The 69,763-nt window shown below is 41.8% G+C and overlaps 8 protein-coding genes, 2 long non-coding RNA genes and 1 other non-coding gene across 13 annotated transcripts in view; 4 read left to right on the forward strand and 7 right to left on the reverse strand.

The window, feature by feature from the left end:
- Positions 1–288: 288 nt before the first annotated feature.
- Positions 289–1,409, reverse strand: LOC4334926 (uncharacterized). The gene has a single exon (XM_015779633.3). The coding sequence runs from the start codon at positions 1,390–1,392 to the stop codon at positions 454–456; it is 939 nt and encodes a 312-aa protein (XP_015635119.1). The 5' UTR covers positions 1,393–1,409; the 3' UTR covers positions 289–453.
- Positions 1,410–6,929: 5,520 nt separating this feature from the next.
- On the forward strand, positions 6,930–7,763 carry LOC4334927 (uncharacterized). Its single transcript, XM_015779025.3, has one exon. It carries the CDS (start codon positions 7,014–7,016, stop codon positions 7,608–7,610), a length of 597 nt encoding a protein of 198 aa, XP_015634511.1. The 5' UTR covers positions 6,930–7,013; the 3' UTR covers positions 7,611–7,763.
- Positions 7,764–9,244: 1,481 nt separating this feature from the next.
- On the forward strand, positions 9,245–15,832 carry LOC4334928 (SWI/SNF complex subunit SWI3D). 2 transcript variants are annotated; one of them, XM_015777985.3, is made up of 8 exons: positions 9,245–9,594; positions 11,050–11,321; positions 11,412–11,591; positions 12,708–13,397; positions 13,488–13,654; positions 13,737–14,266; positions 15,011–15,174; positions 15,317–15,832. In XM_015777985.3, exons 1-8 carry the CDS (start codon positions 9,255–9,257, stop codon positions 15,542–15,544), a joined length of 2,571 nt encoding a protein of 856 aa, XP_015633471.1. In that variant the 5' UTR covers positions 9,245–9,254; the 3' UTR covers positions 15,545–15,832. The 2 variants fall into 2 exon arrangements, with proteins under 2 accessions (XP_015633471.1, XP_015633469.1); XM_015777983.3 differs by having other exon boundaries at positions 11,050–11,591.
- A 1,245-nt stretch (positions 15,833–17,077) lies between these two features.
- LOC9270069 (probable carbohydrate esterase At4g34215) lies at positions 17,078–19,835 on the forward strand. The gene is made up of 2 exons (XM_015779978.3): positions 17,078–17,763; positions 19,440–19,835. Exons 1-2 carry the CDS (start codon positions 17,119–17,121, stop codon positions 19,650–19,652), a joined length of 858 nt encoding a protein of 285 aa, XP_015635464.1. The 5' UTR covers positions 17,078–17,118; the 3' UTR covers positions 19,653–19,835.
- An 879-nt stretch (positions 19,836–20,714) lies between these two features.
- On the reverse strand, positions 20,715–23,316 carry LOC4334929 (pentatricopeptide repeat-containing protein At3g29230). Its single transcript, XM_015779970.3, has one exon. The coding sequence runs from the start codon at positions 23,088–23,090 to the stop codon at positions 21,495–21,497; it is 1,596 nt and encodes a 531-aa protein (XP_015635456.1). The 5' UTR covers positions 23,091–23,316; the 3' UTR covers positions 20,715–21,494.
- Positions 23,317–24,465: 1,149 nt separating this feature from the next.
- On the reverse strand, positions 24,466–29,770 carry LOC4334930 (ranBP2-type zinc finger protein At1g67325). Of its 2 annotated transcripts, none has more exons than XM_066309309.1 (7): positions 29,427–29,770; positions 28,185–28,533; positions 27,613–27,691; positions 27,050–27,141; positions 26,813–26,961; positions 25,694–25,771; positions 24,466–24,942 (listed from the first exon to the last, which is right to left on the reverse strand). In XM_066309309.1, exons 2-7 carry the CDS (start codon positions 28,488–28,490, stop codon positions 24,897–24,899), a joined length of 750 nt encoding a protein of 249 aa, XP_066165406.1. In that variant the 5' UTR covers positions 28,491–28,533; positions 29,427–29,770; the 3' UTR covers positions 24,466–24,896. The 2 variants fall into 2 exon arrangements, with proteins under 2 accessions (XP_066165406.1, XP_015635459.1); XM_015779973.3 differs by having other exon boundaries at positions 28,185–28,561.
- A 16,641-nt stretch (positions 29,771–46,411) lies between these two features.
- LOC107278166 (putative disease resistance protein RGA1) lies at positions 46,412–51,462 on the reverse strand. Its single transcript, XM_015779969.3, has 2 exons — positions 51,057–51,462; positions 46,412–50,146 (listed from the first exon to the last, which is right to left on the reverse strand). Exons 1-2 carry the CDS (start codon positions 51,360–51,362, stop codon positions 46,757–46,759), a joined length of 3,696 nt encoding a protein of 1,231 aa, XP_015635455.1. The 5' UTR covers positions 51,363–51,462; the 3' UTR covers positions 46,412–46,756.
- A 1,647-nt stretch (positions 51,463–53,109) lies between these two features.
- On the reverse strand, positions 53,110–57,108 carry LOC4334932 (ATP sulfurylase 2-like). Its single transcript, XM_015779972.2, has 5 exons — positions 56,448–57,108; positions 54,107–54,512; positions 53,777–54,037; positions 53,577–53,663; positions 53,110–53,494 (listed from the first exon to the last, which is right to left on the reverse strand). The coding sequence occupies exons 1-5, from the start codon at positions 56,990–56,992 to the stop codon at positions 53,369–53,371; spliced, it is 1,425 nt and encodes a 474-aa protein (XP_015635458.2). The 5' UTR covers positions 56,993–57,108; the 3' UTR covers positions 53,110–53,368.
- On the forward strand, positions 55,956–56,607 carry LOC112938756 (uncharacterized). The gene is made up of 2 exons (XR_003242041.2): positions 55,956–56,072; positions 56,367–56,607. It is a non-coding gene; the product is annotated as an uncharacterized lncRNA (long non-coding RNA).
- Positions 57,109–59,757: 2,649 nt separating the features above from the next.
- LOC136355989 (uncharacterized) lies at positions 59,758–66,888 on the reverse strand. The gene is made up of 2 exons (XR_010740610.1): positions 66,446–66,888; positions 59,758–60,089 (listed from the first exon to the last, which is right to left on the reverse strand). It is a non-coding gene; the product is annotated as an uncharacterized lncRNA (long non-coding RNA).
- Positions 66,889–68,268: 1,380 nt separating this feature from the next.
- Positions 68,269–69,763, reverse strand: part of LOC4334934 (uncharacterized) — a 6,255-nt gene continuing 4,760 nt past the window's right edge. Inside the window, exon 4 of the transcript XR_010740902.1 lies at positions 68,269–69,763. This exon is cut by the window's right edge and continues 244 nt beyond it. This is a non-coding gene — a transcript (uncharacterized protein).

Below are 69,763 nucleotides of genomic sequence, written 5' to 3' on the forward strand. Positions count from 1 at the left end.
TTTCAAAGCTGTTTCCATAATATAATAGATAGATAGATAGATTCCCTTCTCTTTTATTTTTAACTCAAATACAAAACCCACAAGAACTAGATATCCAAATGAACAAATCAAGTCATATCTGATTTTCCATTTGTTTAAATTATTGTTTTATTTATATTAAAGAAAAAAATTAAGATTCACCTCCGTCTGAGACGTTGTGGCGCCATTGGTCGTTGTCGGGAGGAATGGGTCTCCGTCTCCGAGCACAAAAACAAGTGCGTGTGGGAAATGGTTCAAATTCCAGTCCTATGCATGAATCAACGGCCTAAAATTCGAAAGTTATTTATCCAATTTTCTGTCGCAGGAAGTCTATATATAACAAATCCGTAGAAAGATGAGGAAATATTGAAAACGAAATAAGCTAGTTAACGTACAAGCTTATACACCTATACATAGTCCTATATGAATATGATACTAGTGCTTAGGTTCCGTGTGTCGTCGCTTGCGCACAAAGCGACACACCAGCACGGACACCATGGCCGCCACGCCCGCCACCGACCCGACCACCGCCAGCAGTATCACCACCCACGACGTCCTCTTCTTCCCCCCGCCGCCGTCATCGCCGCGCAACCTCTCCACGGTCAGCTCCCAGCCACGGACGCCGACGATGATATCCCCGATCGTCCCGCCAAAGAAGCCGACGAGCGCGGTCTGGGTGGTGCGCCCGCCGGCGAGGTATAGCGGCACGTCGAGGAGGGCATTAGATGGCCGTGGCTCGCCGGCGGCGGCGACGTGCACCGACAGGCGGTGCTCGACGGCGTCGTACTGGATCCACACCGTGCTGCCGCTCGGCGCCGTAGTGCGGTTTGGCGTGACGGTGACGTTGAGGCCGACGTCGGGGGACTCTCTGCCGTAGGACTTCACCGTGCCGACCTCGACGGCGACGAGGCTGTTCGTGGCGTTGCCGTCGTCGCCATCGGCGGCGGATGAGACGTTGCTCCCACGGAGGCCACTCTGGTCAAGGAGCGGTGGATACCTGTCGAGGAGGACGACGAACGCGACGGGAGAGGCGGCGGCGACGACGGTGAACGTCGTGTTGAAGGATGCCTCGCGAGCCGGCGCCCCGGCGGAGCCGACGCCGTCGCGCCAGACGTCGATGTCGCCGGAGAGGAGCAGGAAGCCCTCGGAGACGTTGAAGCCGTGGGGGAAATCGGGGTCGAAGAGGAGGCGGGCGGTGGTGAGGATTGACGCGTTGGTGGCGGCGACGAGGCTGTCGTCGCGTGTCGTCGTCGCGTTGAAGGCCGGGTAGCTGTACGACACAACGTCGCCGGCCGCCGCCGCCGCCGCCGTCGCGACGCCGAGAAGAGCTAGGACGACTAGCATCATCTTGTACAGATTATAGAGAGATTGCATTTACTTGTGATGGATAAGAGAATGGGAGATGCGTTAATTTATAGCTGAGGTTTGGATCGATGCAGATAATTAGTGCAGTGGTCAAACTTACACTAGGAAAAGTCAGCGTCTCAATCAAAGCTGAAGATTGGTCAAACTAGCTAAGCTAGTCAAATTGATCAGTATCCGTGCTGTTCTAACAATGGATTATTATATTTATCTCTCGTTGATTAAAACTTAAAAGCAGAGGAAAATTAAGCTTACGTTTGAGAGAACATGGGAGAGTCAACTATTAAAAGCTACTCCACTCCACTTCACTAGTAACGCTCAACATGCTTTGCATTTGCATCGCCTTGAGAAATTCATTCGCTTCTCCGTGGTTTCTCCACTAATTAATTAACCACGGAGGACTAATCAAACGTTATCATACATATTGAATAGCTAGCTAGTATGTCATCTTTGAACATGAACTAAGGTTCACATGGCTTTTGATTTGTCTAGTCCAGGTTCGTACATATACGGCTCTGTGTACAATTCTATTGGATGATCTTTCATAATTAGGCGGTAATTTATACACTTTCTCATCTCTTGTCTATCTTTATCTCCACTTACTAGTAAGCGCATGCATGTGCATTGTAATAGAAGTACAGTGATTGGCGGACGGACAGCTGAGTGGGATGACAAGTTAGGGTATATACAATGGTTAGGGAGCTTATAGGGAGTAACCATCTAAAAAGTATTCGACACAAAACGGAGCCAACCAGGCAACCACAGTCGAATTTTTCTAAACCTCTAATCCTTACTTAACGACAAGATTAGTGGGCTTCCACGTACAGAAACTTTCACGATTAATTTTTTTTTTAGAGAAAAGGCTTCACAGCCCTGCTTCTATTGAAAGCATAGTCGTAACATAGGTTATGGGGGATGCCCATTTTACAGTTAAAGGCAAAGCACCGATGCTAATACAAAACACAGTTTGCAAAGAGCTCTAATCAGGGGACACCTCTGAAGCAGCCTACAGCCAAGATAGAAGGAGATAATAAAAGCATCCTATAGAAAGCCCTAATCAAACATCAACCAACACCCACTCTACGGGGTCCTAGCACAGATATTGTAGATTTCAGCTTCTCCACCAAACCTTCCATCAGCTGGAGTTCCTCAGGACGATAGAGGGCTTTCCACTGCAAAAGAAAGGAAACAATTTGATAGGGAATGATTAGTGGAGAATAGACCAGCTTGCCCCTAAAAATCATGTTATTTCTAGTAATCCAAAGAACCTAGGCAATTGCCACAAGCAAAGCTGAAAAAACTCTAGAATTTGACTTATTATAACGGTCAATCAGGAGAAAGAAGTCATCAAAATCCCTAGGGGTTAATTTATTAGGTACATACTTTAATTTATTTCTCAAACCACAATACTGTATCAAGTCATATTTCATATTGACATATAGACCAAAGATAAGTAATTCTACTTATCATCTATTTAAACATGCTACTAGTTATTCCTCGTAAATAAGCGATTCATTAATATTTACATTTCTCAATATCGATGTAGCCAATTCTGTGTGGAAGAATGGAGTCACATATTAAATCCGAGAAAGTCATTAAGATGATAGGTTGTTGGATTGAAATATACCTATCAAAAATAAATTTTTCAGATTTGAAAATATGACTATCAAAAGTAGATGGAATGAGTATATTAATACTCCATCCATCTACTTTTGATAGTCATATTTAATCTTGACACACAGACCAATGATAAGTAATTCTACTTATCATATATTTAAACATACTACTAGCCATTCCTCGTAAACAAGCGATTCATTAATATTTATATTTCTCGATGCCTATATAGCCAATCTTGTGTGGAAGAATGGAGAGTCACGCATTAATTTCGAGAAAGTCATTAATTTCGATGATATGTTGTTGGATTGAAATATGCCTATCAAAAATAAATTTTTCAGATTCAAAAATATGTTTATCAAAAGTAGATGGGGGAGTGTAATTTTGGCCCAACCACTGCTCTACTACCGAGAAGACCAACGTTCGACTCCTCACCACTGCGTATTTTTCATGCAACTAGCCACTAGCACGAATCTTAATGTATATCCTATATGGCAAATGACAATTTCTTTTGAAAAAAAACTAACGACACATTAATTTATAGAAAATCTATATCCTATATGGCCAATGACAATTTCTTTTGAAAGAAAACTAACGACACATTAATTTATAGAAAATCCGTTTAGAAATGTTCACTAGGTAAGTTCGCTGACATAAAAGTGAGAGAAAGCTAGATTGTTGTTAATATTTATAAAAGGAACCTTTGTTGCATGACAATAGAAAAAAGGAAAGAAAGATATAAAAATTGTTTCGGGGCATTAATTTTTAGTCTTTTGTCATCTTAACTATTTAACTATTGTAGGATAATAGTCTCTCGGTAAAATAAGATCTTAGTAAAATAAGATTTTATAGCATGTTCTATTGAACATACCCTAAGAAGCTAAGAAAGATAGAAGGGTTGGTCATTCAACGACAACCAGCACCTACAGGTTGGAACATCATTTTGTGCCCAGGCTATCCTCGGTGATACAGCTGATCAACTACAGGAATTGAGGCTTTCTCCTGCAAAATGAATCCCTGGCGGGACACATTGACATCAGGAATAGGAGGGGCGTGTTGGCGTCAGCTATAGATGGCTAAACGGGCCGTCCGGCCCGGTCTAGACATGACCGGGTCTGAGCCGAGGTCAGTTAGGCCAGCACGGTCAGAAGGGTCCAGAATATACCCTCATTCTTGTGGCTGCTTCACTTTCAACAAGATTGATTTGGCCTCCTTTGTCTTTTTACGAATCCAACAGCTTACATTTGCCGGATTATTGGCACATTTTGATTGCAGATTAGAATTTACATTTCACTTAGTGAGATATGTACATCAATTAGTCATATCACCTTCAAATATAGTGCACTGTCCAAAGTAAAATACTTGAAAGTAGCTAGTGGGTGGAATTTCATATTGTTAACTTAATTTGGAAGAAAAAGAAACTCTGTTTTCCCTATCAGTCATCCATCAAAAGAAAAAACACAGTAGCAACTAGCAAGCAAAACCAATTTAGAAATAAGCGTTCATTTATATGTCGATTGAGTTCTATTACACATAAATCAAATCAAACTATCTTGTCTCCTTGAGTAGCTTTCGGCAATCAATCAACATTCACGCGAGGGCACTTGACTGTGACACACACAAACTGCAACCGGCCCTCTTATTCCACGCATAAACCAACCAAAATCAAACTCATCCACAACACTTAATGCAACCCATTATTTCTTGATTTTTATTTAAATCGGTGAACCTTTAAATCATTAGATCTACATATGTTAAAAAGAGGAAAAATTAGTTATATAGCATCGAAAGTTCACGTTTTGGTGTTATAGCACCGAAAGATACCAGTTCACTTTAATAGAATCCAAAGTTCAACTCGTTCCCATTTTTAACACTTCTATTAATTCTCAATCGTTTTCCATCCGCCTTGATCGCTATTGATCCAACCACGCACATCGTTTCTACCCCTCATTGCCATGCATTCTACTTGTACTTGTGAGGGGTAGAAACGTCATATCGCATCCGTGGTTGGGTCAATAGCGATCAAGGCGGACGGAAAACGATTGAGAATTAACGGAAGTGTTAAAATGGGAACGGGGTGAATTTTAGGTGCTATTAAAGTGAACTGGTATCTTTCGGTTCTATAAAATAAAAATTGTGAACTTTCGATGCTATATAACCAATTTTGCCTTCGTCTTCGTCTTCTTAATTAAGGATCTAGAAGCCGGCTCAGTTGCTTCTAGGTCCTAGGTCTAGCCACCTCTCCCTTTAAATCATTATGTGGAACTCTTAAAATAAACAAATACATTCTACCATCCGTTTCTACTTAAATTGAGTGCCACATTGTTTTAGAGAAAATAAAAATAAATATCCGGCCATCGGTTTTTACTTAAATCGATAGATATATTATTTTAGATCGTTAGATTTATCTTTTCTTTTTAAATATACCAAACCTCCCTCCCCACCCCCTTTGATGTTAAAGTCCATTAAATATCCTACAATTTTTTTTCTAAACTGCTATGTTGCACTCTTAAATTAGAGCAAATCCCTAAATATTCCAATGGAAAAAACATTCAATCATTGGTTTCTATTTAAATCGATGAATATATTATTTCACATCATTTTTAGATATACTTTTTTTTAAAAAAAAAGGAAATCAGAAACCTCCTTCCCTCCCTCCACATCCCCATGCGGTGCTAAAGTCCAATGACTCTTACCAAAATAATTTCAATTAATTGTGTCCTAATTGGAGTTCAGTTCTCCATTTTCCTGTTCCAAGTCAGAATATGTGCCTAGCTACTGATCGGACAATCATCCATGGACAAGAAGCTGCTGCAGCTTTCAATGTTCCTGTTAGCCAACACTCAAAGCAGAAGCAACCACCGGTAGTTGGGTTGCAGCTATCAAATATGCATGAGTGGTTGTGCAAATGTTGGGCGTGCCCAGCTATATATGATTATGATTATTCCAGAACAAGGAAAACTAATTGTTTGCTCCTTTCAGGTTTGCAAAACCCCAAAACTCTGTGTAGTACTACATGGTGAAGCTACTAAAATATTTTGGGTAGGAATCTGTCTTTCCTACCTTTGTCTGTAACGTTCTTTTTAAGATATATAATGGTGATTTCATTCAGAAAGAGACCATGCATGGTGAGTTCATTTTTGCATCCTAGTTTCACTGACCTGCACAAAAGGTTCCAAACTTTTATTAAAATAATTTTATGCAAAGCACATCTGGGAAACTTGTTTTCGTCTGAAATCCTGAGAGAAAGACGCTTTCACTCAGATATTTAGGTTATATTTGAAAGTTCAGAGTGTTAGTTTGCACGTTTATCGTAGCATGTTTTATCCCTTTCTTTTTAGTGTTTGATCTAACTCTATCAGTATCACCTAACCATCAATCTTTGTTGTCATGCCAAAACCGTATTTACTTTTATGTTATATTTTACAAAACATTGTCAAACATTCAACTTCAGTTTGAATATTTTGACCAAATTAAATCAGTACAATATCCGAAGTTTCGATAATTCCAAAACCCTGCAAAAAAAATTTAACGGAGAAAAATAACCTTGAAACACGGAGCTGAAAGACAATAGCCCCAAAAAAGTATAATACGGTTCTTAAAAAAAGTACTACCTCGCGATCCCAAAATATATGATGCCACGGATTTATCACATAATGTCTGATCATTCATCTTATTTAAAAATTTAATATAAATATGTAAAAATATAAATTAAGATTATAGTTTTTTTAATGATAAGTTTAAAGATCGCCTATGCACTTTACTCAATAAATAAAAAAAATAATATTATATATATTTAATAAAACGCTATAAAAAAATCAACAGAACCATATATTTGAGCCAGAAGAAGTATAATAAATAAAAATGTGGGATAGATTAGGTGGGTAAGCTCTCCTATCCTTAATTAACAAGTGTGCTTTCTCGTTCCTACACTCGGTGCGTGCGTGGGTCACTTGATCACTGAAGCGCACCAGCTAAGCTCACCGTCTTCTTCCTCGCCGTCGCCGGAGGCCGGAGCAATGCCGACGGTGCGGCGGCGCCACCCGGACGTGCACGTGAAGGCGCTGGAGGGCATCGTGTCGGCCAACACCTTCTTCACGGTGGCCGTCTTCATCGGCATCACCGGCACCATCACGCCGTCGTCCTCGATCCCCCCCAACTGCGTCGCCGGCGACGACATCGCCCGCAACTTCTTCCTCTTCGAGATCCTCTCCTTCGGCTTCTACCTGCTCTCCAGCCTGGTGGCGCAGGGCATGAAGCTGGCCGTCACCCTCCTCGCCACCGACGACTTCTACGGCGACGGCGAGCAGAAGCCCCCGCCGTCCGACGACTGCGAGGAGATGCCCGCGTGGCGCGCCGCCGCGCCGCGGGAGCGCCGCCGCGCCGTGCTCCGGTTCGCGCGGCCGATGATGCTGCTCGCGGCGGGCTGCTCCATCATGGGCACCTTCTTCCTGCTGCTGTCCATGGTGGACGCCATCCAGCTCAAGTTCGGCCTCGTCTCCTGCAACATCCCCCTCGCCGTCGGCACCACCTTCGCGCTCGCCGTGCTCGTCGTCGCCGGCCTCGTCTTCTACGGCGCCACCGTCGCCTACGCGCTCACGCACTACCTGCCCTGATCATCAATCACTCCACTCATCAGTTAAATTAATTAGTTACTCCTCCTTCCTCTTCTGCTGCTTAATTATTTTCAGTTTTGATTTTTGCATGAAATGTACAGATGTCTTTGATTTCTTGGTCAGATGATGATACGAATGAGAGAGACTTCATCATATTAAGCGTCGATATGATTGGATTCTTGTTGTTTTCGTTTGTGAAAAGTGGTGCGAAAGAGTAGGTTTGAAGAAATTGGTAGCTTGCAGATTCAGGGATTCATTCATTGGGATCGATTTTGTCAGTTTCAGTCATGTGCACGTATTGACCGATTCCATTCCAATGGGTGGAGTAGTTGAGAAATTGCATCTGAATGTACCATCCAAAAAGCATCTCAATCATACAAAGCAGAGTACATAATACACGGAGCACTACAGCAGAGCAGTCACCCCTATTTCAACTGCCACGCTGTAATTTTGCTATACAAACTATCGAACTTTTGCGAAAAAAATGAAAATTTTCAAATATAACATTATTTAATTTCTAATAAATGTATGGCTAGGGGTCAAACGTTGGTGACTTGGTGGGCTGCATGGAGATAGATTAGGCCCTAAATGTTTATGTAAACAATAATCTAATTTAATAGACTAGTACTATATTTGTGTATTTGTGTTAACGCCACCATGGTACCTTACTTGATAATACAAACCAAACAACCGAGAGATGATGGCTTTGTTTGGCAAATAGGAAAGGGAAATAATCCCAACCTCCAAAGGGCAATATTACATCCTAGGCATCTATTCTTCGCACCTTATTTAATCCTAGTCATTCATCCATTTCTCTTTTCCAATTCCACTTCCCATATCTCATTTGCCAAACACACCCGATATGTTTCACACATACATTGGACTAGTAGTAAAACTCTAGAAAAGAACGAAACCGAAGAGCCATATTCATAGATTTAGGGCATGCACAATGTGCCTCCGTGGTATTCAGACTGAGAGTAAGGAACCGCATATTCGGTGCCACATCCTCCACAGGCGAAGCCTCGTGAAGACAGCGTAGCTAAAATTGGTCACTTGTTCTTAGTCTGAAAGCACAGGAGCAGTAGCTTTGGTGCTGGGAAGAGGAGAGAGTGTGTGGAAGCTATGGAGGGGATGAAAAGTAAGGGGACGACATCGATGGACCCACTATAAAATAAAATGCATCGTGGAGCAATGTTTCTACTATAGTTCTTAGGTGTTCTTAGACTTACTTCCTTCGTCTCGAAAAAAGACGATTTCTAGTTAGGGGAGTTTGTCCCATATAAAACCGACTTCTTTGAAGTACTACTTGCGCAGAATTAGCTTGCAGAGAATCAACAGTAGTACTTGATGAGGATATTTGGGTAGTTTTATGGCTCTGCTAATTTTAGTTCGGATTTCTAGAATTCGACTTTTAGTGGGACGGGCGGAGTAGGTGGCAGGCGAGGCACAACAAATTTTCGTGCCACAAAATTTTGCCAACAGGACAAAAGAAACCGAAGAAATAGTAGTGGTAAGTACATACTAGTGGGTCCCACCTGTAAGTGAGACGGATACGCTGACCCTGGTCAACAGTCGACCAGAGTTCAGTTCACCGCTGACTGACATAAATAAATGCGGGACTAGAAGGCGCCGTCGACGCCAAAAATGGAGCCCAATCCCCCGCCGCCGCCCGCCGCCGCCACCGCAACCTACCGCCGCCGCGGCAAGCCCAAGCCCAAACCCAAGCGCAAGGCAGCCAAGCCCCCCTCGCCGTCCCCGCCGCCCAAGCGCCAGGCCCGGGACGACCCCCCGCACACGGGGCCACTCACCCGCCACTCGCCGCTCAACCCTGCGCCGGAGGATGCACCGCCCCAGCTCCACGCCGGGGAGCGCGACCCGCCTCCGCGCGCCTGGATAGAGCCCGCAAAGCTTCCGCCGGTGAGCGAGGAAGTCCAGGCCGTCCTGTCGCGCGGAGCCGGCGTCCACGTCGTCCCCTCCTTCGCAGGTAAGCCCCCGACTCCGGAATGAACTAAAATTTAGGGCTATTTTTTTTCTTACAAAGCCTTCATGTTTGTTAAACAATGACTTCATTCATGGGTGTAATTGTTATACTGTCTGGTTGTGAGTTTTATCCAGATATGTAATGCCAAGTTTTATCGATTCTACTTGTATAAACACGGTGAGGAACAAGTTACAAGTGTACGATTGTATCTTGATTAAGCGGCGGCGTCCCTTCGATTGCTCAAACTATTACATTTTCTGCTCTACTCGATTGCAATCTAGCTTTAACAGTGGGATTACTGTTTGTGCATAAATGTGGCTCAACACTTGGGAACATGGGACTGGACACTAGATGCAGAATATCTTCACATGAAAAGATTTATCTTGGTTCTTCACATGAAAAATATTTGCTTCTTTCACCAACTGTGAGTTGTTTTGACCACGAACTCATTAGTTAAGAAAAATTCACAAAACACGAATCGAGTACCATACATTCATAACATATAGTGTAAAATGGCAGGCCACTTCACTGGTTGGATCGGAGAAAACCAGGACTAGTGGCTTCGATGATCTGCCAGAATAAATGACTGGAAGGTAGAAAGACCGCTGGCTCTAGCATATATACATGGGGCAAAGAATGGCCCAACCCACTCATTGGATGACCCATGGTGAATTTTAGGCACAGTTTCATGGAAAGGAGTTTAAGGAGGGAGTAGGGATGTAGCTTACAGAGGCTGTCCCCACCGATCCTCCCACAAGTGATATTGTTCTGTAACATGGTGAATATATAACCTATACAAATTTAAACTATGGTCCATATTTATCTTTTATAAAATTGAATATCATGTACCTCCGTCATTCTTGTAAGAAACTTTTGTTTTGTTTTTGTTTTTTTTTTGGCATAACAACAGATTCAAAGAGAAAGGCCAATAACATTATTTTAAGCTAGTCTTTTTCCTGATAAAGTTGATTAGTAGTAACTTGATAAAACTACAACTGCAGCCACACATACCTCTACATTGATTTAGCTATTGATATAACATTAAAAATAAAATGCTGCAACCATTCAAAATAATGTTGATCGTTCCCTAAAGAGGGGGTTTCTGTTTTTTGTGATTATGGAAAAACCATGTATGTCACTATAACAGATCAAGCACCAATACCGGCTGTATAACACAATAACTTTCATTTAACAGTGCCATATTTATTTCATCATAATGGGTATGTCTGACCTACAAAGGAGAACAATTCAGCTGTAAAGCATTACAAATTTACAATTGACTTTTCCTTTTATTAACTGTGCTTGTAAGTTATTCTGAATTCTGATTAATCATTTTGTAAGTTGATTATTCTTCATTATGTGCTATCTATACTTCTGTTTGTTTATGTGTTTGTGTTATCCTTCAATTTAGCACTCTCAAACTGTATGAATTGTCTTTTTTTGTTTCACTCCCTATAGGATGGTTTTCATGGAAGGAAATCCACCAAATTGAAAAGCAAGCATTGCCTTCGTTTTTTGATGGGATATCTTTACGGAGGACACCTGAGATATATTTGGGAATTAGAAATTTTATTATGAAGAAATTTCATTCTAATCCTCAAATGCATTTGGAGTTGAAGGATTTGTCTGAGTTGTCAGATGGGGAGATGGATGCTCAGTTGAAAGTCTTGGAGTTCTTGTCACACTGGGGTTTGATCAATTTCCACCCTTTTCCACCAGCTGTACAGGGGGTGAGTGAGCTGGTTGAGAGCATAACAAATGCTGATACAGAAGAGAAAATTTCTGTAGTGGATAAATTATTTCAGTTTGAAACATTGCAGTCATATCTCATTCCTGCTCCTAACCAAGCAGAGGTGACAGCTCCGATTCACACCCCGAGCTTGCTTTCTGAGCCTACTCTAACTGAAGATTCGATTACCCAAGCTGAGTCTTCTGTTGAGTACCACTGCAACTCTTGCTCAGTTGATTGCTCAAGGAAGCGCTACCATTGCAGAACTCAGGTTAGTTCATTATGATGAAAAGTTCATTATATCTCATCGCTTGAACAAAAAGAATTACCTCGCTTCATTAATCGTTCTGCTCTATTATTTTGAGTTTTTGACCATGGATGTTTCATAATCTCATAGTCAAGTAACTGAGATGTGGGTTGTTCATAGCGTTCTTTTTTAATATTGGGTGTTATTTTCAAGAAGATAGGTACTCATAAACCCCTGATAAATGTTGTGTGTGGTTGCCTATGCATCTCTCTGTTATGCTCTTATGTAGCAATCGAACTGGTTGATTTAGCAGACTTAAGTATCTTTTGTAGAATAGGTCTATAGAGCTGCAGTAGAATAACTTCTGTGAACCTGTGTAGGTTCTTATCATCTTTAGCTGTTTTTTTACTAACATGAATAATGGATTACAGAGCATCCTGTTACACCTTATCCTTTGTGCATAGACAGTAAATTGGAGCATTGTACAAAAAAAGAAGAATAAATCCATTTACAACACTCTACTATTTGTCTATTACCTGACTCTAGAAAATAACCATCAACTGCAAATCCATTTGATTCACATCCCTTGGCCTGATCCCACCCGGTTTCTTGCTTAGGTAGCTTCATGGTAAGGTCAATATGGAGCTGATGGTAGAAGGGAAGGGACTGCTAGGTGGCAGCTATGCTTCCCTTCTTGCCCTTGCATTTCCACTATCTGGGTTGCTATCTCAAGCCTGGTAGATAGGTGGTTAAACCATAGAAGGTGGCATCAAGGACTAGAGGGGCTTGATGGGATGGGTTTAATTGTAAATTTACATATTTGTTGCGAATAGATACTTGTACAATTTAATCAAGTACCATATTTACGCAATTCTTGCTGGGCAGTGGTGCTTGCATTAATCCCATACAAAAAAATTTTCTGGCTAATTGCCTCGATTATCATTCCCTGTATCTGCTATTGTCATGTGCAGCCCATTAGGGCCCATATAGAAGCAGCACCCCTACCATTGTAGGGCTGATGATACTTCTATGGTTTTTTTTTTCTTCTTCTTTTTACCTAACAAAAGTACTGAAGTATAGTTCTGAGGTCTGATGAGTTATTTAGCTGAATGCTGATTGTTTTCTCTTAAACCTTTCCAGGCAGACTTTGACTTGTGTTGTGACTGTTATGACAAAGGAAATTTGGATGCAGGCATGTCACAAACTGATTTCATCATTATGGAATCTGCAGAAATTCCAGGCTTTGGTGGTACTAGCTGGACTGACCAGGAGACCTTGCTTCTTTTGGAAGCTTTAGAAATTTTCCAAGCAAAATGGGGTGACATTGCCGAGCATGTTGCTACAAAAAGCAAAGCACAATGCATGCTACACTTCCTTAAAATGCCAATTATGGACCCATTTCTGCATGATGGAGATGTTAATGAAATATCTCAGGAAACTGCAGAGCAGGTCTCAGCAGAACAAGGTACTTCTCGTGTAACTGAGAAAATGGAAGTAGAAGACAAAACAAAAGAAATAAAAACTAATGATAGAAAAACTGCTGCAAAACCAAAATTGAACTTGACAGAAACAGAAGTAAACCTAGACGACAATGTTGTTGCAAATAATGATACCAAGAGTTCAGGTGATATCAATGTGGATGTATGTAGCAATACTGGTGTATCAAATAGATCTTCAGATACCGAACCTACAAAGAAGGAAACTTCTGGGGAAAACACATCAAACATTGTTAATGATGTCCTGAAATATGCTTTTGAGGCTGTTGGTCACATTCCAAAGATAGAGGGCTTGGGTTCATTTACTGAAGCAGGAAATCCTGTCATGGCACTGGTAAATACATTCTTCTGGCTTTTATCAATTTTCACTTATGAAGTTCAATGCAGGAATGCCCTTTGATGTTTTTTTAAAAAATAAGTGCAGGTGGCATTTCTATCTGGCCTTGTGGATCATGACGATGTTACTACGTTGTGCTGTAGTTCACTGAAAGCTATATCTGATATGTCTCCTGCTCTTCAACTGGCAACAATGCATTGTTTTATTCTTCAGGATCCACCAAATGACCTCAAAGATCCACCGGTCAGTATAAGGTAATGTTGATCATACCATGAGTCTTGCTTAGAATAGAGTTGCTATTGCAAATCTCACTGATTGGGAAATTGGAACTTGTAGCTTTGCAAACACAGATTGTGGGCAACAAAAAGACAAGGATGCTACTTCAAATCCAAGTGTTACTGACAATGATGACAATTTAAAAGAAGAGTCTGCTTTATCTGTGGAAGAGCCAAATACCACATCCACATCATCGAAAAACACCAGGAAATTATCTAATGCGAAGGAATCTAAGGATGAATCTCCCCAAGTGGAGCCCAAACCCAGTAGTGCCAACGATTGTGACAATCCAATTTCTCAGGTGGCAAAGAGGGCTTCTGATAATATAAGAGGACACAGTTCCACTGTGCTTCCTGTCAGTCTGAATAATACAAATGAACCTTGTTCCATATCTTCCCAAGAGGCTAGTGCAGGAAACACAAAGGATACAAGTCATACAGAACACATAGAAGGAGATAAACCAATTTATGAGGATCCACCATTAGAAGGAAAGGTAGAGTTGAACAAGATCGAACATGAAGTCACTGACTTATCTGCTGTACAGCAACATGAGTCCATCCAAACAAGTTTGAAGAAGGGCTACATACAAGGTAACTTGTTTAGCTTCTGTCTTCAATGTTTTGTAAAGACCCATCAAGGATTAGCCTTGGCTTCCAGGCATGGTTACAAATCTATCCATATAGAAATATACTAATTGGCATTCCAAGGAAATTCTCGTATTAATCAGATAAACAGTGAATTAAGTCTGTCGATCCATCTAGGTGGACCGAATTGTAACGCCTTAGATTAAATACAACATACCAATTATTGATTTCGAAATCTGGAATTAAATTAACAAGATACTAAATTGAGAGTCCAAGACGGATACAGCTTCAAATTTATTAATGCTGGATTTTAAAATTGTTTAAAGAAAAATCCAAGCTGCATGGGTTATCGACTATTTACTGTTATTTTTTTTGTTCAAATATCACCAGATTTCCTGGACTCAACCAGGACTAGGAAAGACTATCTGATATTAGTTAATGTGATACACTATTTTGAGTGATGTTGGACACTGGTGATCATCCACGGTGGAGGATACAAATAACATGGACTTCATAAAATTAAAAAGCATCCAAAACATCTTGTTCTTTTTGTTCCTGATTCCGGTGTAGCATACTTATCAGATTTTTTGCATGTTCACAATTTCTCAATTATTAAAAAGTTTGGCATGTAAGAAATACTGCTGAGCCTTCTGCTTCTTTATTATGTCTGCCTTGTCTGGATGTGTAGTTTCCTTTGATTTTTGTTTTCATGTGCCATGGAGATAACTTCCCATATTTGTCGCTTTACAGATCATAACAGTATTAAGAAAACAGTTGCCGATGATGTCTCCGTACAAAGGCTACAGCGGGCAGCAGCCAGTGCTATTTCAGCAGCTGCTGTGAAGTCGAAACTCCTTGCAAAGCATGAGGAATATCAAATCCAGCGACTAGCTGCACTTGTGATTGATAAACAGGTATTTTATAACCAATGACTACAGTAATGCTTCAATACATACAAGTAGCATATACTTCCTGTGAGATGCATGTATATATGACCATAAAGTATGCATTACCTCTGTTTTTTCCCTCATCTAATGAAGATCACATTCCGTGCAGCTCCACAAGATGCAAGCGAAAATGTCAGTTTTCACTGAAGCAGATAATTTGGTCCTGCGAGCGAGAGAACACACCGAGAGAACTCGGAAGAAGCTTCTGATGGAGAGGAGCGCGATAATCGCTTCTCGGATGGCGGCATTGCCACCCAGACCAAACCACCAACCTGGGATGCCTGGGAGCAGATTGCCGGTAGGGTATGGTGTGAATCAGCATCTGAGGCGATCTTGAGGCCTACTTCGCACGTGCTGATGACCTAATGTCCACCTTCCAAGAAGGATAGATATAGACTGTAGGGCTGGCTTTTGTAGTTGTGCTAATCCAGTAATCCACCATGACCATGTGCAATATCCCATGTTAGTATGTTACAGGCTTAATATTTTGAAGCGTAATATTATTGCCTCACCTAGCTTTTAGTTACCCCCTGGTAGTGTAGAACTGCTGTCACCTGGAATGTAGTATGTATTATAATGGTTTCAAGATCTAGGTTTTGGTGCTCCTGTCACCTTGTGCTTCTCATCTGCAATATCTACTAATACTACTTCCTCCGTTTCACAATATAAGTCATTCTAACATTTCTCACATTCATATTAATATTAATGAATCTAGACATATATATATTTATCTAGATTAATTAATATCAATGTGAATGTGAGAAATGCTAGAATGACTTGCGCTGTGAAACGGAGGAATTACATTACTACCATGTTAAATGAGGGACACCTTCGACACTTTGTTTTCTTTTTTCCTCCACACTAATCTGAATCCTCGTGGCTAAAAACAAGTTATTTTTGGACAGAGGAGGTATTTGTGCTGTTAAAGAACTGATGGATGGTGGATCACTGAGGGTATGAATTGCTGTCTTTTTTTGCAGAACTATTTTTTTCACAGTGGTTCTGGTTAGATTAGGTAAAAGTGAGTACTGCTCTAGAACCACGATTAGCTAGTTAATAATGTGGCGAAGAAGGCAGGAATGCAATTAAAATCGTGGGTAGTCGCATCTAACAACGATTGATGTTGCACCACATGTGCATGGCAACATGTTTATCACGTTGGAATGATGGTGACGTGACCTTGGCACCCCAAAGTATCCAAACCAACCAATTTCATTTGCTTTTCTTGCTCACTAAACTCAAATGCATTTATTGTCCTACAAGTACAAGTAAATTACGTACAACAAAAAACAAAGTTTGAGAAATTTCACACGAATGCAGCGCAGACTTGAATTTCCCCCCAATTCTAGAATTCAGAAATTTTGAAACCTGCTCTCCCATGAAAACTATCATGTACATCAAACTGCTTATCGAAATATAATTGGCAGCTCTCCTGTTGATTTTAATTTTTATCTCAATAAAAGTATGTACATTAAACCGACACTTTCTTTTTTTTTTATAAATTTCAGATAAATACGGGGCAAACTAAAATTTCCTTGAAATTTCAAAAGAAAAAAAGAAGTCTACAATTCTGAAATTTTGAACCCCTCCCTGGTCCGAAACTCTGAACTTGAAGCCAAGCAAGGCAATCACCTAAGACTCGTTGTGTAGCTGCTCACTTTTTTTTATATATAAATTTCAGATATAAACACGGGACAAACATAAATTTCCTTGAAATTTCAGAAAAAAAAAGAGTCTAGAATTCTGATATTTTGAACCCTGGTCTGATGAAACTCTGAACTTGAAGCCAAGCAAAGCAAATGAGCAGTGACAGGTCCAAGTCAACCAACCACCATAAAACTAAAAAAACGGCCTCTCTTCTCTTCTCCTCGCGCCGCCGCAGCCGCAGCCGCAGTGAATGGTCACGACGAGATGAAGCCCATGGCGCGGCAGCCGCTGCGGCTGCTGCTCGCCGCCGTCGCCGCCGTGGCGATGCTCTCCTTCCTCCTCCTGCTCGCGCCGCCGCCGGACGCGCTCCTCTCCGCCTTCCTCTCCCCTTCCTCCCCCTACGCCCACCGCCCCAAGCTCCTCTTCCTCCTCGCCGGCCAGTCCAACATGGCCGGCCGCGGCGCCCTCGCCCGCCCGCTCCCGCCTCCCTACCTCCCCCACCCGCGCCTCCTCCGCCTCGCCGCCTCCCGCCGCTGGGTCCCCGCCGCGCCGCCCCTCCACGCCGACATCGACACCCACAAGACCTGCGGCCTCGGCCCCGCCATGCCCTTCGCGCACCGCCTCCTCCTCCAGACCGATTCCGAGGAGGTGCTCGGCCTCGTCCCCTGCGCGGTGGGCGGGACCAGGATCTGGATGTGGGCCAGGGGCCAGCCGCTGTACGAGGCCGCCGTCGCCAGGGCGCGCGCCGCCGTGGCCGACGGCGGCGGCGCGATCGGCGCCGTGCTGTGGTTCCAGGGGGAGAGCGACACCATCGAGCTCGACGACGCGCGGTCCTATGGCGGCAAGATGGAGCGCCTCGTCGCCGATCTCAGGGCCGATCTCCACTTGCCCAATCTGCTCGTCATCCAGGTCAATCTCTTCTCTTCTCTTCTTCTTGTTTTTTTTTTCCATTCAATCAGCCACCACCTTGTGAATTGTGATTGGTTGGTTCATTGGCGCTTGCTTGAATTTTGGTCTAATTGAGCTTCAAGCTAACTCCTTTGTTATTATTATTATGGCTAACCTCACTACGGCACTACTCGATGGAGTATTTTGGGGAAGTAGGAGAAATGTTCAGCTTGCAAGTCGGTCCTCTCGTAGTATTTTGCACTACGTCTTGATTAACGTTCACGCCTGAAACAAACGCCACTTGGCACAAGTAGTAAATTACACCTTGCCGCTCTATAGAGGAAACTAATCTACATGACAGTATAGGAGTAGATGTTAAGAGATGTGTGACCCAAGATTCTGATAAGTTTTCCATGAAATGCCCGTCGTGTTGACAATCAGTCCTCTAACATTGGTCGTTCATAGCTGCTCTACTACCTGCTATATGATATGGAACATCTTGCTGACAATCAATCTTTCCAACATTGGTCATTCATAGCTTCCTCTAGTTGTTATATGGTATGGAAATAAAATTCAGAGGCATGAAGTTTGCAGTACAGCATACCTTCAATGTTTGTGTCAATTAACTCGTGGATGATCATTAACTAGAGACAGAAAGCTGAGGTTAAACACAACTGAAGTCTAGTGATAACTTCCTCATGAGGATGTAATGAGTAATGACTCGATCACCGTAACAATATTGTGGTAACATTAACATCAGCATGTAGTGGGGTAATCTACTAATCAGGAGGAATGATGAGGCACAGATCCCCTGGTGTTAGGGATTATTCATCCTTTGATGTTTGATATGGACCATTCCTGTCCAATGAATGGTTACAGTTGTACTAGGATTTTGGACCAGTATGACATGTATCTCGTAGCCCTCCAGCAGTACTCCAGTAGTCCACTCTAACATTCATGCAAGGAAGAACAGTCATAACTTCAAACGTGCACCCGAACTGTTTTTTTTGAATTTGTGCCCTCTAAGCAGCATACCACCTAGTACCATTATACCAACCAGTCTTTTATATCAGTATCATTTTCTTGCCTTTGACTCCATGTGGATATCATCAGTTGGATGACTGCTAACCAATTCAGCGTGGTTCTGATCAGTACTACTAGAAAGTACAGTATCTTATTATCTCCCTAATCCAATTGCCTCACATCTTCACAGTATTTCTTTTGCAGAGATATCTTAACAGTACTATTGTTATTACATGGTCTACTTATGTAGTTTGTGAATCTTGTGTGTCGGTAGAGTCTGGATCATTGTTCGGTAGATTACCATGATTCAATATTGAAGAACTTGGCGAATATGATAACAGAAAATAGAGAATTATTACATAGTTCCATTTGAGTTGCTGTTGTCTTTCTAGGACTAGAGATATATGAATATATGATAGAGGTCCATGTAATCGTAGGGAAGTGATTTTTGTACCAGTAAAGTTTTAGGGAAGTCATTGATGCAAATTCTGGACCTGCTGCATTTAGTCTTGACAAAAACCCAGCTATCTCCGATTCGCAGTTTTACACATCTGTACTCTCGAGCACAAAATTTTTTAGAGAAAGAATAGTTTAAAAAAGATATGGTTTGATCTTTTCATATGTCTATCTTGTACGGCAAATAAGAAATTTATATAATGGTTTCATGCTTTCAGGTTGGTCTTGCATCAGGAGAAGGAAATTACACTGACATTGTCAGGGAAGCTCAGAAAAATATCAATATTCCTAACGTCCTTCTTGTCGATGCTATGGGCTTACCACTGAGAGATGATCAATTACACCTCTCTACAGAAGCTCAACTCCAGCTTGGTAACATGTTGGCCGAAGCCTATTTAAAATTTAACTCATCTAGAGGTTCCATGCTATAGCATCACTAACACTGTTGGATTTCGTAGCTGCAGAGTGAAAGGCAAATACCATCATTCTTTCAAATATTTCGTTGTAGTGTGTAGATCATTGTACAATAATGAACGATTTTAACTCACATGTTGTACATTATAGAGGAAAAGATTGTTCCAGTTGAATGAAGTACAGCCGAGTAGCATTTGAAATGGGATCTTTGGTACAATTCCCAACAAATTCAATCTCGACTTACCCATGAATTATTGATTATATGCTATTTTCTGTTACCACACTCAGCTACGAATTCATGCCGTTTTGGGTTTAAAAGTTGGTCAAATATTTTTTAAAAAAATTTGAGTTTCAATATCATATCGTATATACATATATCATCCTTGCAAAATTTCAAGAACTATTTATCACCATTACTTGGATATGATATCATTGAACTCATCATGACCATACTCTATATACTATATCAAATAATATTTCTATAGTTTAGTGATAACATGTTTATAAAATAATAATCTCAGGCAGGTCGAAAGATTGTAACAATATCTTAAGCATCACTACATTTCTATAGAAAAGGGAGTAAGAATACATGGCCAGCTCAGCATTGGGCAAGTTTTCTGCCATCGATCCTCAGCCAGCGATGAGAATAAACTACCTGTCGAAGCTGACAGAACACATCATCTGGCACCTCAAGGATGAGCAATGCCACCAGGCAGATCATAGTTGTTGGAAAAACTATATGTGAAATGCTTAAGACTGTTTATTCACTTAATTAAAGAATAGTGACATCTGATGGAAGACAACGGGCGTGCCGCAATCTTAACAGAAAATACTCAGTAAAATAACTTGACAAAAAGAACTGCAGTGGAATCACCTTTACAACGTACTGACACGTAAAATGTACATGTACTATGATTTGAGACAGGCAATGGCATAAAGAGGTTGAGTAATAACAACACCAAACAGTTGCAAGTCCGTTACAACCGAAATCCAGAATCCATTCAATTCAGCAATCAGAAGTAAGAACCATATTTTGGCCTATCCTTTAGTACTGAACACGTATTTGACCCAAACAAGGATGGAAAGAGTGACAGAGTGGCACGGTTCCAATTTTAGGAATTTATAGTGGCACCAATAGATAACGTCAATAGTAGTGGCATATTTTTTGATTTGCCACATTTGCAGTGGCATGGATCAAATTAACCCTTGAAAACAAAACAAATAAAGAATGTGCTTGTGCCCATGCCATCAACACTCTGACAAACATTAAGGCACGGAAAGCACATAAAAGGGTAAATAATACACTAAAAAAATCTGAAAGAGGTTCCTGAGTGCAATGCTCAGTATGCCTTCACGGGAAAAGGTTGAATGCATGTGTAAACTAGCTTCAACATTCTTTCGTCGCTTCAAATTGACGAAGTTAAAAGAAATTTCATCAGCTGTTGAGCAGAGATTATTATTCCATGTATCAGCTGTCCAGTCAAAGCCATGCCCTATAAAAGGGTGTCATGTATCCATTACTAGCAATCAAGCGATGAAGATGTATTAATCTATTCCATCTCCCTCAAAGGTCTTTATCCGACTAGATTGTCTCCTCTTATGCCAATCAAGCTGACACCACCCTCTAGGCCGTGTAAACTCTGAACCCTAGCTCATAAAATCAGCATATTGAAGTTTATATTGGATTCAGAGCAAAATTGTCAGTTCTTCGCATTTTAACTGACTAATTAGCTAATCTTCTCTTCGGTTCTCCACATGCCGACGTGCAAAGCAAGGAGCGTTCTCGTGAAGGCTCAGAGGAAATTGCACCTGTGCTGAAATCCTGGCAGCACAAGAAGCTCAACAGAAGGCTGTGTGTCTCAACCTACATTTGTTTGAGCTTCAACATCTTGCAGTACACTGCAAATCTCAGCATACTGAGGATGCTGACTGCCACCAGCAACAAACTCATGCACCTCGCCTTTGAGCTCGATCGAGCTGCACCCAGGAGTCTTCTTCACCTGCATGCTGTTCATCTCCCTCCTCTCCCGGGCAAGACCAATCCAATCCTGTGCTTTCGCGTACATGCTGGACAGCATCACTCTCCCCCAAGGGTCATCTGGATCCAACCTGGTGAGCTCTTCTGCCGCAATCTTGCCGAGTTCCATATTGCCATGAACTTTGCACGCGCTCAAGAATGCACCCCAAATAACCGTGTTGGGATCCATTGGCATTGTTCTTATCATGCTATATGCTTCCTGCAGTCGCCCAACGCGGCCAAGAAGATCAATCATGCAACCATAGTGTTCAATCTTGGGTGTGATTCTAAATTTTGCCTCCATGGAGTAGAAGTAGCCAAGACCTTCGTCTACCAAACCTCCATGTGCACAAGCATTTAGGACCCCAACAAGCGTGACATCATCCGGGCATATGCCATTATCCTGCATCATGTCAAACATTCTCAAAGCATCAGTGGCGCGGCCGTGCATTGCCAGCCCACAGATCACGGTTGTCCATGAGAACAGGTCCCTCTTCCTAGGTGCCTTCTCAAACACCTGTAGGGCATTATCGATGCTTCCGCATTTGCAGTACATGTCTATCAGGCACCGATCCAGATAGCCATCATCATTCATCCTGTTCCTCTCAATATATGCATGGACCCAAATCCCGGTCTCCAAACAACCCGCGCCGGCACAAGCACCGAGGATAGTGCTCATCGTAGGCACATTAGGATGCACCGCACACGATGACGGCGACACCATCTGACGGAACAAGCCAAGTGCCTCCCTGCACCGGCCAGCAACACAGTACCCGGCCATCACTGTGTTCCAGGACACAACATCTCTCCTCGGCATTGCGAGGAACAGCTCATAAGCCGTGTCAACTTTCCCGTGCCTGGCATACTGATGCAACATGGCGTTCCATGTAATGGTACTCCTCGACGGCATGTCATCGAACACCCTCCTAGAAACCGCCAGCTTGCCACACTCACCGTAGACCCTTATCAGCTCGGTGGAGACAAACACATCTGGCTCAATGCCGCTGGTCACGATGAGAGCATGGATCTTCTTGCCTGGATTCCTCCTAGCCGTCCAAGAGCCAGCGCCATGGCATGCCCCAAGCGCGACTGCCAGGGCGACATTGTCCGGGAAGACACCATCCGCCACCATGTCCCCGAATACGGCGATCGCTTGAGCCGCCTGCCCAGACGCGACGTGCGCCCGGGCCATGGCGGTTCGCGGGACAAGGCCTTGCTCGGGCATTTCGTCGAACAGCCTGCGCGCGTGATCCGGGCTGCCGAGGGCGGCATACGCGGAGAGGAGCGCCGTCGGGAGGTGCGCGCCGACGTGGAGGAGGCCGGCCTTGAGGAGGAGGCAGTGGATAGAGGACGCCGACAGGTGGGCCCTACGCACCGCCGGCGAGAGCGACTTGATGAGGCGGAGGAGGGCGGTGGAGGAGAGGGTGAGTGGGTGCATGGGCGACGCATCAACACAGCCGAGATGCAATCTCCATGAAATTGGCGAGTCTGAGCCTTCTCCGTGTTCCTCCCTTCTCCCCGCGGGTGAGAGCTGAGAGGTGCTGTGCGGTGGTGGAGGTGCGGCCGGCCGGCCGGAGGCGGCGGCGGCGGCGCGGCGGCGCGGCGACGCCGACGAAGAAGTCGTGCGTGTGGGTGTTTTGGGCCTTTGGCCCACTTGTCTTTCTTCTTTCCTGTATGTTTTCTCCTCATTTTTTTTCTACTAGTAGCAACTCCTCATTCTCGTGACGCTGTAATTATTTTTTTATTACACGGTAGATATATGAGCATACACAACATTATACAGGTAAAACAACACTCACTACACTAAAAATGCGCCTTCTAACCTACTCTATAAGAGATCGAAAACAGCGACACATTCCTGATTTTACTAAAATCAGTCTAACTGCATAGGTGTGATATTCGTGGGCACCAGAATTTAAACTTTGGTGAGGAGAGTCCAGGGTGTGAAAAACCGCCGGTAACCGCGCGGTTACCGCGGTTACCGCCCGTACCGCGGGGGTACGGTTACCCGTACCGCGCGGTACGGTTTAATAAAATTCGTCCAAATTCAAAAATTTAAAAAAAAAAGAAAAAAATCAAAAAAAATAGTGAAGGTAGTGCTTGATTTATAGTGTTTTATGGTGAAGAAATTTCTCAAAAAAGAGTAATATTTATTCAAATTTGAGAGCAAAACGGAGAATAAATTTGAAAATTGGAAAAAGAAAAAAAAATGGGCCGGCCCGTTACTGTGCAACCCATTACACATCGCGCGGTAACCGCGCCAAACCGCGTGGTTACCGCGTCAAACCGCGCGGTAACCGCGCCAAACCGCGCGGTTTGCCCGAATTTTTGAATTCAAATTTCGATTTGTAAATTTGTCGCGGTTTTGTGCGGTTACCGCCGGTAACCGCCGTACCGCCGGGTGGCGGTAACCGGGCCCCCGGCGGTTTGTGAAACCCTGGGAGAGTCATGCTTTCCATGTAAAGCTATAATTATTAGTACATTTCATCAAATAGTGTTTCAATCAAACTATGATGGTTATTTTGTTTCCGAACCACTCATTTTTGCTAGTAGTTGACATCAAGATTATTTTTCTTTTTGGAGGACGGTAAGATTTTGATATTCCCGAGAATTTTGCAGAAATTTCACCATATATTCTTTAATTTCCAACCGTTTCATACTCTCAACATCTATCCATTTTCATGTCATTTCACAAGTCTTAAGAACCCTAGATGTACCTAGGTGTGAATCTGATTGTGAGCACCATGCTTCTGCACGCACTTGCAAACGCAAACAGTAATAATGACAAGGTACTCCACATATAATTCAGGGAATAAAACAGCAAAAGGAAGGTTTCGAATGAAATGAATGTGCATTACAGCATACAATTTTCTGTTCAATACAACAATACTGAAACAGGATTACAAAGACTTCACGGAGGTACATTTGATTCACAAAGCAATAAAATCCCCAACATTAGAGTCTAGTTCATCGTCCAATTACTAAAGAACTAATTCAATTATTCCCAAAGAACCAGATGGCAGGCTGGTGCATTGAGGAACCATTTTATTCAAGCTTCGGACAAAAATAAATAGCAAACTTCAACAGAACGCGCTGGTAAAGCACTGAGGGGCAAACATTTAACAGCAGCTGAAGCACTGGGGAATCGAAACCCCAAAGGGAACAAATCCTGGCCGCTCAGGTACTAATCACCAACAACAGATCCAGGAAACTTCAAGCTACATACCAAAGGCTCTCAAGCAAACTATAACACACCGGGATGAACTGATGCCTCTTTCTGAGTTTTGCACCTGCACATGATATCCTCAGTTACAATGAAAGGAAAAAAAAAAACAAATAGGAAACAGTAAGCAATGAGAATGAACCAACATACTCAAGCCTTATTATGTATGGAGTTTTTGTTGATATTATGTATGAAACACATATCACGCTATAGGAGTCACCACAAGAATGCACAACATATGAAATGTTAGAAGAAAATTTATATGTGAGAACATGGTGCTTATTGGTGGGTTTCTCAGAATTATCAAGGAATATAACAATTTAAGCACAGAATTGGGGCATGGAAAATATGCACTCCTTCACAATATAATTTCAGAAAATTATTCAAGAAGCACAGACCAGCACAATAATTCAAAATACTAAGGCATCAAGAACAGGACAGGAATAACATATGTTCAAGGAAAAAACATGACACAATTTTCATTCAATTATCAAAGACACAGAGCAAAATTTTCCATTTTAAGGACTTGAAATGACCTGGCCTCTATACACATCATGCAGTCATCATTAAAACTGCCCAGGATCAAGTTCAGCTAGGCACAATTGGTTCGACCATGACTAGAGTGAATTTAAACATCAATTTCATACAAGCAAAATATGAATTCTGCATACAACATTCGCAACAAAAGAGGTGTGAGGGTGATTTATAGCCAAATTATTGACCAGTTTAGTTCAAAAGATTCATGCTTCACAAACCAAACTAGAGCTGAATACCAATAAAGTTGAACAGAAGTACCAAAATAGGCAAAAGAATAATACCTGTTGCAAAAGGCTCGAGATGCATAGTTGTGATTGTTGCAGTTGCTGCACATCCAGTCTCCTTCGCGCCATTTTGCTCTAATAAGATGCAAGAACATGCATAATCCATTAGCTATGCAACCTCTTGTGTAGATGGAAGTAGATTATTTAAGTGAATCATGAATTATATTAGCAATACATATATGTGTAAAGCAGAAATTCTAAGAATCTAACGTAACAGTAATAACTACAATTAAGTCACAGGACTTCAAGAGTCAAGAGTCTATCCAGTAATTCCACACATTCTGTTATATTGTTTTACCAACAAAAATGACCATGCAAATGATCGCAAACAGAACTACACAATACGAAGTATATGCTAATATACCCCAGATAAACCCAACCTGTTTACAATCATCCATTGTTTCCTCAAAAAATTACCCAAGATTTGTACTAGTACAATTTCCTCCTGCACCTATCTATTATTGATCCTCTAACAACCATGGATCGTAATCACCTGTTTAATCTCTACTTCTATCCAGCATTATTCAGAATTCAGACCTCCCAATCTTATTAGCACTATTTATGATGGTAATGAACCATACATCAACTATTCCTCCATCTGTCAGTCCATCAGAGCTTGTTACGACAACTTACACAAGTCACCTCCATATCAGTGTGACACTGCTCTAATATAATAGTTAATCTCGTTTTTCTACGTTCGTCGCTGCCTTGCAAATATTGAACTGATGAAATATGTTTGTCACTAATCATAAGTTTCGGTTTTGTCACTGAGTTCTATATCTGTCATGCATCCAGTGCTCACTTTTCAAACAGATAGCCACAGGCAAAACCAAGATGAGGACACTGCTTTATGGCCAAAAAAAATGTAACTGAATGGTCCTAATGAATTGAATATTCAGCAAAGTTATCAGAAATGATTAGTCTTAAGCCATAATACATCCACGCCCCCCAAAACAGCAAGTTTATAAAACAGTACAACTAATACAATGTGTGCTGATTTGCAAATTCAGAGTATTCAATTAGGCTCATTTGGGTAGCCACAAATCCCAAACCATCCTGGCCAGGATTTGGGCCTTGCCAAAAAAGCCCTTTTAGCCATTAAAGGATGTCTCTTACCCTTTTCCAATAAGACCAGGCATTGCTGAGACCTGCCCAGAGGGTAACGCTATTGAGTTTCCATTGTCAAACTTGGAATAAGGTGTCTGGCCATTGCTGCTTCCAGCTCCTTGCTCAATACCACCAAATAAATTATCCGTGCCTGCTGTCTTCAATCAGTTTGGAAATAAATCAATACCATGTAAAACTTAGGGAACTCACCTATGATAACAAATAAAAAGGATCGTAAACACATACTGAAAGTGGATAGCTTGCATTTCCTGGATTAAGCCTTTTGTTATCCCATTCATTGGCAAGTTCCTCTGACGCCAACCGCTTAGTTCCTAATGCTGAAATAAGAAGAGATTGAAGACTCACAATTTGATTATTTGCTGGCACCAATTAATGTAACAAGAGAACTTTAATTTATGACAGATCATGAAGCACAAGTGTGACAAGAACAGGGAATAAATGTCGAAACTACAATATAAGATTCATTACAGTAGCAATATGAAAAAAATAGCAAACTGGAATGGGTCATGGTTATTATCAACTTATGTTAAATTGTTAATCATGGAGATATGACATCACAAAGAAACATCACCCCGCATTACCACAGATGAAACATCTGAAAATAGTTCTGACTTCCGAATTTGCATTTACCACTAAGAATCACTTGCCTTATTAAAGAGGCAAAGTTGAAGTGCCCTTTTGAAATAGAGAATACAGTTTTTAACCCATCAGAAGATAATTTTTTTTTATTTCACTGGCTAGGAGCATGAGGTAAAGAAAATATTTTGGAAGTAAGAAATTTGTCTTACTGGAAGAAGTATCTGGTACTGTGGTTTTCATTGTTGTGGAGGGAATGCCTGATGGTACAGGAGCACTACACTGTTTACACTGAAAAGGAGAATAAAAAAGAAGATATCCAGTCACTCTATGCACTTGATAGATAAAATATACACTGTTGAGAATCTAGAACATGAGTTCACATTATATCACGAATAAAGAGCATGGGATATGTTTCTGGTAATAGCAAGCTAGTCGATCACATTTTTAGGACTAATAAAAAGGAAACACAAGTGTAGAACCTTAGAAGGTGAGAAAAGCAACAAGGTATTACATCTTACATAAAACGCTAATGTTGACCTGAGAACAGGTGATATCATATATTAATCAAATGTCAGGACCAAAATTAAGTTAGCACCAAATAGCTGTATGCATGGTCTAGGAAATATTTTATTCAGAAAGCAGGTCACATCAACATGTTTGACATGAAAAACAAATGTGGACAACGACGCATTACGGTTCAGAAGGCAGGTCAAAACTACACAAATAATGATTATGGGTGTGAATCAAGAAATCACTTAAAGCAGAGTATATATATAATTACCTGTGTGCGAGATGAGTAGTTATGAAATCCACAGCTACAAAGCCAATCACCGCTACGCCAGTCTTTTGGAGCCGCTGAAAACTGATTTGCGTTGTTGCCGCCAAATGGCCAGCCAGCAGCTTGCATCCCATATCTACCAGCCAACGCATAAGGCCAGTTTGCACTTGCAAGTAGCTGCTGTTGCAAAGCTGAATTGCCAGCCATCCCAAAGTTCATGTTCATCTTAAAGCCAGCAAGGCCTTGCATCCTAGCAATATAATTTGCATAAGCTGGCATGGCCATTCCTGCCATTGATAATGCTGGCATTGCTGCTTCCTCCTTCGGCAGGCCACATTTTTTGCAGTTCTTTCTGGATGCATAATTATTGTTACTGCAACCTATTCATCCATTTGGCGCATAAACCAACCAGCACACCAGGGAGACAACGCACCGAAGCACACGCACACCAACCAGCCATCCCGCACAAACCCAATGAAAGGAATAAAGACACACACACTAGTCATTTACTCAGCATGCTTAATGGTAATTTTCTAATTTTATATATGGATATCAAATACACAATAAATAAATATAAATAAACAGCAGCTGAAAATAAATAAATTCCAACAAGAAAGGCAAATAATTAATAGCATGGTCCCAGACAAATGTCGTTTTTCTTGATGATAAATTGCTCTCAGTACTTGAACCACTAACAGAAATCATCCATATCAAAACTCTGTCAGAACAACTGTAAATTTTATTGCAAGATGCAGAGCTTGGTTGGAATGGCAAAAGAAAGCCAAACATTCCACATATATCCCTTTGGTTGTCTCTCTATTTCCACTGTTATTATTCATTAAAACTCCCAACTCTTTAAACTATGACAGCAACAACGCGACTAAAAATATGAGCGAGCACTGCGGTCTTCTCGGTTTCTAACAAGCCTAAAAACTAAGCATATACAGTAAAAAAGGGCATAATACTGGTGTGCAGAGGTAGCATAATAAGCTTTAGGTTGATCAAGATTTCCCCCAAAGAAGAGGATGCACGTTTGTCGCCCATCCCAATACCCCCACCCTAAACATGAAACTAAACCACAAAGCCATTATTTCCAGCATCTGGCATTGATTTCCCCCTTTCCACCACATATATTATAATTTTTCATGTAGAAACAGGCACCAGTGTAGCAGATCAAAAATTAACAAGTGCGGAATTAATTAGAGCAGGGGGGAAGGGTGGTTGGCGCGGCGGAGCAGGTGTTACCGGTGCAGATCCAGTCGCCGGCGCGGGGGAGCCACTTGGAGTCGGGAGGGGTGTTGGGGTCGACCAGGAGACGGGGCTGCTTGCACCGGTTGCACAGCGACCGGAACGCGTAGTTGCGGTTGCCGCAGCCGCCGCAGTCCCAGTCGCCCTCCCGCCCCCCTCCGCCGCCGGAGCCGCCCGTGGAGGAGCCCGCGCCGCCGCCTCCGGCCATCGCGCGCAGAGATTCCGAGGTGGGAATGAGGGATTTGGTTTGGTTTGGGGGATTTGGTTTGGGAGGAAGGGGGAGGAGGATCTACGCGAGGTGAGAAGGGTATATTCGGATTTGGGAGAAGAATGGAGACTCCGCCTCCGCTCCGGCCTGGCCTAGGGTTTAAATTCCTCCTCCTTTTCCTTTTCTTTAATTTAATCAAATTTCATATAGTGGTTTTTTTTTATGTCGTGGTTTTTGTGGTGATCTCTTTTTTTTCTGTATTTTTGGGCTTGCTGGGCTGGAACTCAGACGCGGGCTAGAATGGTTCAGGGGTGTTTGAATTGGACTAGTACATGTCATATCGGATGTTTGGATATTAATTAGAAGTATTAAATTAAATATAGATTATTGATAAAACTCATTCCATAATCCTGGATTAATTCGCGAGATGAATCTATTGAGCCTAATTAATCCATAATTAGTCTATGTGATGCTGCTGTAAACATTCTCTAATTATAGATTAATTAGGCTTAATAATTTGTCTCGCGAATTAGCTCTCATTTATGTAATTAGTTTTGTAAGTAGTCTATGTTTAATACTCCAAATTATTGTCTAAATATCCGATGTGACAATGATCCAAACAATGATCAAATTTGAAGAATTTTTTTTTTTGAAAAAACAAAACACAGTTCAAATGAAGGCGCTTACAACACACGCATACTCACCCTGTAAACACGCATGCACGTGGAAGATTGGCCTAGTATATCTTGAGATTAGCGAAGTTACCACGGGCGCCTCGCTGTTGACAGGTACGTAGCCTACCACTGAAAGAACAATTAGCGTATGTTAACGGTAAAATTTGGTAAGATTCATGTAGATAAGGATAGATTAGAAGCAGATTCGGGGGAAGAATTTGGTTTCCAAGAATAGCACAGCGCATTGGCTGGAAACTATATTGGTCGATATATAATCGGACTCGGGTAGCCAATACTCTAATCGGATTCAAGGGAAGAATTTGGTTTCCAAGAACAGCGCAGCGCATCGGCTGGAAACTTTATCGGCCGATATAGAATCGAACTCGGGTAGCCGTTACAGGCAATTCAAGTGTATATCAAGCTCAGAGAGAAGATATGAATATATTGACAATTAAGAATAGAGTCCGAAGAGGCAATTATAACTATTTATTAAGATAAGAGTCGGTTTTCCTTTTGTGTTTTAGAAATCTACGTTAGAATCTGCAATGGGCTGGTATGTTTATATTTTGTAAAGTTTGTGTCATGCCTGATATGGAGTACTAAGGGTATAAATATATACCCGGGGTCTTGTAAAAAAGATAACAACAGTTCAATACACTCTCAATGTATCGCTAATCCTTTTGTTTTCAACTTTCTCGACGAGTTCTTGTTTCAAGTTGGGCATCGGCTTCAATCTTCCGACGAGAGGTATGACTTGTCATAGCGGCATGTTATACATTATAAAAATAGTAGATGTATATATATAAATAATGTGAAAATGATGTGAAGATAATGATTTGACATTGCTTGCATATTAAGTTCTAAAAATCAACAAAATTGTAAATGATATGCCATGTTTACATGATATTTCTAATAATCAATAATTGCTAGTAGGTGATAATGTGGCACACTTGCATATGATTTTAAATACTCTAAATAATAATTACTAATGGTGATGATGTGATACACTTGTATGTGAGCTTTAGGAGTTAGTGAGCATCAACTTTATAATAAGATAGGATAAGGATAAGGCTGAGTTCATCTCTTCATGTTACCAACCTCGCTAGTGGGTGATGATGTGATACACTTGTATATTGAGCTTTAGAAGTTAGTGAGCATCAACTTTATAATAAGATAGGATAATGATAAGGCTAAGTTCATCTCTTCATGTTCCCAACCTCCACCCTCTCGTTTTACATGCGCACGCTTCCCAAATTACTAAACGATACGTTTTTTTTAAAAAAAAATTCTATAGGAAAGTTGCTTAAAAATCATACTAATTCATTTTTTGAGTTTTTTCTAACTAATACTTAATTAATAACTAGTAATCGTGCACGTGCCAGGCATGTTGGGAGAAAACAACACTTGCAAGAGTATGCTCACACACTTAAATCAGAAACATTTCTAGGGCATGTTTCCACACTGAATTTAGATATAAGATATATTTCAAGTGCATGTTCAGACAATAATCTGGATTTTATAAGTATATACCTACCAAGTCCATTATAAAATCAAATAGTTTGTGTATATTATATAATACCATTTCAGTATGAACTTGTAAAGATCAGATCATACATATTGAGGTAACACTCACATGTATGAATTTGTAAATACTAATAGCTAAGCCCCATACATTAAGAAGGGACTGTATAAAATATATGTAGATTGTATGAGTTTAGGTGAAAAGGAAGAAAAAATAAAATGTAATTTCCATGACTGATATACCAAAAAAAAAGATTTGAGTATGCATGCCCATGCTAACGGTACGGTAGCACTTGATAGTTCAAATCAAGCAACATATTAAGAAACAATATATGTTGTGATAATAAGTATAAAATGATATATACATATATAGACTTAAAAGGTTCATGAAAAGGGAAACAATAAAAATAGTTATAATATTGTTAATTAGGAGGCTACATGTGCACAATATTATCACAACTTGTGTATTTTCTGAAACCATCTAATTCTTTTTTTGCGGGGAAAAACCATCTAATTCTTGATGTTGTAGCAATCACTACTGCAGAAGAATAACCACTACATATAAACCATCAATATAGTACATTCACCTATAAATGATAGTGCCTTAGATCATGAAAATAATCAAAGCTAAAACTCATATATGTAAAACTGTAAGTTGGATATTTATACCCCTCACCACATTATATAGAAAACCAACAATTTGAAAACTTGGTACAGCTGCGTTCAAGTCATTGATGGCAGTGAAATTTTCTACAACAAATCTATCAAAAGAAATTACCATCTTTCATTCAATAAGTTCCATAGGCTCGATCTGGTCAAATTTATATTCAGGAGCACAACATATGTTCAGTGCCACTTGAACCTCCATTTTTTTTCAATCTGTCTGCCATATCAATCTCCTGATCAGCTTTACTTCATGCCACATTGCCACCTACCAACCGCTGCACATATATTGGACACGACCACAAATGTTACACCAAACTGAGGGCTAAACTCATAACCTACCTTCCTAACTTCTTTAGGTATATCGGTCCTTCAGGCTGCAAGCATCAATTGCATCATTCCCTTGGCCTCTGCAAAGTGACTAACATGGGTATAGAAAGCCTAGTGGTTACAGTGACGTGAGTAGTACCCCAAGGTCCTGAGTTCAAATCTCCTATGGATGCCACATAATCCATCAACTTCTTTTTTCTAGGAGGCTCCAACAACTCCACCCGAGTAGTGCACCTAGATCAAACCCAAATAATATACCGTGCTAAGAACCATGATGCAAAGTTGTTTTCCAATGCCCATGCTAACAGTACAATGATGGTTGGTGTTTGGTAAGCAAATTATTACATGCAGTGGCAATGCAATTTTACTAATATGTATCATTCTCCAAAGATGTTTGACAATGCAAGTACCATATCATTCCTCATTACTTTCTCATCCTAGACAACACCAAAGTACAATTTGAAGTTCTCAAATAAGCTCATCTAAGTTCTGAAGTCTAAACATCTATGTTCTCTCTGAATTAATCTGAATCACCATAGTAAACAATATGGAAACCCCAAAACCAATATTTGCTGGTCATGCCAAAGCAAACAGGCCACTGAAGAAAGATTCAATATTACCATGTTCATAAATAAATTTCGCCCATTAATAACTGAAGCAGGACAATTATGCTCTAATTTTTGCATGCAGTGTGCATTGCTCTAATTTTCGCCAATATTGCTCTAATATCGGAGCAGTAGAAATTGTTATATGCAGTAACTTTGAATGGTTCACGAAGGAGAATATTTTCTTGTCACACAGTTAAACCCATATACAGGAAGATGCTAGGTTGATTTGTATTTATTCCAAAAGGGAAGAATCAGTAATAGAAATCCTCATTATCAACGAAACAAAGTCATAGAAAACTCCTAATCTAGTACAGTTCACTTGATCCCCATGGTGCATTCAATAGACTGACCTATCTTTTATTTTTTGAATGTGACAGAACCGAATTGGGAAAATACAATTCTACTGTGATCCGAGTTCCGAGACAGTCATGCCGTGGTTTGTCAAGGGCAAACAACCAAAGCTAAAAATTCAGCACACAAATTATCTAAACCAAAAGAACCCATAGCAACGTCAAGCACCAGCTTTAACTGTTGGAGCAACCAGCAGCAACATGAATCCGTCGACGCAGCTTACCTCATCCACCTGCACAAGAACCAGCTCTGCAAGATCAAACCATGATGCGTCTATAACCCAGCAAAAATTAATCAAACCCGACACGATTGCGAGATCCAATTCCTAGTTCCAAAGCAACGGACCCACCTCCAATCCTTCCCTCGCCTTCCTCTCTCACGCACCGCCAGTTTGGCCACTCCGAGTTTGGCCACTCCGAAGCCCGATCTGGCTGGATTGGATGGGAAGACGAGGCGAGGCGCCAGCAATCCTGCCTAACCATTTGTCCCAAAAACAAAACCCTAAAGGCATACCATCGAGCTCGAAGGGAGCAATGGCACAATATACTTGTCAGGAGCCACATAATTTTTGCGGCGGAGTGACGACGGCGCGATGGAGACCACACGGCGTCGCGAGTCGATATGGAGGCGGGAATCGAAGGCGTCGTCAATGGTGTGGCGTCGGCGAAGTCGCGAGCCAGAGAGGAGAGGAGGGGGCGCGGTGGCGTGATGCGGAGAGGAGAGGAGGGGGCGCAACGGAGAGGAGCACGATCTGAGGGAGAAGGGTGAGGAGGGGAGCGATTTTTTCTTGTTTTCTTTTTCAGTTTGACCGATCGTTGTAACCGCAGATTAGTTGGGGTGGAATCACTAATTGGAGGGGAAGATTCAACTCTAGATATAATTTGTTGGATGAATAGATCTAAGAGTCACGAAAAATAGATGTTTGATGAGCTCGTACTTTTTATAAGTAGAGATTTGACCGATCACTGTAACCGTAGATTAGTTGAGGTGGGATCGCTAATTGCAAGGGAAGATTCAACTCTAGATATAAGCCGTTGGATGAATAGATATTAGAGTCACGAAAAATAGATGTTTGATGAACTCGTACATTTATAAATAGCGATAGAGAAGAGATAGAAATAGAGATATGCTAATGAGCTGCTCTGGTTTTCTGTTCCGAGGGAGGACTCTAAAATGCTAGTTACTTTTTGGAATCCTTAGAAACGGGCTATTAACCAACTGTTTTTAGAAATATTAATCCCTTAGGCTGGCCTGGTCCTGGCTGGTGCCGTGGACGATGCCGGGGTAGTGCATGTTGACGGCGACGTAGAGGGCGTCCACCGCGACGTGCTGCATGAGGCTGAGCTCCTAGTTGAGATTGTTGACCCACACGAGGCGGACCTCAACGCTAGCGACGGCAATGACTAGAGCTGGTAGCATCATGGGCATCCCGCCGTAGAAATACGGTGGGTGATACATTGTGACGCATATGGTTAGTCGTGGAACTATGCAAAGCACGTACGGCGTCCAAGAGGTCGATATAAAGGCAATTCCAGAGCGAGTTCGTGTTGGAGATTCCGTGCTACTAGTATATGTAACGTTATTCGATACAGAGTTACCATCCGTTTTGAAGATTTTTGGAATCAGAGTCTCAGTAGAAACAAATACAGAGTATTTGTTAGTGCTATAAAATAAAGGGAATTCATATGTATGTGTATTAGTCACCAACACATACAATGCACGGACATATAAATATTTAAAATTTCAAGTGGATGTTAATTACATTGGTAGCCTTAGAATTATAACGACTTTGATTAAAAGGAAGACTTAACACAATAAAACATACCAATTATTATTTTTGAAATTCAGAATTTAATTAATAAAAAAATTTGATAGTCACGATGGGTACAGCTTTATATTTTTAATTCAGAATTTTAGAATTATTAATTTTTTTGAAAAAAATAAATATAAAGAGTCAATATCTTTTAAAGCATGTTTTATTCGATTTGGAGTGCAACATCAATAATATATTATTTGGAGAATTAATAATATTTTTAAAGCCGGGTTTTATTTAATATGATAAATCTCAATATTACGATTCCATCTAATCAATTAATTACCAGATCTTACAAATAATTTGATAGGAGTATCCCGATCAACATAGGTGTAAGTAGATGGATATATAGTTATAGATTATGAAAATTCAGGTTTTATGTGAGAACTTTTTCATGTCCTCCAGAGCATACCCATAGTTGCTTTGCATTCACGCTGACGCTTGCCCTGTGGTTCCGTGCCTCAAAATAGATGAGGTAAAAAAGATGAACGTATGAAGAAATAGAGTTATGAGTTTGTATTTGACCCCACTTTTAAATTTTATTTTTTTTTCAGATACTAAATATGGTTATATCTTTGGTCTTACCAACAGGCACATGACCAATACGTATACGCTGGGTAAAGAAAAGGAAAAACAAAAGCCCTATTCAACTACTCCTTCGGTCCCATGATATAAGTATTTTTAGCATAGTGACAAGTCAAATATTTTTAACTTTGACCATTAATAACAAAAAAAAAAGATCAATCATGTAAAATTAATGTTACTAGATTTATTATTAAACAAACAATCATAATATACAACTCTTTTTATTTAAAACATCTTACTTTTATAGATATTAGTGGTCAAAGTAGCATCTCGGAGATCGTGTCAATATAAAAAAATGCTTATATTTTAGGACGAAGGGAGTATTTATCCACCACAGCCCATACACAATTAAAATTGCTTTAACCGGCCCGTTGCAACGTACGTGTATTTTTGTCAAGATAAATGAGCATACGTCGTGTAACGGTCTGAATGTATTAAAAAACTGATGAATTATTTGTTAAAGTATCCCAAACAATGTGTTTGCTACATAACAGACCTTAGTGTTGGATTGCTGCAAAAGTATCTCCGGTCACTTCCAAACCTGCCCATGTCGCTGCAAAAAAAAAAGCCTTCTGATCCGTTGGAAATATTTTATTGCCAGGTTAGGTGAGCCCATGGCCATTTTTGCGTGGGTGTAACTGCTGTGGAAGTTCTCTAGTTGTGCTATCAATGTAAAGCTTAATTAGTTTGTTGGAGAACTTTCAAAGCAATGCGGTCATTTTGGTCCATATACTCTTTATATATGTTGATGTGTTTTAAGCAATGCGGTCAGGAGTGTTGTGCTGTGGAGAGATCGAGTCCTGCATGTTTGTTGAGCTGTTGATGTATGATGTTGTTCAAGTAACAATAAGAGGTATCTCTGCTTCAATTGATTTTCCTACTCTAGTGTCTGTGCTGCTGTGCATCTGTGCCGCTGTGGTTTGCACCAAAATTTTGGAATCTCGGTGCAACCGAAATTTTCTGATAATTTGGATTATTTTTGTTCCGAAAATATTTAAAAATGTAATAAATTTTAACAAAATTTAAATATATTTTATCAAATTCACAAAAAAAAGGAAAAAGAAACTGAAAATTTTGCTAGATATATTTGCTTGTTGGAGGGGAGTGAAATTTCAGAAATTTCGAACCGAAACTGAAATCCATACGGATGAGCACAGATCAATAGTTTGGCTCTCACTTTGTATACCCAGTCATATGCCTAACCTTAACGATTATTCCCTTTATCAAAATACAAGGGATATAAGTTAGTTCCACTGTCTTTAGTTTAAAACTATAACCATTAGTTTATTTTTGAACAACTGCAAGATTGACGTCATATACATGGAAGTAGTAGCCCAAAAACTGGTATTGGCATGGGGTTCTTCAAAAAATTAATTACTATAGATCACGTTTCTTTTGACAAGGTGATGAATATAAGAAAAAGTATAGACTTACTATATAGGATATTATATGCCAACCTAAGGACTAGGGTGGTTTGAGGGTCCATAATCTAGAGATTCAAAACAAATGTCTTTTGAGCAAGTGGTTGTATAAATTAATAAATGAGGATGGTGTTTGGCAAGACTTATTGAAGAGAAAGTATCTATATAATAAGTCCATAACCCAAGTTGATAGGAAACAAGGTGACTCCCATTTTTGGTCGGGACTCATGAAAGTCAAAAATATTTTTTTAAGTATGGGTTCTTGGATTGTGAATAATGGGGAACAAATAAGGTTTTGGGAAGATAAATGGCTAGGAAACATAGCCTTTAAAGATAAATATCCTTCTTTATATACTATTATCAGGAGAAGTTCTTCTGTTGCTAGTGTTATGGGATCTATTCCGCTTAATGTTTCTTTCAGGAGAGCTTTAGTTGGTCAGAATCTAGCACATTGGCATCACTTATATGCTTCTATTGTTCATATCCAGTTGAATAATTCTTCTGATTGTTTTATATGGAGTTATCATCAGAATGGTCAATTTTCGGTTAGGTCAATGTACTTAGCGTTAATTAATAATGGTTACATTGAGAAAAATAAGTTTGTTTGGAAGCTTAAGATACCACTAAAGATCAAGATATGTGGTACTTGCTTAAAGGGGTTGTGTTAACCAAAGATAACTTGGCAAGACGGAATTGGAATGACAACTTGAGTTGTTGTTTCTGCATGAAAAATAAGACCATTCAACATTTGTTTATAGAATTCCATTATGCAAAGTTTATTTGGAGAGCAGTTCAGTTTTCTTTTGGATTATGCCTTCCTAGTAGCATATATGATATTTTTGATGGTTGGCTTCTAGAGGTTGATAAGAAAAAGAGTAGACTGATACTGGTTGGAGCCTCTGCCTTATGTTGGGCTCTGTGGTTGAGTAGGAATGATAGGGTTTTTGATAAATCACCATCTGTTTTCTATATGCAGGTAATTTTCAGGGCAACATATTAGCTCTGACTGTGGGCTCAGCTACAAAAGTGTGATGAGGATGGAGAGTTCCTGAATGTTGCATGTCATAGGCTTGAGACGATGGTTGTACAACTCTTTGCCAATTATGGATGTAGATTCACCAATTGACTGGAATAATGTTCTCCTTGTCTTGTTTGGCATTCTTCTTTTGTTTGGTGTGTTTGCTTTAATTTGGACTACACTCTTCTAGAGTGCTAGACTATAAGTCTTGGCAGTAGCTCTTTTTTGAGCAAAGGCCGGAATGCTTTCATTCCATTATCTAAAAAAACACTGGTATTGGACAACAGTAAAACAGTAACAGTAAGCCTGAAGTGTTGGAATTAATAGATGGGCCTTAGCCCACTCGAAGATTAATTCTTTGAAAAATCACAAAAGCCCACCTCATGGGATGGCATGCATGGGGAGTTTAGTACCACCTTACTTATTCTAGAAGAGGGGGACCTCCTTAAAAGGGAGGATGCCCTCCTAGCCACTTCAAGCATGTGAGGTGGAGAGAAAAGGGGGAACACGCGCGCGCTCGCTCGCCTCGCCTAGCAGGGCAGGCGGCGCGCGTGCATGACGTATGCGTCGAATGGTCCACAAAATTGGTTCCTCACCCTTGCGCAGATACAGCCTCCTTTTGCAGTTTTGTTTTGATGCGGGAAATTTAGATTTGTTTGTTTTGGAAACATTCCGAAAAACCCATTGCGTGAAAATGGCGTGGAGTACGGATAAGTTATGCGCGAGTGAAAATGGCGTGGAGTACGGATAAGTTATGCGCGACTTATCTGGTTCGGTTACGCGGAGTGGAGATCGTGCGGGAGCCCTGATAAAGCGACCGTTCTCTATATAAACCGAGCCGCCGCCTCCATTCAACACACGTGAAATCAATTTATGGTTTGCCTCCTACTCTGTGCTGCGCCGTCGCTCGTAGACTAGTCCATCCCGCTCACCGGCGTGCACCGGCGATCGGGATAGCAGGTCTCCGGAACCTCCGCCTTCGACGTCCAGCACCGGGAGAGGGCGGTAATAAGGTTTTTGGGAAGCGCGTTGCACGACTGCTCCCTGTTCGTCCACAACGGCTCGACTTCCTCTTCGCTCGCGTGCTGCGCGTCGTCGTCAACGGCTGCAACCGCGAGTTCTTCCTGCTGATCAGCCAGTGTTTCAACACCCTCGGTACGTCAATATGTTTCACATCTTTGATCTATTCATGATTTACTGTTTAGTTTACATATGTTGATCGTGTGATGCGATTGTGTTGGTTTATGTGCTTAATGTCATGATTTATTTATGGATTAAATTAAATCATTGATGCGATTGTGTTGGTTTATGTGCTTAATGTCATGATTTATTTATGGATTAAATTAAATCATTATGTGCTTATATATTCAACATGAAGTGCACACAATAATTTCTAGGGAGAAGATGAAAATATTTTCACCGGAACATGAGAGATCTTTTGCCAGTTTGGATCTCTAGTCTTCTTGCAGCTCTTCATGAACAATACATCGCAATCCTCAACCTCAAAAGACTGCATCGATGCATGCAGTTTTGGAAGTAATTAAATCTTTTTGCACTAATCCAAACGCAGATTCTCAAGAGATGTTAGGTTCACCAAATTCTCCGGCAATCTATCCCAATTCTCAAGAGATGTGGCATAAACTCTGCGGTCAGCAGCTGCTGGCCACTCTCGCAACTACAGACGATCAGATTGGACAGCCGGTCACTCCGCAGCCTCCCAACAGCCCTTGCGTCATCCTGCACAGACACAAGAGGAGTCATTCAATCGATCCGCCAAAGGTTATAGACTATGGAGACACTACTGTAGATGAGACAATCCTATGGTGCAAGCTGAACGAACAAGAACTGGCGGAAGTCGGGCCAGGCAGAATGGATAAGGTGCTTGATAGCTATGGTTTGGCCCGTGCTATGAAGAGTCCGCGGTAGACATTGTCAGCTTTTTGCGACACAATGTGGTCGGGAGAGAACCCATTCGTCGCCCTTGAGAGCTCAATAAAGGTTTACTCGGTGAAGGTGAACATCGGGATGCCATCAGCTGCACGTCTCAACAGACCAATACCATTAGAATAAGCAAGAGCAGGACAATCAGAATCAGAAATAGAATCTCGCAAAACTCACGAGGTGCCCAGAAGCTCGCATACGGGATGACCTTGTGGATTGTGTTGGTGTTTCTAACTGCCTCTCTTGTATGTAGCGAAAGAACATAAGTGTTGGTGTTTTTAACTGCCTCTCTTGTATGTAGCGAAAGAATCCACTATTGAAAAACAATTATACTCGTGTCTTCCAAACAGCGAAGCGTTGCAGGTTTCTCTCTCGGAAGTAGAGAGTGAGGAGGAAGAATTGTAGTAGCGTCAATGGTAATACACAGCTTCCACTAGACCAAATTCTCGCCAGCGAACCGGGACCAAAGGAAAATCCTTTTGTGGATAAAATTTACAAATCCTAAACATCCATCCACGTTCATTATCACGCCTTTCACAGCTCGATATTCATATTCCTCTTAATCTTCCTCATCATCATCATCTGAAACGTCGTCTTCTCCTTCTAAAAATTCCTCCAGATTTTTAATGTCGGCATAATTTTTGCATCTTGGAGGATGAAATAGAAAGTATCACTAATAATTTGACCAGTTATTAGATCTACAGGGAAGGGTGTACGATGGATATTACCAATTTGAGTGTTAGTAGCTGAACTACCCAAACCCAGCCTACCCTGAAACGAATTGGAAGAATCCGGATCAGTGGAGTACCTAGGATTTTTCAACTGGGGTTTGATAAACTAATTAATTTATAAAATAATATTATATTATATTATTATTGTATAATATTATATATTTTTAATATTTTATTTAATATTGTTTTTTCTAAATATTTACATAAATTAACATCGGTTTTTCTTTTATTTACATCCTATTTTATATATTATAAGTTATTTTGGTTTTTTCTGATTTAAATTTCTTTAACATTAACTAAATTTAGAAAAAAAATGCTATATAATAAGAAATAAATGTTATATCCATATAATTAATTTTAAGTTATAAAACACAGCGTAAGATACGTAATCGTATATAGTAAAAGTCACAACTCACTTGAGTAATCTATGCTTTCTATAAAGTTAAAGAAAATCTAAATATCAACATGCAACCATGCCACATCATCACCCACTAGCAATAATTACATATTTAATCTCATGCAAGCATATAACATGATCTACAATTTATTAAATCTACAAATCAACATGTAAGCATATTCAACCATATCATTTGCACAATATTTTAACAAATATATCACATTTACAATATTTAACATATACTTATTAATATGTTTCACACTAAAGCATGGGTATCATTTGACTGATAAATCCTGATGTTTCATTTTTTTTTCTTTTTACTCGTAGGTTGATTATCACAAAATATATATTGAGAATTGCTTAGTAATTCCCACAGCAAAGCGCGGGGAGTCAACTAGTATTTATAGTGCACTATGATCATTTGATTCATAACAAATGTCACTCCCTAATTTATTCTAATTTATCCATATAAATTATAGATATTTATATGACTAGAGATACTTGAGGGCCTCTACCCACCATCACAGCTCACAGAACTAGAAATATATAGCTATGGTGGTGTGAAGTACCCAAGTTGGTTAAAACAAAATCGTTTTAGGAGACTGAAATGCCTTAGACTCACTAAAGGATTGTTCCAATCTCAAAGCTCTTATAGATATTAGTAAGCTTTTTATTCATCTTCGTGAGCTTACACTCAATTGTCTTCCCAAGCTAGAAAGGTTGCATGCCGAGGCTTCCAAGAGTCTATATACACTAGTGGAGAAGCCATCTTTTGCGGGTTGGACAAAAACCACAATAGTCCCGGTTCAACCAAAAACCTGGACTAAAAATCATTTTTTGTCCCGGTTAAAAAGCCCAACACACCGGGACTAAAAATGATCTTTAGTATATAATCACTATCACTTATCCTCTCCTCCTCAACTTTAACTTCTCCTCCTCCCTTTCCTCATCTCTCTCTTTCCTCTCTCTTATCCCCTCCTTTTCTTTTTCTTGCAACAGCGAGGAGCAAGCGGTGCCGGCCTATGGGCGACGGCGGGGGCTGCAAGCCGTGGGGGCTTGGCGCGGGGCGGCGGCACAAGGCGATGGTGACGGCGGCCGGTGCGGCAGTGGAGGGACAAGCAATTATCGTTGATTTTTTGGATTATCTGTGAATTTTTTGATTTATGATGTGTTTGGATCTGTAAATTTATGGTGTGAATTGTGAATGTGGATGATTTTGTGATGTTTCTGTGAATGTGGATGATTTTATTGTTGAGTTTTGTGGATGATTTTATTATTGAGTTTGGTTAGAAATCAATATGCAAACAACAAAAAAAACAATGAAAAAAAGAAAAGAAAACTTTAGTCACAGTTGGTGCCATCTTTAGTCCCGGGTATTTAAACCGAGACTAAAGATATCGATCTTTAGTCCCAGATTCGTAGCCCCGGTTTGCTACCCGGGACTATAGGGGGTTACAAACCGGGACTACAAATGATTTCTCCACCAGTGATATGTTGTCGTGTCAAGCTCTGGTTCTTACTTGTGTAGAAGATGTGCAGATGATAAGATCACTCGTTATCAAGCGAGCATCTCAGATTGAGCATTGAATGTTAGGTACATCTGGAGCGAATAGAAAGGCTTGCAGACAAGCAGCTTGACAAGTTTGACACCATCCTGTTGGATATATTTGGCAGATGTGGATGAGTTGCCAACAAGGCTGTAAAATCAAAGGTGGTTTTGATTATTATTTTGTGATGAACAATTGGGCGTTGGAGATTATTGGTTTTGTTATTTGAAATTTATTCACGAAGTGGTTTTGGAGATGATTGGATTCACAGGTGATCCCAGGGGTTTATTATTTCATGTGACCGGTCAGACCGGGCTCTGGTAGCCGGTCAGACCGGCGTGTAATGCGCGGTCAGACCGGCGTGTAATGCGCGGTCAGACCGGCGCAGCCCGCGGTCTAACCGGCCGACACTGTGTCGGTTTCGGTTTCGGGTTGTTTATTTGGATATCCGAGTTTATTCTGTGTTTATGACTTCTAGATGGATACTATGCGTATGTAATACTATTGTTTACTGCTAATGAGTCAAGTTGGAGATAGCTTGGTCTCGGAATATGGTTTATTTGTTTGTTCCATGTGTAGGTGACTCGATGTCTCGGGAGAGTATTTGCGGTGATGGACCGGGAGTCGGCTTGGGGATAAGACGACGTCCGTGGTGGTCAGAGATCATGCGGGATACTTAGGCTAGAGTTGATGCACGTGGTTGATGGAGATTCCATATGGCATACGATGGAGGTATTGTGTGCGTATGGGATGCGGAGTCGAATTTGGAAGGAGTCCAAATTTGGTACGTTTGGTTATGTAAAGTTTCTTTCTTGTACTAGAGGGTTTCCTAAGGTGTTTAGGACTCCTAGTATGAGTTTGGTTCGTGGCTTTAGGCTGCCTACCTCATGTATAAATAGAGGGGGAGCGTGAGGCTTCCCGGTATCGCTTTAGAGAGCAATTGAGTTGAGTTCTGAGTTAGGGTTTCGAGTTTAGTCGAAATTTTTGTAAGGAGTGCTGTTGGTGCACTTTGTAAACACAGAGAGAAGTAATAAAGTCGTCATCTACTTTAAGAGTTCTTCGATTTGTGTTTACCGGGTTTCGGCAGTCTAACCGGCGATCTACCGGCGGTCAGACCGGCGACAAAGCGGCGGTCAGACCGGTGGCGTGCGGGCGGTCAGACCGGCGGCATCTACTCGGTCAGACCGGTAGATCAATCTCGGTCAGACCGACTTCCGTCGATTTCGAGGGTAACTTTTATTTCCGCTAAAAGTTTTCGGTTTTTGGGTATACCAACCATTCACCCCCCCTTTGATTGGCTTAGTTTTTGTGATTCGATCCTACAGGGCAAAGGACCTAAGATATAAGTGGGGGAGCCCCTCACCTCAATGGCTAGCTTTGGGGTAGGAAAGTCCCTTTACGATCCTACAATTGGTATCAGAGCCAGGCTAGGTTAACATCTCTGGCCCGATGGACACGTGTGAAGGCTTGATGGACCGTGGGTGCCTGCGGGGCCCGTATACCTGATGGACCGTGGGCCGGTGGGGCCCGGATACGGTGAAGGGGCGGTGAAGGGCTGAGGGACACCAATGTGTGAAGGGGGAAATTGTTGAATAGTCCCACATTGGTTATGGAAGGGCAAAGGACCTAAGATATAAGTGGGGGAGCCCCTCACCTCAATGGCTAGCTTTTGGGGTGGGAAAGGCCCTTTACGATCCTACAAAGGCTTGTCCGAGGACAGATAAGAGAGGAAGATTACTCACTATTTCTGTTTCCTACATCGGTAGAAAGACTCATTATCGCAGATTGTGCCATAACAGACACTGTCCTGCAGAACTACTTGAGAAACACTGCATCCCTAACTTGGTTGTTCTTTCGGGTCTTCCCTTTATCACATCAATCCCTTCTGAGGTGATGAAGTCTCTAACTATGCTTCAGGAATTGTTCATCATCGGTTGTGCCCAGGTTATCTGTTTGCAAGGCCTAAATCATCTAGTAGCCTGCGTTCCCTCGACATTTCGCAGTGCCCGAACCTTATGATGGACCTTCAAGAGGACGAGAAACTGCGAGTCCTTCGCGCGCTCACTACTGATGACATACACCTTGTGCCACAACTGTTATCAAGAGAAGGCTTCACATGTGACAGTCACTTACTTTCAGGTTCGTGGGGTCTGAGGAACAGATGGAAGAAGAAATGCCAGTGCAGTTTTCTTCTCTAACATCCCTCTCCCTTTATTCTTGCATGTGGAACATATTGCCGGAGAATTTGGCGAACCTGACATGCCTCCAGGAGTTACGTTTACAGAACTGCAAAAATATCATGTCACTTCCAACCCTGCCCGTATCTCTTCGGGGTCTTATTCTTAATGCATGCGATCAGTCGTTCGTGAAGAGCTGCCAAAAGGTTGGACATCCAAATTACCAAAAGATTGCTCATGTCCAAAGTATAAGTTTTTCTTCTTAGGAGTAAAAATCATCTGTTGCAGCATCCAAATCTGCGGTGCATCAGTCCATAGGAAAGATATTTTATCTTACAAGTAGAGATCCTCTACAATAGAAGCTACTACTAAAGCACAACAACTGGCCTTACCACGCATATAGGCTAGTCATCCAGAATGGACAGTTGCTGCTACTAAAGCACAACTAGAGCGGAAGGTATGAATGAAGTTGCTGATGAAACTTAATCTCCCTGTGATCCCTCTTTCAGGCCCGTGTTGGCCTTGTTGAATTCCTTACTACCTTCAACATCGTGAACCAAGTTGCTTAACCTTTTCCAACCAAATTTCAGCAACTAACATCTATCCATACATGATGCATGTACATGTCATAGGCCTATTCACAAAATGTTTGTATGGAATATTTTGTGCTATGAAGACATTGAGCCCTGCATATTTGTTTATCAGTTGATGTAAGAATGTATGATATTGTTCAAGTAACAATAGGTATCTGGTTCAATTGATAGTGTCTGTGCTGCTGTGCATGTGTAGAGAAACACAAGGTTGTGCATGCATGCGCATGTATGTATAGATGATGCATGTCTGTTGATTCGTTTACATTTTTGTGCCATTGTGGTGATGGGGGAGGATTATCACATAGCAAGATTTTGGCCCTCACTTTGTAGACTCAATCATATGCCTAACCTTACAGATTACTCCCTGTCTCAAAATACTAGGGATATAAGTTTTTTACAGAGTCTTCAATTTAAAACTTTAACCATTAGTTTATTTGATAAAACATTATGAACAACTACAAGATTTGCATCATACATATGAAAGTAATACAGTAAGCCTGAAGTGCACACATAATATTTTCTAGGGAGAAGATGAATATCTTTTTTTTTTTTGACAAAAGGCACCAGCCCGGCTTATATTGAAAGCCACAGAAGAGAGTACATAGAGGATTCCCATTTTACAGAGACGGCATCCAAGCAAGGACCACACATCCTGGAAACATCTTTACAGACAAGAAACCTCTAAACATGTAACAAAGCAACAACCTGGGAACAGCACAAGTGTTGCCTCCAGCACACATCTAGCACCTCTAAGATGAAAATCTTTTCACTGGGACATGAGCAATCTTTTGACAATTTTGATCTCCAGCCTTCTGGCAGCTCTTCATGAACAATGCATCGCAATCCTCAACCTCAAAAGACTGCAGAGATGCAGGCAGTTCTGGAAGTGATTGAATCTTTTTGCAGCAATCCAAACGCAAATTCTCCAGAGATGTCAAGTTCACCAAATTCTCCGGCAATCTGTCCCAACTGCAGCAACTGAAATCAAGGGATGTCAATGATGTAAGCTGCTCCAAGATATCTCCTCCCCTCAGCTGCTCCGATTCGTCGATTCTAAGGCTCCATAGGGATGAGCAGCCTTCTCTTGACAGAAGCTGTGGCACAAGGGGTATGTCATCAATGGCAAGGCCATTTAGACTTCTCACCTTTTGATCTTCTCCAAGGGCCCTAAGGTTGGGGCACTTGGCAATGGTTAGGTGTTGCAATCTACTGAGATTGTTCAGGCCTTCCAAGTGAGTAAACTGGATGCAGTCCTCAATGGAGAGGTCAGAGAGCTTTGCCATAGACTCCATCACCTCAGAAGGGATTTCTGTGAGAAATGGAAGACACCTTAGGTTCAAGCTAACCAGGTTTGCAGAGCCTGTCAAGCAACGGTGCAGGACTGTGTTTGTGACAAAGCAATATGAGATAATGAGCCTATCAACAACTGTTGCAGGAAGTGTAAGCTCGGAGTAATCTTCCTCTCTTATATGGCCACGGATAAGCTCACCAGGCAAGCTACCACATCTGCTGAAAATGTCACACAAGATCTTTTCAAACCTGTCAGGCTGCTCACCAGCAAACCTTTCGATTTCTGCTACTTCTGTTGCAGTAATATTCAGAGATGGCTCAATTTGAGTTGCTGTCTCAACAAAGAGTGATCTTATCATGTTCACATCTTCGCTACATGTCATCACAAGGGCCTTACACTGCTGAATGTGGAGGTTCTTCAGTGTGCCCGGGAGTCTTGGCATTCTTTTCAGTTTGGGAAAAACAACGAGTTTCAGCTGACGAAGGGAAACGAAAAGCTTGCCTATTTCTGGAAGATGGTCGAGATTGTAACATCGACAGAGTTGGAGATCTTGCAGGTTCGTGAATATACCATTCTGATTTTCTGACGACAACCAACTTGGGCACCTCAGTCCATTGTACTGTTGTATTTCCAATTCTGTGAGCTGTGACGGTGGACAGAGGCCTTCAAGTATCTCTACTTGCAGGTCTGGAGGGCAACTATGCTGCACTGAACTAAACTGTGACCATTCAAGTGACAATGATGTGAGGAACTTCTTGTCAGTAAGCTTCGCTTCTAGAGCATCCTCCTTGCTTTCTACACTTTCAAGGCCACTGATTCTTAGCCTGCCACGAAGATGATTTATGCTCTTGAGCTGCTTCAGCTCATACCCCTTGTCCTTTCTCACTCTGAAGTCACTCAATTCTCGAAGTGATTTCAGTTCCCCAATGCCAGGAAAGCCTGGAACATCAGTGTTTGGAAATACAAAACCAGAATTCCTAATGTCACGCAAGCTAATCAGGTGGCTCATGTTTTGGACGTTGGAGAAGTCTAAGACACCTGCACCACAGAGCTCTAGGATTTGAAGATGATAAGTTGTGTCCAATTTTTTGGGCAAATTTACCTTCTCTGACCAGGGGCTGTGGATTCTAAGAAATCGTAGATGCTTCAACTCACAAATGCATCCCGGGATTGACACCATTTGTCCTTGGACATCTACATGCACCACTCGCAGCTTCTTTAATTTCTTCAGCATGGCCTCAAGTTCTTCTATGGTTATCCCCAGTCCACCAAAAGTTGTAATTAGTATCAGCGTGCGCAATTTTTTCAATTTGCAAATCTTTTCCGCAAACTTCGTTTGATCATTTGAGCGGATAAAAAGATGGCGGACATCAGGGGGGATTTCTTTCATGTCACCACTTTCAACTCGAAAGCAATCAGTTCCAGCAACCATCGCGGCCAATTCATGCAACAAATCATGCATAGTGAACCACTTGTTCTTACTGCCAAAAATGTCCTTTGGTTGTAGGAATGAGCATGACACCAGTTCATCGAAATAGCTCTGACATACAACATCCATTTGCTCAGCTGAATCAGTGGTCTTTATAAAGCCTTCTGCCATCCATAAGTCAACTAGCTCATCACGTTTGAAATCGTATCCTTGAGGAAACATGCTGCAATATGCAAAGCATCGCCTAAGCTGCACATTCAGGTGCTGGTAGCTCCACCACAGAGCTCCCATGGTATCAGTCAACAGGTGTTGATCTCCAACTCTTGTCCAAACAGTAACATCTAAATGTTTGCGTAGTCGAGATCCTACAATTCTTGCTGCTAATGGCGATCCCTTAAGCTTTCTCGCAATCTCCCTTCCAATGGTATAAAATGTTTCTCGTTCTTGGCCATCAAGACTCACAGCATCATCAAGTGCATAGTGCATGAAAAGATTGAAGAAATCCTCCTCGTTGAAGTTAGGTACTGGGATAATTCTCTGAGAACTAAGAGACATTGCTACATCTTTGAATCGAGTTGTGACCAGGACCTTGCTCCCTTTCTTCCCTACCTTCAATGGAGAAAGTAGTTGATTCAGTTTGTCCTGTGCAATTGCATCCTTCTCATGCCATATATCATCTAATACAAGCAAGAATCTTTTGCCAGTTAGTTCTGCCTCTAACTTCATCTGTAATGTGTCAAGATTACTGAACTCACTGGATGGCTTCCCTGTAGCTGCCTCGAGCATCTTTTGATAAATTTTGTCCACACTGAAACTTGGTGAAACATAAATCCACATGACGGGGAAAAAGTAGTTGTTAATCTTTTCATAACTGCAGACATTTTGAGCTAACGTAGTCTTCCCAGAACCAGCAATGCCGTAGATGCTAATCACTGAATAACAACACTTGCTGTTCCGGCAGCTTTGTTCACAATCACCTGTTGCTTCACTGCGGGCTGGATCCAACCTTGGGCCAAGTCCAGTGATGGCCCAGCCTATTTTGGCCCATATTAGACTTAGCATTGTGAAAACTAGTCTAAGCCCATAGTTCTTTAGGCCCATGGCCCAGATGATCCAGGATTTGGGTTCGTCCCCGGTATCACGGAGCATCCTTACTATCTCATCACGCTCCTTGTCTCTGCCAATAATGATTTGTGTAGGAGATGAAGTGGTACTCCTAATTGATGTATTAGCAGGATTTGATATGCCATTGCCATTTGTACCACTGCCAATGGTTCTTTCTAGCAGTAACAAAAATTGAGACCCTTCTTCAGTTATTTTTTCTAAACTCTTTAGGATTTTTTTCAACTTGCCATTTTTTCCTGAGATGATATTCTTTGCATGATCTAGTGTCTTCATTACACTTGATGGAGAAATGCCCTGCATCATGGTGGCACAACTGAGATTTAAGGGAGCATCTGGATGTTGCAGCATGGAAAAAACTAAAGTACACAGAAACTATATAATAGAATGGATAAATTCCTCACAAACCAAGTGTTTACAATTTTGGCACTACATTTCTTTTAATCCGAGTCTTGAACATCAGAGGTGAACATATTTTAAATCGCTCAAATGTTAAAAAAAAAAGTTTCAAAATTTAAGGAACTACACACTGGTCCATGTAACCTGCCCACCCTTCTAGGGTGTGTTTTTTTCTTTAGACTTCATACTGTTGTACCACATGTAAAACTGGCCACAAATTTCATTAACTATGACAAGCTAGCATTTGCCCGGTCAATCTACACTTTTCATCTTCTTACTGAAGGCAGAGACTGATTAAAAGGGTATGTCAAATCCGGCTCTAAAGCTCAACATGCAAACATGCCATCTCATCATCCACTAGCAATAACTACTTATCAAATAGCTCATGCAAACATGCAATATCATCCATAATTTATTTAATTCTACAAATCAAAATACAAATAGATCCAATCATCACCTCTCTCATCATTTCCATAATATTTCAACAATATATCAATCATTTTTTTATAATATTTAACATGCATTCATCCATATATTATGTATCAAAGTGAAGATATTATTTAGTTTATTTCATGTTTACTACTAATAAGTCCTAGCTTTTCAATTTTTTTTCCCAATCTTCCGCTTCTTGCGATACAAATCTTGGCGAACAACATAAATTTCATCTATAATCCTTACAAAGTCTATTAAATTTATTTCTCTTCAAATATGGCTTGACAAATCAGTTTTATTTGTTGGAGACCACTAAACATTTATAAAAACAAAAAAGCTATGCCTAATTGGAAATCAAAAAGGGAAATTAATTAACCTTGTTCTCGAGGCGGTTGTAATCAGCGACATCCAAGATGTCCTCGACGTCGTAGAAGGCGGAGCGAAGCCTGCATGCCCACTGCTCCATGTCAGTCGTCAGCTGCTTCTGCTCAGGAGGGATCCTCTCAGCGTGCTCCAGCAGCAGCGCCAGCTGCGGGAGAATCCGGGACTCCAGGTCCCTGAGCTTGTCGGATTTGTCGAAGCCGAAGAGGGAGAAGCCATGGTTGAAGAGCCTTGCGGTGATGGGTGATGCCAGCCACCCCAATATGGAAATCGTCCACCCAACCGCGGCAATCTCCGCCATGATCGGCAAGCTCTAGCTTAGCTACCTTTACCCTTTTAATTTCTGCCAGTTCTTGTGAGAGATGCAAGACCAAAATGAGGAAGATGGGGACAATGGCTGCTTTATATTGATGCTTAATTATACTATTGCTATTTGGTTATTGCAGGTCAAGTCAAGCTAGCTCTCAAACTGCAGTGCCCTTGCATTACAGGGCTAACAATAATTAGGTCAACTCATACTTGGTCTTGATTAGGTTAATTTGCTTATTCAATTTAGATGGGAGATTTCCTTACCAACTGCAGCAAATTATGAACAGACCGGGCCCTAGTCCCAGCTGGCGAAAACGAAGTGATAAGGACCGATTGTTTAGCAAATCCTTCAACAACGACACTATTAAGGTGAAAACCACACTTTGGAAACTTCAAAACTTTTTTATACAAGTTCTTAAAAATCCACACGTATAGGTAATATGTAAATAACAATCATACAAAGTTTCACGAACAACTCAATTTCGTTAATGAGATATAAAATTAACGAATCATAGAGGAAAAACATTGTTTCTGTTTTTTTTTTGTCTTTTTCTCCTATGTTTCTTATTTTTATATCTCACAAATAATAAAGTTGAGTTTGTCCTTGTAACTTCGCATAGTTCTCATTTTTATATCCCACAAATAATTGGCAGTGATGATTTCTGGAAATGATTGCTTTCGACTCGAAGGTGGCGACATGAATGAATTCCATCCTGATGTCCGCCATCTTTTTGTCTGCTCAAATGATATAATGGAGCTTAAAGAGAAGATTTGCAAATTGGTAAAATTATGCACATTGATAGTAGTTACTCCCTCCATTGCAAAATATAAGGAATTTTGTGTGGATGTGATACTTTCTAGTACTAGGAATCTGGATAGGTAAAGTACTTACTTTATTTTAGGATTCTATAACGAAATATTATATCTTATATTTTATAGAAATTCTACTACTACGAAACAAAAAAAGAACCTTTAAATTCTTTTTTGAAATTAAACTAAGCGTGCTATTCTCAATCGAACTAAAGTTCAATGAAATATATATGTATTTCATACATATGAATAGAGACAATTTCAACAAAAGTTCGTATTTCCCAAGGGTCCAAATGGAATGAAAATGAAGTGATAAAATATTCCTAGAACCTCGAAAAATCTCTGCAGTCTTTTGAGGCTGAGGATTGCGATGAATTGTTCATGAGGAGCTGCAGAAGTCTGGATATCTAAATTGGCAAAAGATCACTCATGTCCCAATGAAAAGATTTGCATCTTCGTCCTAGAAATTACTCTCTGTGAACTTCAGGCTTACTGTTTTACTTCAGTGCAATACCAGTAATTGGTGGCATATATTGTATTTTTGTTATGTTGTGTTGTGTTGTGTTGTTGAGAATCCTCTGGATGTGTGGTTTGAGTGATGACATGGCAGCTGAGGCACAAGATTGTTCAAGTTACAACAGTCATCTGATTCTCTCATGGCTGTGCACCTATTTATTGTCCCTTGATTCATTATCTGGTGCAGTTAAAATATTAAATTGCATGTTTCAATGTGAGCATTGCTGATGGTTCTAAGGTGGTGTACAGTTTGCTTATTTTGGGGGACACTCGTTCTTGCTTATACTCCAGCATCCTTGCTTGAAAGTTGCACGCTGGCACTATGCATTTCTATATAACTGGAATAAATTTTAGGCTCTACACCAACTACAGTATGTTAATTGATCATTGCTCTATCTGCCGGAGAACAGTAATAGAAAAAAAAAACATCTTTATTTGTTGTGTAGGTGAACCGGATCAGTTGCAGAACAATGACAATGGAATTTCAGCTCAATTTACCCAGCACTAGTGAGTTCCAATGTCAAGCTTCATGATACCACATTACAAAAATTGATGAATTGGAATAACAATTTCATCGCATCAATCAATATCAACCTAAAAAAAATATCTCTGAGAGATCTGAAGATCTTGTGCCTGCCGCGACTGAACAATCTCAGCAAACCAGTAGGTTTCTCATACAGTTGCCACAGCCGCTTCTTCGGTTTGCAAACTATTGTAGTAGTCCACAAGAACTTTCCACCCACCAGGGCACATGAAACCGTCAGGAGGGTTCTCTCCACTTTTCGCAAAAGCCCGCATCTGGTTTTGATTTGTAAAGTTAGTTTTTAACAGAACAAAATTGTCTCTGCTGCAAAGCACTTATGTGAAAATTTATCTGTACCTTGGTTCCTGAGATGAACAGAAAATCTTTACTCCGTGAAGGATCAAAGAACGCCATCTTCTTCGCCACTGTATCATATGCTGCTACCTGGAGCAAATAGTATTTATTTTTAGGGAAAGAACAAAAATCTGGTATTACATGTTTCCTCAAAACAAATGATAATTCATTAAATGCTAATGCTTTTTCTGTGCATCAAATACCTTGAAGGGCAATATGTTGAGTTTCTCTAAACCTGGGGCCATGCTAAGGACCTTCTTTCCATGATCTGGGTTGTACAGATCCCTCTTTTCTGTTGGATGGCCCATTCCAGCTGGATCACGACCCACAATGTAGAAATTGGCACCAGCGTTAATCCGTGCCTTTGCATGCCATTGCACTTCTGTTGGACCAGCATAATGCATCGGGGAGGGGAAAATAGACACTATAGTAGTCTCAGGATCAAGGACACCATCTTCTAAAACCTGCCATATGATCAATTTAGTAATTTGCACAGTTTGAACTAGCAAATAACTGCATAAACAAATGATTACCTTGCTGTGTTGTTCCATTCTCACAGGCAACGGGACATCATCAGCTTTCGTGAAGCCACCTAAAGGGTGCAGCAGTAGAATGGGATTCTTGAAGCCCATTTCCAAGAGGCGCCTTCTAGTATCATTCATCAACAGGGCATGCCCATTATGTACTGGATTTCTCAATTGGAAGGCAAACACAGCATCAGCCCCTCGCTTATCGAATTCATTCCTAAGTTGCTGGGGTGAGAGCCTATAGTGATCAAGACCATCGTTATATTTGATGGGTTCAATCACTTCCAGATCACCACCAATTAGCCAGTTCCCAGCTTGGGCTATTGCCTCATCTACATAAGGTAAACCAGGTGCGGTTGTCCCCCATGTTCTTGCTATTCTTTCTTCTTTGTTGTGAGGGTATATTTCCACCCTAAGAAATACAAAAAGGTACGTATGAGGATCCAATATTCTATTAAGAAACAGGACTCAAATTGACGCTAAGAAATTAACATGTTTTAGTAGTCGAATTAATTTTTCCATGAATTTCAGCCACATAAAAATTAATAAAGTATCATGACAGAAAACTTTTCATATGTAAAAATAGAACATTTGAGTCCCTAGCAGTTAACTGTCATTTTTCTGCGCCCTATTTTCATATACACCAGTTAACATATGCAAAAATAGTGAGAATAGGGCGCAGAAAAAATGTATTCGTGTTCCCTAGCACAAATTCTAGCTCTAATAGAAAAAAAAACTAGGGCCCATTTGGAATTCAGAAATTGAAAAACACATGAATTGGGTGTCACGTACAGTAAATTCCTACATAAATTCAAAACACAGGAATTGACACAGATGGTTATAATTTTCACAGGAATGAACACAAGAATTCAGGTAGAGATGGCCTTCGAAACACACGAATTGATACAGATGGTTGTTTGGAGTTTCACAGGAATGAACATAAGAATTCAGATAGAGATGGCCTTGTCAAGTGAAAAGGAAAATTTCCAATTGGTTGGAACGTCATAATTATTTTTCCTCCAAAATTCCCCTAAAATGAGCTCCATAGGAATTTTACAGGAATCCAGTGGGTGCATTTCTTTTTCCATAGGATTACATTCTTACAAAATTTCTTTATTCCAAACAACCCCTAGCCTTTTGAGACAATATCTTCCAATATTTTTAGTCAACCAAGTGCTTTAGTATATGACAGATTAACGGTTAATCAATCAAAGTGAAGAAACCAACAAATTACCCAATTACAAAATAGTACTTGTTTTTTCCTCTTAAGCATCTCACATAAAGTAATTTGCCCTTTGTAGTATTTGCTGACCATTTCAAAAAAGCAGGTGCAGATGTTTTGCCTACCCTATGGGGAATCTTGTTGAAAATCTTGCAAAATCTAGATGGAGTTAACATTTTATAAATATGTTTGGCTTGTTTGGAATTAAAAATAGTTTGTTTTTCCAAGAAAGAGAGGACACTAGTGATATGGGTAGATTCCCATGAGAAGGGAAAGAATATATTATGAAAAGAGTCGTGACATGCAAGTTGATGTGATGCCAGCTTGCTACTATGCGAACTCACAGAATTAGCCAGTAAGATCTGCAAACATTAACCTTCTTTTTAGATAAGTGCTACTTTTATTTTTCCTTCTATAAGAAATTGTAGTAGTCTCTGTCTCTCTCAATCGTCAACACAGAAGCAGTACATGGGCACTTCAACCTTAACACGACGCGAATTACGCAGCTAAAAAGAAATTTAACTGTTCCTCACATGGCAAAAAACGGATCAGTAGGGAATTCTTATGCAATAACAACGAGAGCGACATGGCTGAAAAGCAACAGCACAGTCAAAGAACAACAACAACTTATTCCAAAAATCTCTTGTCCATTGAACTTACTAGTGGTGCTCTACACTGCTATGGTGATGGTCCCCAAACAGGCTAGGATGCTTGCACAAAAAATTTCTCACAACTAAAAGATAGTACCCTGTAAGTGATGCAATTGTTCTGTTACTGTAGTTCCTCTCTGTTTTGTTTTATTTCTTAGGAGAAGGGGATCGGATTCTGTTGTTACATTTATTGATTGATTGAATCAGACTGAAATTCCAAACCACGATGCCTGCGTGCTACATTCCTCTACCAAAAAAAAAAATTTGCCGTGAAATTTCAACAGATTGTAAATTGCCATCAGAAACAAGTATTTCAGACGCAATACGCGATTAAATTGAATAGATTTACCATGTTGGACTCATTTCTATACGAATTTTGTGTTCGATCCAACAGTAATTAAATGCAGATAAACAGAGATGAAATGGAACAAAATTCACCAAGAAAAGAGGGGGGAGAGGAGGAGAAGAAGGTCACCTGCGTAGGATGGCGAGGACGGCGCCGTCGGGGCCATGGAGCGCGACGTCCGGGCTGGACCCGATCTCCTCCTTCTCCCGGTCGCCGATGGCGAGGACGATGGGGAGCGACATGTTGACGACGCCCGCGCCGTCGGGGAGGCGGATGCAGTTGAAGTGCAGCGACTGGAGGTACTCGTGCTCCCGCATGAACCCCCGCAGCGGGCTCGCCCACCCCTCGGCGAGCACGTGCGCCCACTCCACGTCGACGGGGGCGAGGCGGACGCGCGGGAGCGCCTCCGCCTCGCCGCGCAGCGCCGCGCGGCGCCCCGGCGCCGCCACGAGGTCGACGAGCGCGCCCCCGTCCGGGTCGATGAGGGAGCTCCGGACGGTGACGGACATGGCGCGGCGGCCGTGGCGCGGGCGCGGGCGCGGCGCGGAGAGGCGGAGGCCGGAGAGGAGGCGCGGGTGGGCGAGCGAGGCGGAGGCGCGGAGGCGCGCGGGCGGGGAGGCGTGGAGGCGGGGAGGGATGGGGTTGGGAAGGTGGAGGTGGGTGGTGGTGGCCATGGGTGGGCGCGCGCAAGGTGTTCGACCGACGGGACGAATGGCGTGGCGTGGCGTGGGCGCGCGGAGTATGTATTATTGTTTTTGTTTATTAATTGGTTTGCTTTGCCCTTGTTCCTGGAATGGTTTGGAGAGATTTCCTCATATTTATATAGCAATCAAGTAGGGATGACATATGACGTGACACACTTTCACTCTGATTGTTTTACTCGTTGACCACATCTTTGACAATTTTATGTTTTAATATCTTACTCCTGCGTATGCAATTATGTCAGATCAAGGCACTGTTTGTAAAGGGTTTAAGGGTAGTATCTAATTATTGATTAGTATTATTATTACTAATATATTTCAGGAGTTATACAGCTTGTTGATCCATGAATTAAATTTGGAAATATATTATTGATATGTTTTTTTCAAAAAATTTGAGATTTAAATTTTTTTGGCGGAATCACTTCATTGATACACGAAAATAACATGGACGTGACGACGCCGGCAGTATCGCGCCGTGACGAGGCAAGACCGCGGTCAGATAATTGGTACAAGTCTTTTGTGTAAGGGTATTTTTAATGGTAGAGTTAAGTATGGTCTCTTATACAATACAAAATTATTTAGAGACCACGTCTTTACAATAGTTGAGACGACAAAGGCTCTAATCGTTAACTCAAAAAATATTTCTTTTGTTAATATTATTTCCATTTTTTCCCCTCATGCAACCATATTTCTATATTATATTATAGTGATTAAAAGTCGTTGTTAAGCCGTTGTTATGCATAACAACGATATTTTGTCTCCTCTTTCTCTTTCTTCTATATCAACAAGTATTTCTAATTAGCAGCGCTAAAAGACCACTATTAACAACTATTGTACATGCCCTAAATATTTTCAAAGAGAATTCCATATAGATAGCAGTTAACTCTTGGGACGTGTCAAGCGGCCATCTGGGCTTCAATGCTGACTGATGACTACCAAAAAATACTTGCAAAAAGTTACTGGCAACTTAGAAATTTGATCTTCCGATAACGTCGCTGGCTCTACCATTACATACATGCATTTTAAAAATTGGTTTAATCATAGATAGCCTGCACAATTTCTTTGTCCAAAGCCATGAAAAACAGAGTTGTGTTCCTCTTTCTCTTGAGCATCAATCATTTCTGAAGTGAAGTCACGGAGCATAGAAAAAGGGTATTGATTCCGATTCCAAACGCACGGCCGTCATCATGTACGTTTCATGTCCACGAATCGCCATGGAAAAAGCGAGAAATGATGTAGAATGATATGGTTTCATTCATTTGTAGATTGGATGCTTGGAAATTTCGCTTTCAGAGATGAAGAGAGAAGCTTCAAAAATTGGGAGCCACAGGATAAATGGAGATAGACTTGGCGTGACATTTTGGACCAAGAGCCAAGATGCCATCTTCTTCCTTTTGGGCACCTCTTTTGTTTTGGATTTTTGTGCATGATGTGCAATCTCTGATTCTTTCATCGCCTTGCCCTTTCTTAATTTGCGACAGTTTTGCAAAAGCATGGCATTGGCATATTTATTGTTTTTTTAAAAGGAGTGAGATAAAGATTAAATAATAGTACAATGAATGAATCTGGATATGTATATGTCCAGGTTCTTAAACAGAAATTGAATTATTGAAACCGAAAGGATACTTAATTTGAGTAAGACAATATTGAGTCATTGTTGACTATCACTACAACTTGATAAGCACGCATAACGCATTCTGGACTGCTTAGAGAGTGAACGATTAAAACATGACGTCAACGAACTAATTAAGCGTATGCACAACAGTACGATGTCGATTTAATAAGATGCCTCCTGGCACCTTCATCTGTCACGTGCATAAAGGATCGGTTGCCCCTTGAAGAGGTTGAAGAGGGGCTCTGCCTCTGAAACAAGATACTTTCAGGTTGGACCCGTTGATTTTTAATAGAGTAAATTGTACCCACGGTACAACAACTTGACAGGTGGGTGCCATATAGTGCAAGAACTTGAGAATTGAGCGTCCGAGTGCAACAACTTGACAAGTGGGTGCGTTCTAGTACAAGAACTTAACAATTTAGTATTTTGGTGAATCAATTTGGCTAAGCATATGCTAGGTGAGGTTTTTCACAATGTCAATATACCAATACACAGTAATCCTATGGATATTACCTTATAATATTGAATTTAATCTTTAAGAATTATATTGCACATACAATTTACATTCAGTTACCCTTAAGAATATTTTGTTTTCTTTACCTTCTCAAATATCAACCGAAATATAATAATTTCTACATCCAGTTTAATTGACTTTCAGATATTAGTTATTAGAGTTATTAGTTATTAGGATAAAAATATAAATATGTTTATACAAATCCACGCTAGTATATTGTCAAAATAAGTACTTAAAAATTTGAATTTATATAAAAAATACTCCAAATAATTAAGTTGTCACATAACTTATTAATTTATTGTATCAAAATCGTATCTACCTTGCAAGTTGTTGCATTTATACGATCACTTATAAAGTTCTTATACTAAATTGCACCTTCTTGCCAAATTGTTGCACTAGAACGCTCATTTTTCAAGTTATTACACCAAATTGCACCCAACTGCCAAGTTGTTGCACCGTCGGTGCAATTTACTCTTTTTAATATTTTGATCGTTCATTTTATAAAAAAACAATTATACAAAGAGTAAAATACGGTAGCGCTCTTTGAACTTATAAACGGATATTATCTATATTCATAAACATGTAAAATGCAGGTATAGATTTCTAAACTTGATAAATTATGTCATGTAGATCCAAACCGCATTTGTCTCTCTAACAGATTACCTCCCCTGTCAAGGAAAAAATAAAACTCAATCTAAGGATTTGTGTTTACACCCAAATTTGGCATCTAGGATTGAAATAGGGAAAATTGCCAAAGTTTGAAAGTTCTGCCGGTTTTCCTCTAGGAGGGCCGGTTTGACCGCCGTATGTAGGCCGGTCAGTCCACCGCTAGAAGGCCGGTTGTTGATGCGAAAAACACACTAGCCTGGGAGATCTGCTTAACTCTAGTGCAGGTCCTAAATTTTGTTCTTGGGTTCAAAGGCGTGCCAGTTGATTTGATCCTGCAATCAACAAGAAAGAAAAACAAGAAAACCGAGGTTAAATCCATAAACGATAGCCGATCGGCTAGGAGCCGATGGACATATCGTCAACCATTAAACCGATATTACTGACATTAGACCGGCAATAAAGAATAAAGCAATGTAAAGCTAAATTTACTCGATCGGCTGTGGACATCAATGATATATAATCTTTTTCTCGAAATATACTTAAACTAAGTGATTGGGATAGATCAAACAGCAAGTCGAGATAGTATAGATCACTTATGTTTAAAGATACTTTAAGACAGCTATTATACATATGTTTATAGCATACCAGATCAAAAAGATCTAGCATGTATCGGCTAATACTCCGATACCACTCTATATTAAGATGTTAAAACATGATAAATATATCAAACAGAAAGCCTAATATACTTTAACGCAATAAGATCTTAATATAAAGGGCGGATTTAACTTATCAAGCAAGCATGTAAGGTATAAAGTAGCTAAATCAGGTAAAATCGGCTGAAACCCCGATACTATATCTATTGATAATCATAAACCAAGCTAGATAGTGTGGTTATGCATATTACTTAATAGATCGAACTCAACCGATGCAGCATTAAGCATAAGAATTGCACTCTGTTCCTGGAATACAATTCTTCGCCGAATCCACTTTGATTCCGATGTTGAACCTGGTTCATGATTTACCAAATTTGGTCGTTAACACCAGTCTGACCGGCAGAGTCCGAGGCCGAGTCTGTTTTTGTCGGGTCTCGAGTTTCTTTGCTCGGGAAGAAATGTTTCGGGTTTCCATTGGTTTCTACCCCGAGTTAGACGTGGAGGAGGGCCTGTAGAGGGCAAGACCAACCCCCTATTTAAGGGACAAGGCCGGTTCAAACAATGTAACATCCAACAATCAATCAATCGAATCGGTTTTTTCAATATTGCTTTCTACTTTTCAATTAGCCCTAGTTTAGTTCGTCCATCTTTGTCGATTTGTGCCATAAATCGTCCGTCTTCGCTGCGAGAGTGCGGAATCCTTTGTAGGTTTGTCCTGAAAACCTTCCGTTGTGCCCACGAGACGAGTAGTAATCCACCAATCTATCTAAATCGGCTCCGCTAGCCGGTTTGTTCTATCAAAACCTATCTTGATCTAGCTTTGCTGGATTAGGGTGGTTGGTGACTCTCATATCACCGCAAGGCACTTAGGTGTTGCGATCGTGCTTGTCTACTTGTCACAAAAAGTTGCCAACAATTTGATACAACCATGAATCTGAACAGAAAATTGACTAGATTCATTGTATCGAATCTTCATCTAAGATTGGATTTTTTTTATGGGACCGAGGGAGTACATGATGCTGATGTGGCTGACACCTCACACCTCTCTCCCACCTTTCCTTTTCTCCCTCTCTTCTCGGTGTATATAGAGTCTGTTTGGCATAGCTCTAGCTCCGAATCCATCTCTTCTGGAACTGTAACCTAGCAAAACAGTTTCAAATCCACCTAAAATGATAGCATAGCTAGATGGAGCACTCTCACCAAATGAACTAGAGAGGTGGAGTTACTGCGCCACAACTCCACTACAGACCCAACTGGCACAGCTCCAGCTCCAGCTCCACCCCTTCTGGAGCTGGAGTTTAGCCAAATAGTTTCAACTCCACCTAAAATGGGAGCGGAGCTAAGTGGAGCTCTCTCACAAAATGAAGTAGAGAGGTGGAGCAGGGTTTAGGCAGCTCCATAACTCCCACTTCAGATCCAACTCCTAGAGCTAAGGGCCTGTTTGGTACAGCTCCAACTCCTAAATATAACTCCAGGAGTTGAGTCTGGAGTGGAGTTGTGGAGCTGCCTAAACTCAGCTCCACAACTCCAGTACATTTTGTAAGAGAGCTCCACCCAACTCCACTCCCAGTTTTGGTGGAGCTGAAACTGTTTGGCTGAGCTCCAGCTCGCTAGAGCTGTGCAAACAGGCCCTAAATTTAGGAGTTGGAGCTCTACCACAGGCCTTAAATTTAGGATTTAGGAACTCTACCAAACAAGTCCCTGAATTCTCATTAAGCTCACTGGGCTCGAATTAGAGATTTCCACATAACAATGAACAAGACTAAAGTTCACTACTTTTGTTCCTTCTTTTATCTCTTCTCATAGTCTTTTTCCGACGCTCCTCCCGCGTGCAAATTGCTTAGACTAATGTACAGTGAGGGAAATTACACCTAAATACAACATTGCTGCTGCTTATTTCTAGGCTAATCAACAGATTATGGTGCCGATTAACTAATTACTGCTCGTTAGTTTTACTAATCTTCCAAAAATTTCAGACGGAGTAGTCGAAGATGACAGCGAAGGAGCTGCTCGACGAGTGTGCGCCTGGCACCGGCGATGCTAGCGTTGTTGTGTGGGTAATGATGGCGGTGGCTGTGGCTTGGTGGCGTCATCACCACCGGACAACGCGGGGTGCCGGATCTCCTCGAACAGCGCGACGACATCCTTCATGGCCGGTCGGTACGTCAGCGCGCAACACAGAGCGCGGCCAAGGATAGCACCTGCTGCATCTCGTGCATGACGTCGGCCTCGGCGGCAGCCACTGGACGCTACGCCGTGGACTCCCCGAGCAACAGGATGCCTTCTCCTCCTCCACCTCCTCATCTTGCGCTCCCGTGCCGGGACCTCGCACCCTCCGAGAAGACCGGGAGAAGGAAGAAGAAGATAAGGGCAAAATTGTCATGTTACGTGGTTTCTTTCACATTAATTGGGAGGGTATTATATTTTAATGCGTCCAGTGTCTTGCAACAAATTACCATACTTTTAGAGTATCCTTGGACAAATTCACGTCTTTACGGTGTCCAACACTAATTACACATTTTTTGGGTGTCCTATAACAAATTTTGCCTATTTTTAATGGGTAGATCCTGAGATGAATTTAGCAACTTGAATACTGTGGAGATTATTGGTACCCTATACCCACACAGCATGTATATCCGACTGGGTATAGGGGTACCATATGTAGATAGAATATCTTTAAAGGACTCGGATTAATTTCCTAACTTGTGTATCAAGGAAATACCCGAGGATCCTAGTCGGTTACGATTGTATTATCTTTACCTACCTATTCTGTTAGGAATATGGGTTGTATCTTGTAATACGGACTCCTCCCCTATACAAGGAGGGGTTCGGGTGCCTCTTGGGGCATAACTTTTCTCCTAGATCATACGATCAATAATACACTCGGCGGATCAATCCCCGGACAGAAGTAGGGTATATATTACTTCTCATTGAGAGGGTCTGAACCTATATAAATCTCTTGTCTCCTAACCCATCTAGTTTTCCTGCTTGATAGCCACCCCCTTTAGTATTACCGAAATATTGTTTCGACAGTTGGCGCGCCAGGTAGGGGTTGCATCAAGCTTTTCGCCGATTAGTGCGATGGGATCGTTTCAGGCATCGACGACTTCGTCTTCCCTCCCGGGCAGGCGTACCGGTTCGGTAGCCTCGACTTCATCGCCGACGACTTCGGCAAGATCTCTCTCCTCGACTCGGATTCAAACCAGTCGGGAAGAGATGCGGTCTCCACCCCGTTCGGTCTCCCGAACTCGGCCGAGATCTACTCCAAGATTATTTTATCCGAGTAGGCCTCAAACCACTCGGACGAGATCTCATCTACTTCGGCATGACCAGATCAAGATGATGCGGCCTACCCATCAATCCTGAAGAAGCTTCCTGATGATTTGGCTGCTGTTTTCACCACAAGGGCGTCTTCTCCCCGTAGGTCTAGACGGGATCCGGCCTTGGCCCCCATCCAATCTAGCTTCAGGGAAGTCGGCGTCATACTTCAGCCTCTCGGGACGGTTTTAACAGAAGAATTGGATGGCTACCTCAGCTCTCCCAGTGTCGACTCACGGCCAACGGAGATCCTCGACTAAGAGGACTTCGGCTACAACTACGACTTCAGCAACCTCGACGATTTCGACGATCTTGATGAAGGCTATGAAGACAACTACACACCTCTCTTTTTCAGCGTTTTCATGGCCGATAACGAGACAGTAGAACAGCGTCAAGCACGTGAAGCATAACAATACACACGACAGAAAGCCGAGTGTCGCCGACTGGAAGAGGAACGACAAGCACAAGAGCGAGCCTGGTTGCAGCGTGAGCAGCAGGACGCAAGCAGGCAGCAAAGGAGGCTGAGGATCGACAACAACGCACATTAAAAGCCGGGCGACGAGCACGTAAACTCATTGGACAGCAAGACGTTGAGGGGACAACGGTTTTTCGCACCCTACAACAGAACGCAGTAGCAGCAATCACTCTTCTGGATACTGTACTTCAAGAAGATGCGCCCAACCACGTCCTCAACATCATGAACCAGACGAAGACCATGATCACACGAGTCCCCGAAATCCCGCACGAGGGCGGGGACGGCGAAAAAACATCCCCGAGGGCTGGGACAGGGCCAAGGGACGGGCAATTCGTAACTGTCCGGGGACAGGGACGAGGACGGGGTACCATGATCCGGGGACATCCTCGTCGGGTTATGGTACCCCGTTCCGGGGAGACAGGTACGAATCGCCCTCCCCCGGCCCTGTCCTAGCCCTCGGGGCTGTTTTTTCGCCGTCCCCGCCCCGTGCGGGGTTTCGGGGGGCCGCGGTTCCCTAACCCGAGAAGAACAAACACGAAATTGGGGACAGAAAACAATATTCAATTAAGCGAAGAAACATCTCCGAGAATGGATCCATGTAATACATATGTATGCACAGCGATATCAACTGGAAGTTAATCGATTCCATTCCCATTCGTACAAACAGACGAAATCAATCAACGCAAAAGTCGTTGGATACTTGGATTGAACATGCTGCAGCTTCCAGAAAAACAAAGAAGAGAACATGCTGTAGCTGAGGCGTTCGGGCTTGGGGAGGTGCTTCGTGGCGAGGATGGCAACATCAAGCTGGACGCCTGGCCTTGCTTGGCGCTGAAGTGTGGCTGGGTTGGCGAGGTGGCGCTGAAGGACTTGGGGCGTGGATGCGGCGGCGTGGCAGGGAGGCCGAGGCACCGAGCTCGCGTCGGCTGGCCTGTGGCGGCTGCTTGTGGGGAGACTAGGAGAGCAACTGGATTTCACCAAAACGTGAGTGACCTAGGGTTTGATCTGAATATTTATATGCACATATGTGATGGGCCACTCGTTGGGCTTTATGGGCTGTGAGCATATGGTATAAGTCCATTTTGCCTCCCTCAACTCTTGCCCTTCGTAGAATTGTGTCCTCAACCGTAAAACCGAGTATAGTACCTGCCCTAAGTGTTAAAACCAGTATAAAACAACTCCCTCGGTGGTTTTTACGGTGGTTTTGCTGAGGCGGCAGCCTAGTCATCTAAAAAATTTAAAAAATTACGTGAGACCCCACATGTAAGTGTCATTTCTATTCTTCCTCCACCACTCTCCTCTCTCTCCTCTCCCTTCTCTCTTCCCGGACAGAGGGGAGGCGCCGTGTGGGAACCGCCGGAGGATGCAGGCTGCTCGGCTGCGGCGTTGCCGACAACATTGCCGGCGTCAAGGTGCTTGAGGGGTGTGGGCTGCGCGGTGCGGAGAGTGGCCTCGAGCGTGTCGAGCTCGGGCGGGGTCGAGGGCCCCAGGGCACCGCAGCGCGCGAAGCCCCTGCGAGGAGGTGTAAAACTAAAACGTAGCGAGGTAGATCAGCCTGCCTGCCATTAACGAACACCAAGCGGTGAGGAGCGGAAACGGTGATGGAAGGCTCACATGGCGGCCGTCGACCGGCGAGGTGCGCCTCGGAGGTGGCGCCCCGCCCCGGAGCGGATTGGAGCCGCGCCGGCGCAGTAAAACCCCCTAAGTTGCGGGAGGCGGTGGACGCTAGTTGGGTCTCCCGGCTGCCGGCTCCAGTCCCACCTCCGGCAGCCGTATCCCGGCGAACTGTGTAGGTAGCTAATGGAGCAGCGCAGATAGGACGGTCTCCCTTGCTGCCGCGCCGGTCCGTCACCGCAGCTCCCTGCCTTGTCCTCCCCTCCCAAGAACTGAACTACAATAAGAAAAGCAAAACGGACTAACGGAGAACGTAACTGAAAAGCAAAGACTGCAAAATGCAATATCTTGTTCAACTGTAAGACTACTCTTTCTCAGTTCTATTGGGAATGGCAACAACAAGGATCACGATGTGTGAATGCGAGAAGAGCAATATTTCTTGAGCATATGCGATGAAACTGACGATTGTGTCTCTGCACTTGGGAGAATCTAAGCTGTACTGTGAAGCTGGAGAATCTCAGCTGAAATCAATCTGCATATCCTTCTGCACTAACTGTTTCCAAACCGAAAAGCAAAACGGAGAACGAAATCGAAAAGCAAAGAAAAAGGGTAGAAATTCGATTCGGACCCGTTTGGATCGGCGATGCGAGGAGGTCGGCGGTGCGGATAGACAGCGGGAGGATGAGTTACCGGCCGAGCATATCGACGCCGGACGGGGACGATGAGGCAGCCGGGGGCTAGGCCAACGAGCTCCTCCCCACGCGCGTCGTGACCGGCCGACGAGCTCTTCCTTCCACGCCGGCAAGGTTGTCAGCAACGCCGCTGCCGAGCAGCAGCAGCCGTCACCGTCAGCGGAGCTGACCATAGAGGAGGCGTCACGGTTGGCGAGTCCCTTCCCCGCGTGCGCCGCGCCCGGCAAACCCCTGCCCCGCGCTCGCCGTGGAAGGTGAACCCTCCCCACGCGGGCGCTGCGGCCGGCGAGCCCCGCCCTCCCGGCGTGCGCCTCCATCCTCCGACGGTCCCCACACCTCCCACGCCTCTGGAGCCTCCCCTGGCCGTGCTCTGTCCGGGGAGAGAGAAGGGGGAGGAGAGAGGTGAGTGGTGGAGGAGGAAGAATAGAAATGCTACTTACATGTGGGCCCTCACATAATTTTTTAATATTTTTTTATGACTGGGATGCCACGTCAGCAAAACCACCGTCAAAAACCACAAAGGGAGTTGTTTGGTACTGGTTTTAGCACTTGGGGGAGGTAATATATCCAGTTTTGCGTTTGAGGGATGCAATTCGACATAGGTCAAGAGTTGAGGGACGTAAAATGGACTTATTCCACCTATGAAATAGGGAATGTGGTATACTCAGGGCCCCGTGGGTATACGGGGACGGGGACCTGCTGACCGACCCCAAACCCACTACACCCGATGGGGGTCTTTTCTAGCCGTTGGGAGCCCCGTGGCGCCTGATTTAGCCCCATTAACACCCCCTATTGGATGTTTTCCCACCGGGTATCGGGGTTCGGGGCTCTATTGCCATCCCTATACATACGTATGCATATACATTAGATAGAGGAGAGAGACTAGACTAGAGCTCCCAGCCGCCCCCGGTAGCGTCGTAGCGATGTAAACGGTGGAATAAAAATTAATAGTAGTAAACCATTTTTGTGTTCATGAAAGTGTAGCTGCATTTGAATACAAAATATGAATCGGATTTACCCTAAACACACGAATTCAAATTTAATACTGATTCGTTTCAATCGTGTTCGGACATCCACTTGGTAATATTTCAAACAGACAAATAATAACTACATCGCATATTTGCATATACTCCTATTTAACATATAATTACACAAGAGTGTCTGTGACTTAAATACGTCACACAGTAATGATAGCCACAAAATTGAAAAAAAGTGATTACTCTACTTCCAATTTTCAACTCGCTAGTTTACAAGCATAGCAGAGTTGAGCCAGCTTGTTTGTTAAACCAGCAAGCTAGCTTTAGTAAAACTTGCCAGGCCGGGACAGTTCGCTATCCATCCCTACTCTTATCTATCCTGTTTTTCTTCACAAAGGTTCACATTCTAACCCAGACATAGAAGTAGAATAAATTTAAATCTGATGATCCGTCGCACAATAAATGGACGAATAATTCACCAAACACACAAAAATACAATGGAGAAAAGACATTGCAAGAATGTTCAAACATGCATACTAGTATTACATAGCACCATGTCACTGTAATTTTAGGCTTACCAGATGCATTTTTTAGGTGATTGAAAGATGAGAATTTTCAGACGAATGAATTAGCAAAACCCTGATTAAAATAGTGCCATGAGTATACAAAAGATGCTTACAAGGCCAGTATGCACAGTAAAATATCATACGAGGAACACAAAACAGCAACATTTTGCAGGCAACGCAGTGTGAAAATAAAACTGTCACACCAGGCCATGGAACTGACTGATTCTGAAACAATTTCAAATTATATATGCATCTTTAGCACTAGTATCTCAAAACTAGAAAACCTGTCAACAAGGATAACAGAGGTCACCTTATCCCTTCCTTGTAAAAAGGAAAAGAAAAGAAAAGAAAAGAAAGAAAGGTCACCTTTTCCCTAACTTGAAAATTAAAATGGCAGGACATAGTATATAACAAACTGCTCTCTTCTGAAGTTTGAGTGGCACACCAGATCACCATGGTAGGCGAACTTGCCATAGTTGAATGGCATCAGCGATGGCATGCGGTCTTTGCCAACCAACCGTAATTTTTGCTGTCTTCATTGCCCCAGTTGACTTTCTCACACCTTGGACCTTTGCTTCTGTTCTGCCACTCATCTCCCATCTCTGGAGCACTTATCACCCATAGAATCTAGGTGCTGTCCTGTCCTGCTGCATCCAAACTTTCCATGGCTTTATTTTGGTTACAGCGAAATCTCGATAGTTTAATAGCAAACCTTAATCTCGATAGTTTCCCTGCCAATTAAATCTGGTCAATTGAACAAAGATAGGTACATTTGTTGGAACTATATATAGAGAGGGAGGAGAAATAGAGTTCATCCTTCAAACAAGCCTTGCACAGAACGTCGTAATATCTCTGGGGTATACATGCTGCATGTTAAATTTCTCGGAAAACATGAGCAAAATAATCCTGAATTGGAATTTCTCTGCAGTTCCTCAAAGGATATTTCATATGCTGGAAAAATTAAATTTTCTATATCATCTCGCAATTTCTGCTTTAGCTCACTATCAGGAACTTTCAAAACCTTCTGGCAATCAAAAGTACCTTCAAACTTTGAAATGAATGCATTCATAGATTGACGTATGCTTCCGCCTGTATGATTGTTCAAACAAGATATGGCTGGACCCCAAGATGCAGTCATATATCTACTAGTATAATTTTCCATGTCACTCTGGAACTCATTCTTGCACTCTTCAATGAGCTCCCTATGGACCAATAACCCATCCAGCAGACCATTTGTATCCCTATTAAAATGCTTTATGTTATTCAATAAGAATATGAACAAGTTTGGATTGTTTCCGTCTGAATCATTTTTGTCTGGATCATCTAACATGGAAAGCTCTTTGATCTTTAATTTCCAGCAAGCAATGACGCCATTAATAAGATAACCAAATGAGTCTTGGCCATCACCAGGGACCAGAGTGGAATGCAATAAATTCTTGTGAACGTTGAAAATCTTTATTGCATTTATGAGGAAACATGTCGTTGGATGAATAGCAATGTTGTCCCAGGTTTGCACCTTATGTTGTATGAATCGCTTCATATTGTCAATTATTCCCCTGGAAGCATTCCTCATGTTATGTAAGATGCTGGTAAAAAACTCGTCAGGTTCATCAGGAGACAACTCCCTTATGGTAGGAAGGACATCTTGTAGTGTATCATAGGCAAGTAGCATTGGACGGATATGCTCCTCAGACCAGTTTGACTCACTGAA

Source organism: Oryza sativa, chromosome 4, assembly GCF_034140825.1.
Source record: "Oryza sativa Japonica Group chromosome 4, ASM3414082v1".
In the NCBI taxonomy this organism is placed as follows: Eukaryota; Viridiplantae; Streptophyta; class Magnoliopsida; order Poales; family Poaceae; genus Oryza; species Oryza sativa.

What these genes read in the sequence shown, in the direction of transcription:
- LOC4334926 (XM_015779633.3), bottom strand. Translation starts at nt 1,392, where the DNA reads ATGCAATCTCTCTATAATCTGTACAAGATGATGCTAGTCGTCCTAGCT.
- LOC4334927 (XM_015779025.3), top strand. Translation starts at nt 7,014, where the DNA reads ATGCCGACGGTGCGGCGGCGCCACCCGGACGTGCACGTGAAGGCGCTG.
- LOC4334928 (XM_015777983.3), top strand. Translation starts at nt 9,255, where the DNA reads ATGGAGCCCAATCCCCCGCCGCCGCCCGCCGCCGCCACCGCAACCTAC. An exon ending in GCTACCATTGCAGAACTCAG is followed by an intron (nt 11,592 to 12,707) that starts GTTAGTTCATTA and finishes AAACCTTTCCAG; the next exon opens with GCAGACTTTGACTTGTGTTG. An exon ending in GAAGAAGGGCTACATACAAG is followed by an intron (nt 14,267 to 15,010) that starts GTAACTTGTTTA and finishes GTCGCTTTACAG; the next exon opens with ATCATAACAGTATTAAGAAA.
- LOC9270069 (XM_015779978.3), top strand. Translation starts at nt 17,119, where the DNA reads ATGAAGCCCATGGCGCGGCAGCCGCTGCGGCTGCTGCTCGCCGCCGTC. An exon ending in CCAATCTGCTCGTCATCCAG is followed by an intron (nt 17,764 to 19,439) that starts GTCAATCTCTTC and finishes TCATGCTTTCAG; the next exon opens with GTTGGTCTTGCATCAGGAGA.
- LOC4334929 (XM_015779970.3), bottom strand. Translation starts at nt 23,090, where the DNA reads ATGCACCCACTCACCCTCTCCTCCACCGCCCTCCTCCGCCTCATCAAG.
- LOC4334930 (XM_015779973.3), bottom strand. Translation starts at nt 29,637, where the DNA reads ATGGCCGGAGGCGGCGGCGCGGGCTCCTCCACGGGCGGCTCCGGCGGC. An exon ending in ATGCAAGCTATCCACTTTCA is followed by an intron (nt 26,962 to 27,049) that starts GTATGTGTTTAC and finishes AACTGATTGAAG; the next exon opens with ACAGCAGGCACGGATAATTT. An exon ending in CCTGGTCTTATTGGAAAAGG is followed by an intron (nt 25,772 to 26,812) that starts GTAAGAGACATC and finishes GCATCTTATTAG; the next exon opens with AGCAAAATGGCGCGAAGGAG.
- LOC107278166 (XM_015779969.3), bottom strand. Translation starts at nt 51,362, where the DNA reads ATGGCGGAGATTGCCGCGGTTGGGTGGACGATTTCCATATTGGGGTGG. An exon ending in ACAACCGCCTCGAGAACAAG is followed by an intron (nt 50,147 to 51,056) that starts GTTAATTAATTT and finishes ACCATGATGCAG; the next exon opens with GGCATTTCTCCATCAAGTGT.
- LOC4334932 (XM_015779972.2), bottom strand. Translation starts at nt 56,992, where the DNA reads ATGGCCACCACCACCCACCTCCACCTTCCCAACCCCATCCCTCCCCGC. An exon ending in GAATGGAACAACACAGCAAG is followed by an intron (nt 54,038 to 54,106) that starts GTAATCATTTGT and finishes ATCATATGGCAG; the next exon opens with GTTTTAGAAGATGGTGTCCT. An exon ending in TCAACATATTGCCCTTCAAG is followed by an intron (nt 53,664 to 53,776) that starts GTATTTGATGCA and finishes TATTTGCTCCAG; the next exon opens with GTAGCAGCATATGATACAGT.